This window comes from Panthera tigris, chromosome A1 (assembly GCF_018350195.1).
Source record: "Panthera tigris isolate Pti1 chromosome A1, P.tigris_Pti1_mat1.1, whole genome shotgun sequence".
NCBI classification, from domain to species: domain Eukaryota; kingdom Metazoa; phylum Chordata; class Mammalia; order Carnivora; family Felidae; genus Panthera; species Panthera tigris.
In genome coordinates this window covers 147,138,791-147,210,879 of record NC_056660.1, presented here as the reverse complement: position 1 = coordinate 147,210,879, position 72,089 = coordinate 147,138,791, and positions in this window count along the sequence as shown.

The window sequence follows — 72,089 nt, the reverse complement described above, 5'->3', positions numbered from 1 at the left end:
TTCAAAGAGAACAAAATAAGAATACATATATCAAAATGTATGAGATACAGCTAAAAAGATCTTGATGGGAGTTTCATAGTGTTACATGCTTATATGAGAATATAAAGTCTCCTATCAATAATACAAGCTCTACCTTCAGACACTAGAATGAGAAAAGCAAAACAAACTCAAAGCAAACAGGAAAAAAAGAAATAATAAATAGCAGAAATCAGCGAAATGGAAAATTACAAACAATGGAAAAAATCAATAAACCTCTAAACTGGTTCATTGAAAAGATTAATGAAATTGATAAACTCTAGCCAAGTTGAAAAACAATTGTAACAACAAGAAACAAAAGACATAAACTAATAATTACAGGAGTGAAAGAAAAGCATCTATAGAGATCCCACAGATATGAAAAGGGATATTACATGGAGGGATATAAAGTGGTAGAATACTATGAGGAACCCATGTGCATAAACTCAACAACTTCAATGTAATGGACCATGAATTTCTTGAAAGCCAGTAACTATGAAAACTCACTCAAGAAGAACCAGATAACCTGAATGGCACCATATCTATAAATAAATTTATTTCATAATAAAATACCTTCAGAAAAAGCAATCTGATGCCCAGCTGGTGTGTGTGTGTGTGTGTGTGTGTGTGTGTGTGTATTTAAAGAAACAGAGCATGTGTGAGTGAGCAGGTGAGGGGCAGAGGGGAGAAAGAATCCTAAGCAGGCTCTACACTCAGTGCAGAGCCCAGCATAGGGCTCGATCTCATGACCCTGAGATCATGACCTGCTCCCAAATCAGGAGTCAGACACTCAACTGACTGAGCCACCCAGGTGCCCCTCAAATATGTATTTTTTTAATCAATAGCAATTCCATGTAATCACTTTCAGAAAATAAATAAAAAATCATTCCCTAAATTTTTAATAAGGGCAGCATTACCCTGATATCAAAGTCATCTAAAGTCATTAAAGGAAAGAAAACTAATATTATTTATGAACATATGAACTAAATCCTTAACAACATATTAACAAATTCAATCCAGCAATACATGAAATAAATTGCCACCAAATAGGGATTATCTCATAAATTAAGGCAGTTTCCAATTTCAAAAATCAATAAATGTAACAATCCACTTTTAATAGACCAAATAATAATTTTTAAAAACATTCTGATGCGGAAGTATTTATCAAAATTCAACATCTAAGATAAGACATTTGGCAAACCGAGAAGAGAAATAAATTTCTGAACCTGATGAAGGGCATTAACAAAAACCTACAGACAGCATCCTAGGGTAAAGGTCTAAATGTTTTTCCGCTTGGACCACAAACAAGGCAAGGATTTATTTACACTCTCATTATTATTCAGAATCCAGAGTGCTAACCATTACACGATGGGACCCGCCTTTGATCATTATTATTCAATACAGTTCTTAAAGTCCTGGTCAGTGCAAATGGAATAGAATAGAAACCCCAGAACTAGACCCACAAACGTATGGCCAACTCATCTTTGACAAAGCAGGAAAGAACATCCAATGGAAAAAAGACAGTCTCTTTAACAAATGGTGCTGGGAGAACTGGACAGCAACATGCAGAAGGTTGAAACTAGACCACTTTCTCACACCATTCACAAAAATAAACTCAAAATGGATAAAGGACCTGAATGTGAGACAGGAAACCATCAAAACCTTAGAGGAGAAAGCAGGAAAAGACCTCTCTGACCTCAGCCGTAGCAATCTCTTACTCGGCACATCCCCAAAGGCAAGGGAATTAAAAGCAAAAGTGAATTACTGGGACCTTATGAAGATAAAAAGCTTCTGCACAGCAAAGGAAACAACCAACAAAACTAAAAGGCAACCAACGGAATGGGAAAAGATATTTGCAAATGACACATCGGACAAAGGGCTAGTATCCAAAATCTATAAAGAGCTCATCAAACTCCACACCAGAAAAACAAATAACCCAGTGAAGAAATGGGCAGAAAACATGAATAGACACTTCTCTAAAGAAGACATCCGGATGGCCAACAGGCACATGAAAAGATGTTCAACGTCGCTCCTTATCAGGGAAATACAAATCAAAACCACACTCAGATACCACCTCACGCCAGTCAGAGTGGCCAAAATGAAGAAATCAGGAGACTATAGATGCTGGAGAGGATGTGGAGAAACAGGAACCCTCTTGCACTGTTGGTGGGAATGCAAACTGGTGCAGCCGCTCTGGAAAACAGTATGGAGGTTCCTCAGAAAATTAAAAATAGACCTACCCTATGACCCAGCAATAGCACTGCTAGGAATTTATCCAAGGGATACAGGAGTACTGATGCATAGGGGCACCTGTACCCCAATGTTTATAGCGGCACTCTCAACAATAGCCAAATTATGGAAAGAGCCTAAATGTCCATCAACTGATGAATGGATAAAGAAATTGTGGTTTATATACACAATGGAATACTACGTGGCAATGAGAAAAAATGAAATATGGCCTTTTGTAGCAACATGGATGGAACTGGAGAGTGTGATGCTAAGTGAAATAAGCCATACAGAGAAAGACAGATACCATATGGTTTCACTCTTATGTGGATCCTGAGAAACATAACAGAAACCCATGGGGGAGGGGAAGGAAAAAAAAAAAAAAAAAGAGGTTGGAGTGGGAGAGAGCCAAAGCATTAGAGACTGTTAAAAACTGAGAACAAACTGAGGGTTGATGGGGGGTGGGAGGGAGGGCAGGGTGGGAGGGAGGGCAGGGTGGGTGATGGGTATTGAGGAGGGCACCTTTTGGGATGAGCACTGGGTGTTGTATGGAAACCAATTTGACAGTAAATTTCATATATTAAAAAATAAAATTAAAAAAAAAAAAAAAAAAAAAAGTCCTGGTCAGTGCAATAAGGAAAAAAAAATACAGTTTGAAAAGGAAGAAATAAAAATGTTTCTCTATGCAGATACAGTTGTTTAAATTGAAATTTCAAGAAATCTACTAAAGAACTCCTAAAGCATGTTTTTAGTCCTTAAAACTAATGAGTGAATTTAGTAAGGAGTAACTACCAATTACAATCATATTTCTATACGCTACTAATCAATGATTAGTAATACTTCTCTAAAGTATTTTCACTTGCTCCAACAAAATGAAGTTTATAGATATGAATCTAACAAATATATGCATGATTCATATACCGATAAGTACAAAATCCTGAAAAAGAAAGAAAGAAAGACCTAAATAATTGGAAAGTAATAATTCGAAATTCATATATCATGAATTAGAAGTCTTAACATTCTTAAGATGTTAATTTCCCCCAAATTGATATATGCACTAAATGCAAAACATCATCAAAAACATCCCAGCAAGGTTTTTAGAGACATTCTAAAATGTATATAAAAAGGGAAAAGTCATAAAGTAGCTATTTGTTTTGGAAAAGAAAAAAATGTAGGAGTCACACTCCTGATTCTAAGATTAACAATAAAACTATTGTAGTAATGAAAATGTGGTATTGGCATAAGGACAGACATAGATCTAAAACAGATTCTGGAAAGAGACTTAAACAAATATGATTTTTTAACAAATGTGTAAAGGCAATCAATGAAAACATGAAAGTGTTTTTAAGCAAATGGACACACTTAGAGGTTTATATTTTTCTTTTAAAGTGAATCTTGACCTATACCTCACATCCTACTCAAAAATGACCATATATTGAATTATAAAATGTAAAACTATAAATGTTTAGTGAGAAAAATATGAAAATACTTGCCTAACCCTGGGTTAGGCAGAGAGATTTTAGATATGATATGAAATGCATGATCTATAAATGAATAAAATGGTAATTAGGACTTCATCAAAATTAAAAATGTTTGCTATGCCAAAGACCTCCTTAAGAGAATGTCAAGGCAGACCACAAACTAAGAGGAAATATTTGCAAGTCAGATATCAAACAAGATAATTCTGTCTAGAATATGTAAACAATTCTCAAAACTCACCAATAATAAACATCAACATTTGAAACTCAGACATAATCAATTGAAACTCTATTTCAATGAGCAAAATATGTGTAAAGGTACTGCAACAAAGAAAATATACAAGATGGCAAATAAGCACACAACAGTATGTTCAACACAAGTAGTGAGTGGGGAAATGACAAATGATGACATCAGTGAGATACCACAGCGCACCACTTAGATTGGCAACACACACACACACACACACACACACACACACACACAGGATTAGCATTACTAACGGGATGCAGAGATCAGCAACATGCATTACTGTTGGTAATACAAATGAAACAAACTTAGCACTTAGGCAATTTCTTATAAAACTGGGCGTATAGTTGCCATACAACTTAATAATTCTAGTTTTCAAGAAATTTCTAGTTTCTTTTTTTTTACCTTAAGGAAATAAAAACATATGCACACGTAAAACCTTGTCTACTTATGCATAAGGAAGTGGATCCTGAGAAACTTAACAGAAGACCGTGGGGGAGGGGAAGGGGGAAAAAGTTAACAGAGAAGGAGGGAGGCAAACCATAAGAGACTCTTAAATACTGAGAACAACCTGAGGGTGGATGGGGGTGGGGGCGAGGGGAAAGTGAGGCCTTGAGGAGGGCACCTGTTGGGATGAGCCCTGAGTGTTGTATTTAACAACAATTTGACAATAAATTATATTTAATATAAAAAAAAACTGTCTACCAATGTTCATGTAGCTGTATTCATAATAACCAAAGACTGAAATCAGTCAATATGTCCTTAAATGGGACATATACTCTTACATACTCATATATTAAAATGGTACACATTAATAAAAGGGAACAAACTGTATGTAAACACTACATGGATTAACCTCAAAAGTATAGTGAGTGTTGGGGTATCTGGGTGGCTCAGTTCAGCATCTAACTCTTGATTTTGCCTCAGGCCTTGATATTGGAACCAGCTTGCATTGGGCTCTGCCCTGAGCATGGAGCCTCCTTGGGAGTCCCTCTCCCTCTCTGTACTTCCCCCACTCACACTCTCATTGTCAAACTTTAAAAAAATAAAAATAAAAAATAAAAAACTTTTTTTTAGAAAGTATGCTAAGTGATAGAATCAAGTCTCAAATCATGCCATGCTATATTAATCTATTGGCATTACCTCCTGGAAAAAGCAAAATTGTAAGGAAAGAGAACAGATCAGTGGTTTCCAGGGATTAGTGGTGGTAGGGGGCAGGTTTTGTTTTTTGGCTTGTTTTGTTTTGTTTAGGGGTGACAGAACCACTCTGAAACCTGTAAGCATCTGGGGTGCTTACACAACTTTACAGACGAGCTAAAGCGCAGACCTGTGCATCAAAAGAAAAAAGTTAATTTTATTGTACGTTAATTTAAATTTTTAAAAAAATAGAGAAGAAACTTAAAGAGCAGAAAGTTAAAAAAAAATACCTCTCAAATAAGTGGGTTATTTGTCACATTTTCTTGAAAGAAATCTTTGTAATGTATCGACCATATGAAAAGTTATTGTTCAACACATGCCTCATTCCTTCCATTCTTCCTTCCTTCTATTCTCCCTTCCTTTCTTCAATGCTTTCTTTATTCTTTTTGTTTTCTTTCAGTTTCAACTAACACGGTTAACACTGTCTTTATACTAACAGCTCTAGTGGTCCTGGGAAAGATTTAAAAAGTAGAAGACAGGGGCACCTGGTGGGCTCAGTCCATTAAGTGTCCGACTTCGCTCAGGTCAGGATCTTGCAGTTCGTGGGTTTGAGCCCTGTGTCGGGCTCTGTGCTGACAGCTAAGAGCCTGGAACCTGCTTCAGATTTTGTCTCCTTCTTTCTGCCCCTCCCTTGCTTGTACTCTGTGTCTCTCAGTCTCTCAAAAATAGATAAACGTTTAAAATTAATTAAAAAATAGAAGACAAATACATGGATTAAAATGTTGTTGGAGAAGCAAGACAAACATTAACATCAATATTAGTAAAGTTAATAAAATAATATGTACATATAAGCTTTAAAGTTAATATAAAAATATTTTATTATTCTTAAAGTAAGAGAATGTAGTTGGAAAGTATATATAAAATAAAGATATATTGCCTCCACTATTCTTTTTCTTTACCAAAAAAAAAAAAATGCTGCAATTAAATAAATATGTATGAAGTGCCTATGTGTGAAAGTATCCAAATCACTAGATGGTAGTAAATCAGTCAGACAAGTTCTTGCTCTTTGGGCCAATAGATTCTCATGAGGGAGAATATAGAAAATAAAATAACAAATATAAATAGCAAAATTAATTTTAAATGAGTATTTGTTTTAAACAAAACAACCTAAGATAATATAATAAGGAGTTATGGGGAAGGTATAAATGAAGTGTAATGTAAATAAGGTGGCCAGGAAGTCCTATCTGTCAAGAAAGAGACAGCATGTAGGGACAGGGAAAGAACATTTCAGTCAGAGAGAACAGAAGAACAAGGGGTAAGCATGAAGAATTCAAAATATTTGCTAATAGAAAATACTATAAAAAAATTAATGGGAAAGTTGTTTCAAGGAATTTGCTTCAGGAAAAATAAACCAGCAGTTTATTAGAAAACAAAAATAATATATGAAATGTATTTAACTACATGGGTGAGATCTGGCAGTGTTTTTATTTCTAATTATAAAATCAGTAATCCTGCCAGAAAGAAAAGAAAGATTTGTTTGGATGTTGATGGTATGTTTTGTTAACTAGGCAGCAACATTCTCCTCATCTATTTTTTCTGTAATACTTATCCCTGGCTACGGAAGAGTTGGAAAATTGTCTAGGATTTCTCTGTCTTCTTTGGCCCTTTCTAAGAAAACCTTGATCACTTTTAATGTGACAGTAGTTGTAATCATTTATTTTCTTATCTTCAGGAAGTATTTCTTGTTGATCTTTCCCACTATTTAAAAGTGTACATTTAACATCTTAGGAAAAACAAATATCCATGGCTCAGATTGCACAGACCTATGAAATTATTTTTTAATGACTTGGCACTGGTGAAATTGAATGATTGAGCATTTAAAAAGCTACACTGTTTGATATTTTCTTTAATAGAATTTCATTTTAGGACTAATGATGTGAGTTTTATCATTTATATTGATCCTAACAGGTGTTGGTAAGAAAATTGAGGCAAGACTGTACACACTACATTGAGCCCAACCTGGTTCATTTTTCTGACTTTCATTTTTTTTTAAGCCTTTTCCATTTTTATGTTTCATCTGTCGTTTTTTCACTTAGACTTGGAGACATCTGGAAAACTGCTTTGCAGACAGAGCAACTGGATTTTAATTTGCAGGAACACAGGAGGAGAGGAGGGGAAGACAATAGTAGGGCTGTTAGCTAAGTCCTGGAACTTTCATCATGGTATTTATCAAGGCTGATATTCCTGATACATTGGAAAGAGTAAAGAATCTTTTAACTTTTTTTCAGATACTCTTTTAGTGAAACTGAACCGGCTATAAATAAATTCTATAAAGAAAGAAGTAAATTATATACAGGAAATTACAAAGAATTACATAGTCACAATCATATAATCATGGGTGTATTGTTCATTCTCCAAACCACATTTTCATATTATTACAAAAAAATTCAGATTGCAAAGAGTTTTATATGTCATTAATAAGAAAAGAAAAATATAAAGGTTAAGCTGATGAGAAAATGTTGCTCCGAATTCCGTATTTTCTCATTTTTTCTCATCTATCAAGTTTTGCATATATAAGTGTATAACTCTAAACTTGCATACAAGTATCCATTTCAGTCACTTAAGAACAAAATAAATAAAACAACCAACAAGCAAACTGTTCCCTAAAACAAGATAATATATACCCTCCTAAATGCCATTAGTTGTTGTTGTTGTTATTAGAATCTTTATTAGCTGGTAATAACAAATCAGTGATAATTATTTAATATGATAAAAATCCTAAAATATTGTGGAATATGGTTAAATAATGTAGATTTAAATACAAAAGTATACTTTTGGGAAAAATTAGAATTACTGAAAATAATATTTCAGTATATGGTCTCAATATTTCTTGCTTATTCCTTTTATTGTCATTTTCTTTTACTTTAAAATGTTTTATTTAAGTAACCTATTGAATAGTTTATTTAATAATTGCCTAACATTAGCCCAACCTGCTACAATGCTAGCTTTCAAAAGTTTAATAATTTCTGCGCTGTTAAATTTTTTTCAGTGAATTCTGAATTCCAGTGACTTCTAAGCAAACTAATAAACTATACCACAAAAAATGGCATAACACTAGTGAATAATTATTTGCTCAATGGCATGCCAGTGGGAAAAATCCACATATTTGCATGGAATATTTTGAAAAGAATAAGAAGTGATAAAATGCATTGGCTGCAGATCCTCTTATTCATTTTTTAATAACTCCCCTGTCATGTGAAATCTTTAAAAAAATGACTAAAATTTCAAAAGCTACATTAATTGCATGTATTATAATACTATATTGCTGTACTTTGTAACAGTCTGTTCATGTTTTGAAACTGCTTTAATTTTTACTTCTCTTTATTAAGTGAAAAGATCGTTAATTTTGAAATGTAATTTATCTCATATTGTTTATTAAAAATTATTCTTTTTTTACAAAAATTTTTTAATGTTTATTTATGAGAGGGAGAGAGAGAGCACAAGTTGGGGAGGGGCAGAGAGAGAGAGGGAGACACAGAATCCGAAGCAGGCTCTAGGCTCTGAGCTGTCAGCACAGAGTCCAACGCGGGGCTCGAACTCACAAACTGAGATCACGACCTGAGCCAAAGTCGGTCACTCAACCGACTGAGCCACTCAGGCACCCCTAAAAATTATTCTTTAAAATAAGATTTTCTCCATACTGCAAACAAAACAAGAGAAGAATTCTTGTTGCACTTACATGGGAAGTCCAAATCCTTAGCAACTTTAGGGCTTAGCAACTTTAGTAGTTAGCAAAATGTACAAGATTCATACTGCCATGGAGCATATGATTTAGTGTCTCAGGTTATGTTAAAAAAGGTATAATTACAGAAGTGTCATGGCAAACTATGATAAAGTAAATATAGAAAAAATGGGGAAGACTTTGGGAAAATGTAGATGAATGTAATGTAGACTGGGAAGATGTTGCATAAGACCTTTTTGAGAAAGTGATATTTATAGTTCAATATGGACATTGAGCAGGTTGTAACCTTTATCAGAGTTGAAGCAAGAAGGCAGAGGGGGTGAACACCCCAAGCAGAGACTACAGCATTTAGAAGAACCCTGCGTCATGAAAGTGCTTGAAGCATTGGAGGTCAGAAAGCAGACCAGACAGCTGGAAATATTCGAGTGAGGGAGACAGGTGGACAAGATGAAACCACAGAGGCGGGCAGGGGCCAGGACCACATTTACAGACCACATTAAGGTTAGTAAATTGACAAAGATTAGTTATGATTTATTTATATTTGAGTAGTAAAGAGGGAAGTCCTCAGATTTCAATTAATATATCAGAATAGAATAGAAACATAGATGGTTGGAAGTATCATTAATGAGAGAAGAAATCACTCCACTGTGGGGAAAAGCAAGAATTTATTTTGAATATACTATATAATATAATATTATATTATTAGATGTTTCTAAGAAGGGGGTGTTTAGAAACAGGACAAACTGATTTGGAACTCAGATGACTCCGAATTAGATATATTACACTTACCATTTATAAATATTTGAAGCCTTGGAAATGAGTGAAAAGGCCTAGGGCAAGAGTGTTGGGTAACTGGAATCTTAATATTTAGAGGTATAATGGAGATGAAAACCCTTCAAAGGAAATTGAAAAAGAGCAGTTAGAGGGATGGGAGAAAATCTACAAAGGGTATGATACAATGAACCTTAAAGGAAATAAATATTTCCTGAACTTGTTCTCTCTTTTTTTCTCTTTTTTATTCAGAAGCCATAGCAATCATTTAATTTTACTGTCTATTAGGAATTGTACTCATTAGAAGACTCTAGAGTCCTGGCAGGAGTATCTAGGCCTCAGAGGCAGACAGCAGGAGCATTGGCAAAAAACAGGGCCCTCTGCCAAACAGGGCAAGCCCCCCACCTCCTCACCTGCTTCTCAGACTATTGCACCTAGTTTCAACAGCTACCAGGCAAATGCACTCACTTAATCTAAGCAGTTGAACAGAATACAAAGCCAGCATATGTTATGGGGAGCTGAGGCAGGCAAAATTTCCCTTGATCTTCACTAGAGCACAGTTTTTTTTTTTTGTTGTTGTTGTTTTGCTTTGTTTTTTTTTCTTTTGTTTTGTTTTGTTTTGTTTTGTTGTCATCATTGGATCAAAAGCTTGCACCAGAAAGCTAGGCAAATTCTTCCTGCAATGCATCCACTTTTTCATAATTCCCTTACCTCCACCATTGTCCAAATATCATTTTGTGAAACAAATTATGAAAATAGACTGTGAACTGGTCACCATCCCCTCCCCACTTCTACCCCATTCCTCTCCGATCCATTCTCACATAGGACCCAGAGTTCTATCAGATATAAATCAGAATATATAACTCCCCGACTAACTGTTAATGTCTTATGTTCACGCTATTTATCTGTGGCCTGTAAGTCTTATCATGACAGGCTCCTGTCTTTCTCTACAGCACATCTCATGCCACGTTTCCTCTTTCTTCGCGTACAGCATCATACTAGTCCTCTGTGAGTTGTAGAACATACCGAGCTCCTCCATCTGGGAGCCCTGAAATAGATTTCCCACCACTCTTTGTGGGTAGATTCTTTCTTACCTTTACTTCCCTTCAAAATGTCACTTTCTCTGAAAGGCCTTTACAGATTACCCATTGATTTCTAAAGCAGTATCATATTTATTTCTTTTACTTAATGCTTTACCTATTTATTGCCAGTCTCACTTACTAAAATGTAAGTTCTGTAAAGGATAAGGAACCAGTCTATCTTTTTCATAATATATCCTCAGAAGATAGAAGAATCATAGGAAGGAGTAGATGCTTAAAGTTATTTGTCCTATGAATGAATGAATAAATGAATGAATGAAATAAACTAAGGATTAAATATTTTATTTGATTCACTGGTATATATAATACACAATTATGAATCTGGCACACGTAATGATTAAAATAATGCCATGAAAAGTGTCATGATTTGTCATTAAACCTACAGAAAAATCATAGGCAACTTTTTAAAACTCAGTGATTTATGTCCTCCAATGTTAGGTAGTTTTTACATGAATAAAACATGTTTTGACTAATGAATACTTGCTCATCAAAAACGATCAACATATTTAGAATAGTTTGTCTTTTTATGATCTGTTTTTTTCTTCCTGGCTAATCAATTCTACCAAAATATTCAAACAAGTTTCTATTAGTAAAAACAAATGCAATTTGAGTTTTGAGTTATTTAATAAGCATTTTGAAATGTGCTACAGCCAATTTGGATTCTGATTCAAGTAATGTTAACTATCAACATAACATTTTCCCAGATATGTAGACTCTGTATAAAATGAATGACTTTGCACATTGTAGGTATTCAGTGATTGGTCTGGAATTATTTTTACATGCTTAAATAAAGATAGGTAAATTCAATATTTTAAAGAAAATGGTTGATATAACCCAATAGCTGGAGTTCATTTCCTGACTTCACTTATTATGTATGAAACATTGGAAAGTCATTTAACATAATTATAGCTTAGTTTCCACTTGTGTAATAATATCCACTTAACAAGGTAGTCATGATGATTAAATAAAATATTACATATTAATACTTAAACTGGGGGCAAAGGGATTTGTACGTTAGTGTGTATTGTTATTGTTATCATCATTCAAAAGCAAATCAAGTGAAATTGCAATGGAAATCTTCCAGAAGCAATATTTGATGGCAAATAAATGCTTTTTTGTGTGTGCTTAGTGTTGGTTCAATATAACTGCGTTTAAAACAAAAGCACAAAGAGAAATTAAAGCTGACACTCTTTAATATTTATGTATTAAAAATGCAAGACAGTAAGAAAACTTTGTAACAGAAAAAACATTTTTACATGTTAAAAAAGTTATGTATATTGATGTGATAATAGCATTATCTCTAATAATTCCATTAAGGTTATCACATCTGGAAAGTTTACTTTTATTCTCTCATAACCACAGATTAATACTTCCTTGATTAGTGTGTTCATTCCAATTAGAATTAAAATCTCTACATTTTCCTTATAGCTTCACGAGGGTATAGATTTATTTGAAGCAAAACTGTGTTTAGAGGTGCTTGGCTGGCTCAAGTTGGTGGAGCATGCGACTCTTGATCTCAGAGTTGTAAGTTCAGGCCCCATGTTGGGTGTAGAGATTACTTAGACTCTTAAATATGGAGAACAGAGGGTTACTTGGAGGGGTTGTGGGAGGGGGGGATTAAGAGGCATTATGGGTAAGAGGCATTGAGGAATCTACTCCTGAAATCATTGTTGGACTATATGCTAACTAATTTGGATGTAAATTAAAAAAAAAATTAAAAATAATAATAAAAATAAATAAAATCTTAAAAATATATTTTAGATACTGTCTTTCAAAAGTTTTAACCCAAATTACCTACAAAATAATCTATTTTTGTTTACCTGAAATGTATCATTTATGATTTTTTATAAAATGTTTTTTATATTTCAGAGAACATTCTATATAAATAATACAAAGCCGTTATCTAAAAATTATGTGCTGGTGCACCTGGGTGGCTCAGTCAGTTAAGCGTTGAACTCAGTTTTGACTCAGGTCATGATGTCACCATTAGTGAGTTTGAGCCCCATATTGGGCTCTGCACTGTCAGAGCATAGCCTAACATAGCCTGAGTGCTCACGCTATCTCTCAAAATACAGAAATAAACTTAAAAATATATACATATATGTGTGCATATGCATATGCATATGTATATATATGTTTAAAAAAAGCATCTGACTCTTGGTTTCAGCTCCAGTCATGATCTCAGGGTTCATGAGTTTGGCTCTATGCTGACAGTGCATAGCCTACTTGGGATTCTCTCTCTCTCTGTGCTCCTCCCCCCTTTCTGTCTCTCTATCTTCCTCTCAAAAATAAATAAATAAATAAATATTTTTAAAAAATAATAATAATAAAATAAAAATTGGGTGCAGTCATGAATTCTATTAATAATTTGCAGACATATCTGTATATAATTATCATATCAGTGAGTTAGTTAATTCTGCCTTATAAAAATGAATTTTAGCAACATATCTTGAGCTTTGAAATACTCTCTGCACTTACATAGAACAAAATACCTTAGAACAGAAATTAACTAATTTTAGAATGTTTAAATAATATATGGAACATAGCTATATGATTTGAATGCCAAACACTACAAAAGAAATGTCTTCGTGTAGTCATTAAGGCATATAAAATATGCATTTACAACTTTTTAAAAATTTATTTTGAATGTAATATATGTCTTCCAGAATTCTGCTGCCATTTTATAAAGCATTGAATTGAAAGAAAAAAATAAGTTGTTATGGAGAATTCACTTGATATTCTTGAATAAAAAAGGTAATCTTGGGCTGATTTTCAAAGTAAAATTTAAATCTTGTTTTAATTATGTTAATTTTGCTCAGGTATAGTATACAACTATTGTAAAAGATAAATTGTGATTCTAGTTATTGGCTTTGTTTCCTCAGGAGTTTGAATATGTCTTTATGATGCAACAGTAATCAAAGTAGGAACACTTATTGTTCACTACAGGAAGGAAACAAAATCAATTGCTGTGCAATTCTGAGCACTTTCCATTAAAGAAATTGCCAGTTACATCAAATGGAGGTCATATCACATATAGCTACACTCAGCAATCTCTTTTTATAAAGCTACCCTATCATATTACATATTGTGAGGAACAAACTGGCAAAGAAAGTTATTGGTTAACAGATGCTTTGGGGTTGGGGGAGGCGGGTTTGTTGTTATTAACAAACGCTTTAAACAGACTGATTGTATTAGTGTAAGTTTGTTTGAATCTATTTTATGTATGTGTATGAATATTCAATGATATATGACTTCCCCTAGGGGTGCTGCTGTGGACGTAGTAAGGTGTAGTTTCACTCAGTATATTGAACAAAATTGATAAAAGTAACTTTCCTTTATTGATAAATAGGTGAATTATTCTCTACTTTGTATGTTTTCATTTCCTAAAAACATTGTTTGGAATGATTTTTTGTTGTTAGAAAGAAGTATCTGAAGCTACTTGAGTTGTATCAAATATGAAGTGACTAACATTTAACTCATTCAAATAAGATATTAATATGCCTTCATTACAAAAATATTTAATTAATTTGTTAATTGAATTTAATCTAAGTCAAAAACTACAAAATCCATACTTTATTATTCATTGCATATGTGTATATATGTGTACATATATAAAATATACATATATGTATATGTAATATATACATTATATATATAGTTTTTTTTTTCATTTCTGCTAAGCCATAAGTTACTCTTTAAAAAGTATGCTTAGAGGGGCATCTGGGTGGCTCAGTTGGTAGAGCATATGACTCTTGATTTCAGCTCAGGTCATGATCCCAGGGTCTTGGGATTGAGCCTCATGTCACTCAGTGTGGAGCCTGCTTGAGATTTCTTTCTCTCTCTCTCTTTGTCCCTCTGCCCCCTCTCCCTTTTTCACTCTCTCTCTCTCTAAAATAAAAAAAAAAACAACAACTAAAGTTTAAAAAAAAAGTTTACTTAGAAACTAGATTCAATTCTGTGATTTTTTGATGGGTTCACTTTATAATAGAAATGTGTATTATAAAATTGAGATTTAATTAAATTTGTTCTAATCAATGTTGGTCATAGATTCATTACATGTATCACATATCATGTAATGGATACTCACTAAATAATCATCATAAACATAAATGGTTATCATATATGTTTTGTTGTAATTTCTTTATATTTCTTTATAAAATTATTAATGCAACTTCTTATATAAACTACTCTAGTTTTTTGCCATAATATTTATTACATTATGAGGTACTATATCATTTACTTAGTCATTATTTTTATTGCTTATTATCCATCCCTTCTCCACTAGAAGGAAATTTCATGAAGGCAGAGATTTTTATGTGCATTGTTCACTGCCATATCCTAAGCATCTAAAACAGAACATAGAATTAATAGATACACAATAAATACTGGTTAAATGAATACTTTAATGAAATAAGATAAGTGGCTTTATAGATAAGACACTCCAAGACACTAGGCAAAGCTGAGTACAGAGAAATCAAGAGGAGAAATTCTGTGTACTAACTGGGGAGACTCTAGTACTTACCTCTTAACGCTTGGTTCCTATAAGGATGACAGCAGTCTGACACCCGTCAGAAAGAAATTGGAAAACTTTTTTATGAGTAGATTAAGCATTCAAGAGAAAAAAAAAATTATAGATAATGACAGTTGTGAACCATCCCTTGAAGTGAATGGATAAACCTATGGTTAATACTTACAATTCCCTCAGGAGTTAAAATGTACGAAGCAGGTATACATACTGGTTGGATAAGATGGATACAATTTTATGAGTATTATGCTGAGATAAAATAATATTTCATAAGGATACATATAATTTCTATACATTTTCCTCACATAAAGCGGTAATACATATTTGAAGAGACTATGTATTGTATGATTCTCACTGTATGACATTCTGGAGAAGGCAAGACTATGGAAATAGTATAAAGATTTAGATAACAATGTGCCTATGTAGGCTTATTGATTGTAACCCATGTTCTACTGTGGTGTGGATGTCCACCGCAGAGGAGGTTGTGCATGTGTGGGGAGGAGATATATGGAAACTCTTTGCTTTCTGAACAAGTTTGCTTGGCAACCTAAAATTTATCCCTAAAATAGACTCCTAAAAAACATACCATGTAGGTAATTTTTTGTTATTTCAAAACTTTATTAAAAATATATTGAAAGTTACCTGTGTAATAAAAATAAATCAGTACCCCCAAAGTTATAACTTTACGTCTTCAATTCCTTTGATATTTCCTCCCAAACCCCCAATACCTCAGCCTTCGAACTCATTCCCTCCCTCCTTCCCTCCATCCTTTGCCCTCTTTTTGTTTTTCCTTCTTCCATTTTAACCTCTCACCTCTTACTTTTCCTGCCTTTAGCTTCTTCGTGTTGTAAATAGAGGCAGATTCAGAATACATGAAGCGCTGAAGGCATATGATATCAATTTCTGGGGGAAATCAGTCAGTAGAGAGCACAGTGTCTCAGCAGTCACAAAGCCAAGCTTCAAGCAGGATTGGATTTTAATTTAGGACACAATAAAAAAACAAAGATCTGGCTCTGGTGATCACCAATCTGGTGATTCATGTTCTTTCTTTTTCCAGCCACTCCTATAGCCACTATAGCCTGCTACTTCTCTCCATTTGATTTGTATTTAAACTAGCTGCAATAGGGGCCCTGGGTGGCTCAGTGGGTTCAGCTCAGGTCATGATCTCACGGCTCTGAGTTCAAGCCCCAAGCCCTGCATTGGGCTCTGTGCTGACAGCTCAGAGCCTGGAGCCTGCTTCAGATTCTCTGTCTCCCTCTCTCTCTGCCCCTCCCCCATTCGCACTTTGTCTCTCTCTCAAAAATATATGAACGTTTAAAAAAAATTTAAACCAGCTGTATTAAAGCCCATTTGTACTTATTAATTACTGAAAATAAAGCATGCCATTGGGCAGATTCATCAGTCATGAGTTCTTGTACCAGCGTACTTAATGTGTAAAACCTCCACCAAATGGCATGTTTTCTTGGCCTGCTAATTATACAAATACTCTTCCTCTAATAACTCTGATTCTACTTAGATCTAGATTCTATGAAACTCATGTAGACTAGTTTACTTCCCCCTTTCAACTGTCTTCTAAATGACTTTGATATGTACACCTGAGACATTTTCTAGTTTTAAGCTAGGAGAGGACACTATTTAATACCTGGGGCACTTTGAGAATATGTGGTAATGGTGCAAAAGGGAATATATAGAAAGCACCATGAAATTATTTAAGTATTCGGAATTCTATCTGAAAAATAGAAATAGAAAAAATTGCTCTGATTTAAAATTGTGAACTGACATATATATTCCCTTTTAAATTGTCCTTATCAAGTAGCTATTAATCATTTTGTATTTGCACATTGGTTTTCAGTCACTTCGTTTACTGACGTGTGTGTGTGTGCAGTGTTTGTATTCGTATACGTGTGTGTATAAAATAACACTGAAGCCTAGGTATTGAACTTGATTACTTTCATTGTAAAACCCTGAAAAGGAGTGATGACTTCTTTGTGTCATGTACCACACACCATAGTGCACACGTAGTACTCACAAATTAAAAAATAATAGTAATAAAAAATTTATGTAATAAAAATGGTCACAGAGGGGAGACTGGGTAGCAGGATAATAGAGCCCAGTAATAATAATTGATGTAATCTAGTCTCTGGATGAACATGTAATTTTCCATCTCTTTTGCCCTCAGGAGCCTCTTAAAGTTATTCAGGTGAAGTGTGACTCACAGAACTCCAAGGATATGTAAATGCAAAGATTTATAGTCTGAGTTTGATGTAAGTAATGGGTCAGTGCACATCTGGGAGAAAAGCATAAACGACATGAGGCTGAGGTGCATTATTTTTCATTCAATATCATTATTTGCACATTTATTAAATCTGTGTTGGGTGGCTCCATCACACTGAGGAGAAGAGTCTCTAGGGTCTCAGGGAAGCATCTGTCCCAGAGAGGGGACGTCCTGAGGGTCTACTTTGGGGAGAGTGATAAGGAGATGGAAAAGTTCAAAAACTGACAAGGTTGTCCAGACCTTGCTCTGTACATTTGCATAACATCCCTGGATGAGAATTCTTCCACTACTCAGTGCTCTTTTCTCCCAAGCTGAGTTTAATTTTAGATATCTACACACACACTATATATGTGCACATATTCAGGATCCCATCTGAATTCAAATCAGGGTGCGCAATGCAAGATAGTTAAATACCAGCCTAAATACTTTTTAGCCAAACTGGGAAAGGAAGGAGGGAAGGAAGGAAGGGAGGGAGACAGGCCATTGTTATAATAGAGATTTAAAAATAGATGTGGATGAAATAACAAGACGGATTGATTTTACTTAAGTTGGTTTGGGAGCTGGTAAGCGAAGCTGAGGAGAATCACAGCTTTCCTGGGTAATTATAAGAATCTAAGAAGCAGAAGAGAGGAAGGGCATACTTAATAGAAGCCTTGAATAAAGACATGTAAGTAAGGATGTGTGCTGTGTAAACTGCAAATGAATCGGGGGATTAGAATACTGGCTATATCTAGGGGAACAATTGCAAACAAATCTGAAAAAATAGTTCCAAGTAAAATTATGAAAAGCCCCAAATGCCAGGCTTGAGTTTATAATGAATGGAGTGTCCTTGAGAAAACTTATGTAGAAGATCATTGCAATCATATATGAATTTGAAAATGTATTTCTGACAATATGTAAAAGACAAATGGGAAGCAGAAGAGACAGAGATTAAAGTTGCACAAGCCAACGAGGCCTGAGTATGCTCTGGAAGTGAAGACGGAGGTGAAAGCGTGGAAATGACAAGACTGAACAGGGTTGGGTTGGAAGGGGATGGAGGATAAAGAGCAGAGATGAGTTCCATTTGTTAGCAACGGTGTGTGAGACCACTCACTAAAATGGATAACATAGATTTAGAAGTGGACGGAGGAAAATAAGGAGTTCATTTATTAGACTTTATCAAATTACACCACTGTAGTACTCAGAAGAACTCAGATAATAAGGAATCTTGGAAAAATAAAGAACAGAAGTCATGTCATTGAACCCTTAGAGAAAAGGGGACTGATGATTAGGTCATAAAGAAGATAGATGGCGTACTTGATTCACTACGCTAATGCTCCTTCCTGGTGGTGATTCACCTTATCTGGGTTACTCCTTTCTTTCCTCCTGTGGCTCTTATTTTCATTATATCTTCTTAAATAACATCTGTGCCCATTATACTTTAAGAATAAAGAACAAAGAAAACATAATTTGGAAATGGTGGCAATCAAAGGAGAGTCCAAGTCAAAAGGATTCTGAACAGAAAACATAAGTGTCTGTGTCTCTCCACTCATACTCAGCCTAGGAGACTTAGCTCCTTTGTGTAGAGCAAAGTCAGAACAACTCAAGCTGATGGATATGTATTGACTTATTCATTTAACAAATAAATAAATACAGATCTGCTCTGAAGTTGCTAAAAGAATTGTACCATGTATTGTGTATATTAAAGATGTATAAATGTAGTCCAAGCTTACATCAAGTAAATCTTACATTTCAAATTGTCATACATAGAACAATGGCCCCCAAAGGTGTTTATATCCGAATCCCAGAACCAATGAATATGTCATGTTAGATGACAAGAGGGGATTAAATTTGAAGATGGGATTAAATTTGCTAAACATCAGACCTTGAGATGAGAGGATCATCCTGGGTTATGTGGGTAGGCCTAATAACATCTCAAGGTCCTTATAAGTGAAAGTGGGAGGCAGAAGAGTCAGTGTCCCTTTGACATAGTGTTAGAAAGACTCAACTAGTCATTGTTGGCTTGTAAGATGGTATGGACCCACACAAGTCAAACAATGTAGGCAACTTCTAGAAGCTGATAAGATTCCAGTCTAGTGTCTCCAAAAAGGAATATAGCCTTAAAAATCCCCTGATGTTAGCCCATTTTGAACTCTGGACATCCAGAACTAAGATAATAAATCCATGTTTTTTTAAGCCACTAACTTTGTGGTTATTTGTTAAAGAAGAAATAGGAAACTATTTTGTAAGAAATTGTATTTCATTGGTAGATTTTTGTTTTTGTTTTGTTTAATTATTTGATTGGATAACTGAAAAATAGTAGATTAGCAAAGCTTTTAATCTTTTTGAGGGTATCAAATGTTTAAATAAAATTTCTGCATCACAAATGGTAAGCTGTTTCTGTAAATTAAATTTTTGAGTGGGGAAGCTTTTCACTTTCCCTTCGATCATCTCACATACCCTCAACTTCATGGACATGGAGGAATCATTTAATATCTGAATTCTAGATAGAATTTTAAGGCAGGTACTATGCAACATGGTATCCCCTAGAACTAAAGCAGTTTTCAGTGCTCCAAAAAAAATGGTCAATTGTGTATTAAATATATGTCTACTGTTAGAAGGTTGATGAACAATAAATGATTAACCCTGTTAGCATCTAAAATGGCCCCAAATCAGCTTCATCTTCTAGATTTCATAAGCTGGGCAGTCCTCTTCCCTTGTCTGAAAGCTAGACCTAGTAGCTCACTTCTAATGCAAAGAGTATGACAGAAGTGATAGATATCCATTCTCTTGCTATATACCTTTTTAGTCTTATCGGCTGTCCTCTGGAGAGGTTCATGGGGCAAGTGAACCTGTCCAACAGCCAGTGAGAACCTAAGGCCTCGAGTTTGCCTGGAAGTAGATGCTGTCCCAGTCAGCCTTGAGATGACTGCAGTCCCAGCCAGAACCTTGGACTGTAGCCTCATGGGATATCCTGCACCAAAAGATCAAATTCACCTATGTCTGAACCCCTGATCCACGGAAATTGGAAGGTCATATTCACCTTTTTTTTAATGTGGTATTTACAGACAATTTGTGATGCAGTAATAAATTAATAATGTATTAACTGAAATACATGAATAGTAAATGCTATATCACTTAGAAATTCAGGTGGGATTTGGAACCCCAATATTTTGATTCTCTTATATTAAAAAGTTTTGGCTCTGTAGGGTAGAACTGGAGCCAAACTATCATTGTCTAATATTTTATATTAAAGAGTCTAAATATATTATTTGCTTTATTTTATTTCCAAGTTCTATTTTCCAGTCTTTATGGATTCTGAGTAAGATTTGAGCCCAGTAGGAAATGGCAGAGAAGGGAAGAAATGAAGGATGTGGAGGTACCAAATATTAGACTAAATTGTGTGGGGAATGTCCCAAGAATAGTTTTAATCCTATCATACCTTGATAAATTCAGAGCCAAACTGAATATATTTGGGTGTAGTTATTTGAATAAGCAATTTAGAGATAATTTTGTACTGGTCAGCATGACCCAGCCACTGAAATGTTTTGATCCCCAGCATTACTTAATTTCATCTTCTTAAGAAAAAAAAAGTAATAGGTTTGTAATAATAATGATACTCTGCTTTTTCTGAGTTCTTTGAAGCCAAAAGTGCCAATGAGCAATAGCCCCTCTTCAAATATAGAAACTTTGGGAGAGTGGTGCCACTTTGAGGAGTAAGGATATGCAGCACAAGGTGTGAGATCTGGTCAGAAAGGGGATCTGCAGAATAGTGGAAGTGGGATAAAGATACGTGAATTCTCCCATGGGTCACATGTGGACCCCAGCAGAAAGTCCAAGTATGTCATTTTGAGAAGAACCATAAGACAAGATGATTTCTCTTCCCAGGTTATTTAATTTCAGCATAAGGATCTAGAGATGTACCGTTAGATTCAAAAAGTACCAAAAAAATAAATTAATAAATGAAGTGAGCCAATCTAAAGGAAGCATTATCTGTCAAAGAAGAAGATTCTTTAACAATTGAAATGAAACTTTGTTGGGGAGTCTGTATTATCTGTAACTGACCAAAACAACCCTTTGAAATATCAATATAATCAAGAATTTGGTACAAATATATTACCATTGAATTTGTTAGTATGATTTGAGAGTACTTTCTTGTTAAATCTTAACGTTTTAGTCATTCCCAATTTTATTTTGTCAATTTTGATACCTTAACTCTTTTAGCTGATATAGATATGGTTAAGGTCAAAGAGATTATTTTTAATAGCATAATGTAAAGCTTATTGAACCTCAGGCTTATTTTGTGTAAGAGTTCATAACCGAAGTGGAAAATTCATAAATTGATTATTTCCTGTAAATAAATGTTTACAGGAATAGGCCATCTGCAGACCAAAATAAATAAATAAATAAATAAATAAATAAATAAAGCTTCAAACTACAAAGGGTCAATATCTGACCTTTTCTATACTAACATGGCTTTGAAGAATCAATATTTTTCATTTTCTTTACCTAAAAGAAAGCACTACGAAGCACCATGTTAGTACCCAGAGACATGCTGTCTGGATCTATTACTGTGGTTGTATTCCTAAAGTACACTTTCATATTAATAATTTAAAAAGCATTCTCAATATTTTTTTAGAAATACTTCTCTTTTAAGCAAGAAAAATAAAATCATGAAAATAATTAGATTTTCAGATAAAATAAGAACTCTGCCACAGCTGTAGAATATGAAACATTTGTTTAACAATTATAACAAGGAAATGTATAGGAATAGTGTACTCAGTTGCTACTGAATGATTGATGGACATTGCTTGAAAATATACTATTAGATATTCAGGAACAATTAGATTTAACCCACAAATTGAATCATCTTTGGAAAGAAACTGCTCCCAGTTTTAGGGAAACTTATCTGTCTTATCAAATGTCGTTCTTCTCACAGAGTCATCTTTCCAAAGTAAACAGGAATGGAAGGCTATGTGAACATTTTTCCTATTATGTAAGTCAATTCACTAGCATTGGAGAACCACTTGACACAATGTGATGATTAATTTAGAGTACAAAATGGTGTAGATACTATGATCCCATTTGTTAAATATTTGTATATAAATTTATATGTGTGTATTTTGGATAGGTGTGCACAAAATATTTACTCTTTGTATCTGGTTTGCAACGCAGAATTTTATTTTACATTTTATGATTTTCGTTATAGTCTAAATTTTATACAATGAGTATATGTGCACACACACATACATAACTTTATTATAAAAGCCAATATGTTTTCAAGAATAAAAAAATAGCTTTCAGAAAGAGGCAGATTTTAAGCCAATTATAATTATCATGATAATCAAATGAAAAATATTATAATTTGTATTTTGACCATATTTTTCCAATATGTAATATTTAGTAATGTGAACATTTTCTGGATTTGGCAGAAGTCACAGATACATGACCTCTTCTATATTCTGCCTACAGTCTAGGTACTAATCAGATGATTAGCATTTCAATGGTATAGCAAAAACAAGTTGATTAGATTTATCTCATATATATGAAACTAAGAAAACTAGGGAGATGCAATTTAATAACAAATACTACTTAAATGTGTGTAGTGATGTGGTTAACACAGATTCATTGTCTTTATTTACCACGCCTAAGCCATGAAATGTCCCAGAAAAAACAAAATTCTTTTTAAATAACATTTTTGAATATTTTTCATGCCTCCTAAATTATACATTCTTTATGAGGGCTTTGCTAAATTTTTAACATCTGGGAAATACTGATCATTTTACTTATTAACCATTATCTTGTTTTTTTCTTAGGTAGCATTTGAGCACATATTGAACACTGTAATTTATCAATTTTTAATATGTCCCCAAATGGTTTCAAAACAATAAATTATCCTGGCACAAACCAAATGGCTCCCTTATATCTCACTTTTCATCAGACTCTAAACTTCAGCAGCTCCTTTTCTTTCCCTTTCCCATTCTCGCAGTAGTGATGATAATAAAGGGAGAAGGAGACGAGAAAGGAAAAAAGGCAGAAGAGGAAGAGGAAAAATATGGAGAAGGAGGTGGAGGAGGAGAAATGGGAAGGAAAAGAGGAAGAAAAAGGAGGAAAAAGAATGAAGAGAAAAAGAGAAAGGAAAAGAAAAAAATATTTAATGAAATATGCCTGACCTGATATCAGGCTATTTATAGAAAACATGTTGTTCAGTCCACATAATAGCCATGTGCAGATTGCATTCATTTTTGCATTTACCCGTGAGAAAATCAACATTCACAGAGAAGCTAAGTAACTTGGTAAAGTTCACACATATTAGCTAAAACTGCAATCAGAGCCTAGGTTTTCTGACTCCCAAATACTTAGCACTTTATTGCCTTGAATTTTGCCTTCTCTCCCCTCCACCCCTCCCTTACTTTCTGAACACCAACTTTCACTAATGTGAGCTACCCTCCGGGAATAACACAGTCACAGGCTCACCCTCTATAAAATGACTCTTTCCTTCTATTCTGAATTTCCATTTTACACAGATGCTGGAAATATTTTGTTGTTTAAGCTATAAAATATTTGTGCATTTTTGGACATATTTTAAGCAAAATAAATATTAAAAAATATTCACTTTCAAATTCATTTTTACATTTTTCATGTTTACAAATAAACCTGACAATGTTTAACAGAGAATTTAATCTCCAATTAATGATGCAAGATAAAACGGTCAATTGAGGTAATTAATTCCCTGTGTAATTTATGTGAAAATTATTTTACTCTTCTGGGGGTCAAGTTTAAGGGAAACTTGATTAAATTCATTACCCATTCACTTAATTCTCTGAATTTCATATTTTAATGTGTAGTTTTTTTTTTAATTTTAGACAATTATGAAAAAGACAAATGTTGAATATAAAATCAATGCAAAATGAAGTCATACAGGTAATTTAGCTGAAATGTTTTTGGTTTGAATTATCTCAATATTCATTTGAATAATGAATGTCTATATCAGACACTCAAACTGTGATAAATTTTTAATTTTGTATTTTATATTTTAAATGTTTAAGAAAAAATAGGCACATACATAGCTTGAGTTAATGTAATTAAATGTTAAATTTATTGTCTATAAAAGTTATTGATTTTTCACTGCATATATTAAAGTATTTCATTTTCTCACACTAACCATACCCTTTTATGGTATTTAACCAAGCTAATCCAAGAAACTAGAAGTAAAATGATTAAGTAAGTGGTATGCCATCAGCTTATTATATTTCAAGTCATCAAGTTCCTTTGAAGGAAAGAAACATCTATACTTTATAATAACAATATCTTACTTACATAGAGAATTCTACACTGAATTCTGACCTATAGTTATATTGATAATGTAACTATTACAGTTGTTGGCATATCCTTCTCCTGTTAGATTCATTTATTAACTTTGACATATCATATGTTATCTGACCTGCTTTTTATAAAATTTAATCTCCATAATTATTTATTAAATAAAACTAAAATTTATTTTAAAATTCCATCAAGGCATTTTAGTTATTAATTAACAATAAAATAAAACTTGAAACAAAACTTATTTTAGCATGCTAGAATTTTAATTGTAGTTTACAATAAGTATAGAAAATAAATAATTATTTGCTTTCCAAATATGCCAGACTTGTTACTTAGACCTGATGCTATATTGAATAAAATAAATGGAAACCTTGAACCAAATCTATAATTAGCTGACGTCATGAAGTACTACATAATTATTTAACCATCATGAAACTATGCTTTGATTGCTTTTTTATTAAATCAATGTTCAGAATTTTGAAAATCAATGTGTTTAAAGTACATATCAATAATCAAAATCAAAGACAGTAATTCAGGGAAGAAAAACATTTGATCAAAGACTCAAACAATTTTCTTTTTTATAAGCATTAGGTGCAAAAATTACAAACTAAAGCATTTCTTAAATTATATAAATGATCTTTTTCAGTTAGGTTCTCTGATACTTTTTATTGCTTTTTGGTTTTTGTTTTGTTGTGGTTTGGGCTACAAAATAATTACCTTCACAAATTTAACACAAATGACGTAAAATATATACATATGTGTTCCTATTTCTATATATATAAGTACTCAAACATGCTTATTGTTTGTTCAGATTTAGTAAGAACACAGTTTCATCTGATAAAAAATGCCACTTAGTTTTGGATAACATCATATCATTAACAAATTATTAAGAAAAGTCAATGATTTCACAATTTAATATTGCCAAAAATAGAAAAATCTCTAATAAATCAATGAATTTAAGTCTGAGACAGGCAACAACCAAGTTATTTTGGTTGTTTGAATTGGCTGCTGAAAACAGAGAGCCTTCTTTAGGTACTACCAGACAAATAAAAGCTTCTGTAATGCCATTAAAGCTTCACTTGGGAAGAGCTGAGCAGTGGGAGTGTTAGAATCACAGCAGGAAATTCAAAGCAGTCCAATTTATCCTGGTGCTTTAAAAATGGCATTGATCTTATGTAGCAGATGTGTTTCTTGGTTATTCTGGGCTCCTCCACTGTCAAAAGCTTCCCAAACTTAAATGAAAACTTTACCTTTCACATCAGAAGCCTTACTGTGATTGACCTTACCTACCTTTCCAGCACCTTTACTGGCACCAGAGTTTCTGGCCTTCCCTACTTTTGCTGCTTCTACTCCTCCTGTGTTTTGAATTTCTTGCTCAAGGCTTTCAGAGTCTTCAGTGTTGTCTTTTTGTTATGCATTGACGCTATCATGCCTATTTCCCCTGGTACTTCTAGAGATTCCTTAAGCATAGACTGCTACATCTAGCATTTGGAAGTGAAGGATGAAGCAAGGCAATGAGATCTAAGATTCACTGGTACACAGTTTCAGGTTGGTAAGGTTCATCTCAAAGAAACTGCAAAGAGGATATATGTGTCTGGTGTTTTCCTTCTACTATGAAGAATGCTATCTAACCTCTGCTGTCCACCCCTCTTCCTGCCTCTTTCTCTCTAGAGCAACCTGACAGATTCACACTCTTTTCTTAACTCTCTGCTTGACTCAAATGTTATAAAACCACAGGTGCATCATAAGTGTTATTTTGGCCTTTTGTATTTATTTGTATTAGCATGTATATCACTCTTTAACAATTGCTAGTATATACTTCTGCCACCAGAAATATACCACCACATGATTTTGAGCTCTTAAAACAGGAAGTTTTCTCACTGGCACAAGTAATTATTAAAACACTATTAAATGAATGAATGGTCAAGTGAACAAGTAGGGGTAGAAATTTGTTTTGAAAATAAAAATCTATAAAAGTGATTGTGTCATTACCTTCTGCATTCCTTCATGTGTTTGTTATATATGATCAGTACATTTTATCCCTATAGAAGATTTATTTTAGTCAACAGTTATACTCATATGCTTTTATTATTGAGTCTTAAACAGATATTTTGAGTCTTTATTTTAGCAGAAATCACATAGTCCTGTTAATGTACATATATATATATATATATATATATATATATGTACATTCCATAATCATTCATTTACCACCCAACACAACTTTGCAGTTGGACCAGATTTAATTTTTACAAAATAAGAAATCAAAGAGTCAATATTTATTACTGCATTTAAGAAGTACAACCCCATGTCCAGTGAAAAGAAATACAACCTCATTTTAAACCACTTCAAATTTGCGAAGGTCCTAAAGCAGCTCATGGTTCTACATCTCTTTTGTTTTACATAGGTACATGGAGCATGACAGTAAGCTAGACATCTGCAAAGATCAAAACAACTAAATATGTAACAAGACCGCTTTGTTATTTGTATCAAATTATTAAGTTGATTGTTTAGCCTTTTAATGTCAATATCATCAGCTGTTAAAATGGACATTAACAAATCTACATTCTATGATTAATGTATCAAATGTGATTGCATATATAAAGGCTAAAGTAAAGTAAAAAGCAAAATATAAATTATTTTTATTTCACATCCAATTCTCACAGCAGTTATTTAGCTATTATTCATATTGTATGTTTTTCAGGTTTTACTTTCATTATTTATTGTGGCAGATTTTATTGTTGCTCCCCACTCTTATACCCACTTTCTTTGTAGAGACATTATACCTGGCGATTTATTACTCTGTGACAAGTAGTACCTTCTTTGTCATCCTACCCCTGATAGCAGTCTTGGGCATGTGACTTGCCTTGGCCACTTGAGCAAAAGTGACAGTGTGCCCTTCTCTAGCAGAAGCTTTAAGAGCCAATATGTTCATTTGTTGCCTTCTTGTTCTTTCCTCTTTGTCATAGGAACAGCATATCCTATTGGGAGCTATTCCTGCAGTCTAGATCTTAGAATAAAGAAAACACAAGGAGCAATAGTGCAACCCTTACATTTAACACGAGCAAGAAATAAGCCCTTTTGCTCTAAATCGTGGTGACACTATAATTTATCATCCAGACCAGGAATCGTTTGAGAATGAATGGTGTGCTATTGATGATTATACCAAGACTACAGATGTACTCATGGGCAATCCCGGGTGAACAGGAGGAATCTGTATCTTACCTACATGAATAGAATTTAAGGAGTTAAAAGTTCGACAGGGCATATTACAAAAATAATTAAGTATCATTCCCTATCTTCCTTACCATCCCATCCATTCCCTTATCATCTTTTGGTTCCCTCAACAATATTTGTTAATATTATGTTAATACTGTAAATACTTTTCTGCCTTGTGTATATATATAAATGCAATTAATATGTACATTTATATTGTTGATTTTCATTTCTTGCATATTCTTCTCCCTCTGAAGTTCACTCTCATTTTTAACTTTTTGCAGATTTTTCTATGAAAACAGCACTAATTCAACTCCCAACTTTCATTCAGTTCCTTAAGTTCCCTCTCAGTATTCCAGTGCATCAAGAATTTGTTGATTTAATTTTCTTGAAGAACTTGAAAACTCTTGAAGAACTCCCAGAGGCTTCTGACTTTCTCTAGACCAAACCACGCCTGCTCTAAGTCTGGTATGCATTTGTCATCAATCATTTATCCCTTCACCAGTGTCGCATATATTCCTCAGTTTATTTCTTTCCGGCAGTGAAATCCTGTTTTATGTAGGCTTGTATTTTTTTTTTTTTTTACGGGGGGGGGGGGGAAGGTCTAGGTTTACTCTCTTGTTTTCGTTGAAGCATATCAAATAACTTCCAGGAAAATATAATGGGAGATAATTTTTGACATTTTACATTTCTGAAAATATCTTCATTCTGTCTTTAATCATTTGTTAGGTATCATTTTCTGTAAAAATGTTTTCAAAGTATTTTTTCACCGTGTTTGCTAGAAGTGTTATATTGATAACTTTAAAGCCATTATTTTTCCTTACATTTTGTATGTGGACCATCTCTTTCTTCCCTTCAGACGTTTGCAGAATCTTTGTCCCCAGGAATATAAAATTGCACAAGGCTCTGTGTCTGCGGATGTGTTTTCACTCATTGTACTGGCCTGCTGTTGTCCCTTTTAAATATTTATTTGATTTTTTTTCTCTCATCCACTTTTTCTCTTTTCTTTGGCTCAGTAAGTCCAAGTATAAGGCTTGCTCTGAAAGCTAGCTTGGAGAATGAGGCTTGGATCCACAGTCAAATTCTGATGATTAATTGTCAACTATGCCTACACCAAAGAACTGCTATTCCCTAATAGGGGAGCCAGAACAGAGAGAGAGTATCTATTCACCTCATTGTTGGAAGAAGACAATCTGTGCCATGGCCTGTAGTTAGGTTTAGGCAACTTATGGAACGAATATCAAACTCCCAACACTAGCCCAGAGGATGTTTGACTCTGTCCATTAAGATGAGCTATTACTCCATCTCTTCAGATGATTTATTAATGAAGAAGAGATCGGTATTATTTAATCCAATAATTTTCTCTTATGGGGAGAAATATGATGGTCCACATCCTTTAAAAGAGGGTTATTATAAAAATCCATTCCATACAACTGATTTGAAGTTTGAAAAACAACACCAAAACAAAGAAATGTTTGTTAGGGATAGAAGATAAAAAAATAATTTGATGAATAGGAAATAATAATTTCCTATAAAATAGGGATAGAAGATTTAAAAAAATCATTTGAGGAATAGGAAATAATAATTAGACCAGAAATCTAGAGTAAAATGGATGCTGAATTTAATAACTAAGTTAACTACAGGGGGATATTTTTATAATATCATTCTCTGGTTTAAATAAAATTACTATATGTTAGGGAAGATATAAGGAGAAACATATTTCCTGGTAGTCTAAGAGAATTTATCATTTGGCTTTTATATAATGGGAATTGACCCTCCTAATATAGTTCTTTGTCAGGTTGGAAAGGATATTAAGTGTATTTTTATGTGGTTTATCCTTATATAGGACCTTTATACAAGTTCCTTTGATGACAATTCCAACTGATCTCTTGCCATTGTAAAATGGTTCATGGAGTGAATAGCTTATTGAATTTATACAGAGACCATTTAAATCTTCACATGCTCACATGCACATCTTATGAATTAAAAAAAAAGATGTGTTTATTTTTATTATGTGGATAGATAAATCAAAGGTAAAAATTTCCATCCCATTCTTCTATTTTTTCGGTCTTAGTCACTATGTAAGAATCTATAATTCCCCAGATGTTGTTCTCAATGTACTTAGCAAGTATTTAATTTACCCTCCAATTGTGCCAAACATTTTCCTAGGTAACAAAGATATAGCAGTAGAAAACAAATAAACCTAGATGTCATGAGGCTTATATGCTATGGTTAGTTAGATAACAGGGAAATAAATTTTAAGTATTTGTGTATCTATGTGGAAGAAAATTAAAGCAGAGTAAAGGTAATAATTATGCAGGAGGAGTGAGTTAATATGGGATTACTATTTACATTATTTGGTCAGAGTTTCTTTTCACAAATACAGTTATGAAAACAATGTAGGGTGGAGCTATATGGATAAAAGAGAAGAATATCTAAGATTCGACAGTAAGTGTAACCCCCCCCCAAGTGGGGCATTGCTTGTCACAGGCAAAGATCAACAAGAAAGATGATGCCCCTGAAGCTCAGAGAGGATATGAGTGGTGGGGATGAGGTGAGAAGTCAAAGGGCTCAACCACTTGATATCATATAATCCTCTTTTGAGACTCTGCCTTTTACTGCTCGTGATGTGAGAAGTATACTGAAGATCTTTGAGAAGAGTCATAAAATGATCTGCTTTAACAACTTTATGGAATGACTCAGAATGATATGTTGAGAATAGAGTGTAGAAAGGGCAAGCACTGAGGCAGGGAGATCAATTAGGTAGATACTGCAATAATCCAAATTCAGAATGATGGTAGCTAAGATCATGGTGGCAACTGTTAAAGAGTGAGAAATGGACATATGTGTGTGTGTGTGTGTGTGTATATATATATATGAAACGTGATGTGGCAGGATATGTTCATTGACTGGATGTGAGGTGTGTGAGAAACAGGTATCCCCAAGTTTGTGATGTAAGCAGTTGCAACAATAGAATGCTGTTCGCTGCTTTAGAAAATACTGTGGGACGGTTGCAGGGGGATGGGGGGAGGAAATTAAGATTCTGAATTAACATCTAAGATGCCTTTTAAATGTCCAGATGGAAATGTAAGGGAAACAGTTTGATATATGTGTCCTGAATGCAGGGGAAAAGTGAATGGGCTTTCAGAAATCAATTTTATGAAGAATTCCAAAAGATAACCACAAAAAGAATACAAGATGCCCTGGAGTGTCAAAACTGACAGTGTCTCCACTGTGGTTGTGCAGGTGAGTTATTAGTAGTCATGTCAAAGCATAGAAGATAACAAGGCCAAAAAAGGGGAAAATAAGTGACAAAGCAGGACTACTAGGTTCAGTAGGGACATAGAAAGATGAGGGCCAAGATCTTGTCACTTGGCAAGTGGGAAGGGACTAATCGGAAACGTGACCTTTCCAAAGACTTCCATTCTACATGATTGGTATTCGGTCTAACAGCCCTTTGACACAATTTATAATTTAAAAAATGTAAAATAACCCCAAATATTCCAGACTATGTGATAGACAAGATAAATTTAGTATAACCCAGGAACGCAAGCATTTTATGATATGTAAAGAAGTGTCTGTGTCTCCATGCCATCACAGAATAATCAGGCTTGATTCGGAACAGGTGTAAGAACCTGTAGGCAATTACTGGAAATGTTAAGGAAGAGTGATATTAAATACTGGACTTTTTGAGTAGCTAATCTGCTCAGAGCAGTTGAGCTTTGCCTAGTTAATATCACTACATGAATAATCATGACGATAGGACATAATGAGTTACCATTTAAATAGGAAATCACTGTTTAGTCATGATAGCATAAACCTATAGATCATATGTTATTTGGGCCATGGAATCAGCAGGAATGTTTCCACTAAAGACCAGGTTAAAAGTAAAATTTCTTCTTCAAGCCATATAAGATTTTGGAATTGAGGAGGTCAGCACAGAAGTTTCTACAAGCATTCTCTTATTACAAAAGAATTTTCCCTGAAAGGTTGCCTGGCCAGAGGAAGAAAGAAGTTTTCGGCTATTGGGAATCTCAGAAACACAATAAATATACAAATATTAATTGTATTCAATACTACTATTGTTCTGGTTGCCGTTCTATAATAATGGAAAAGACTTTCATTGGTTTAAAGGACTTATGGGAAAATTTAGATAGTTGATATAATTTTTGATGGAAGTGCTATACGGACACATGATATAAGAAATCTGGTTTGACCATTCCAAGAACTCTGGAGAGCTTAGTGGGAGAGTAAAACTTTTCTTTCCTTCTTCAGGATGAGCTTTCTCTACATTCAATCATATACTCAATCATTCACATATTCAAAAGATGTTTATTACACAGCAGCTAAGTGGCAATTACTAAGTTAAACAAATAGATTTTTAGAGATCCTGAGGTTGAAACATATTAGAATGTAATTCCCCCAGGGGACTCTGGACAGTGAACAAAGGAGAGTTAGTAATCTTGTGCAGAAACATGTATGATGACATAATTCTACCAGAGAAGATGCTTTAGTTCCTTCACAAGACTCATGGGCTTTGGACAACATAAGCAACAGTCAGCTTCATCCAAATACCACCACCCCCAACATCTAGCCTTGATAATAAACAATGTCAATCAGATGATATTCAGATGAGCACAAATGTTTGTTTAACATTCCTAATAAAATAGCAAATATAAGAAATTTTATTTTACTACTTTTCCAGGTCCTTTCCTTGGGAATAATATTTACATCCCAAATTTTATTTTCCCCTATGCTATAAATTCCCTTTACCTTCTTACTACATAGTAAACTCAGTATCTTAAAGTGCCCATCTTAGTGGTACATCCCTTGGCTCTCCCTTTCAGAATTTTACTCTTGCATTATTATTTGTTTCTCCCTGAAAAACATGTTTTCTTCCTCAGAATGACTGCTTCAAATATTAGATCATGTAACTAAATTAAATCATTGTAAATGAAGTAATTTACTAATCTAGCTGATCACTAAGTCAGATGGAAACTTTAAAATGAATAAAATTATTATATATTCACAGCACCAATCCCAGAAGCTGTTAGTATGAACTTCTGGAGGAGGGGCTTAGGAAATTAGAACTAAAAAAGACATTCCCTAATGCGGCCTGTTCAATGAATTGATTTTAGTAAGCATGCACTTTACCACAGATGCCAAAGCAAGAGTGCCAGAGTGAAGCCGAAGGGCTTATGCTAAAGTGACTGGCTGGTTCAAACTAATTATGGGGAGCTAATTTCTCCAAATAAGTGAGGCATAATTCTCCCTCATGCTTCTGTTATTCCTTATGACTTCCTGCCAAGAATTTCTTTCTGATTCTTCTCATTTTTCTCTGTACTTCAGTTTCCAGTTCAAGCCTAACCCTTCCATGAAGTCTTTGAGAATTATACAGGCCATGGGAAATATGGCTGGCTTAACTTCTATTTGAGTTTTGTTTTGTTTTTTTTTTTTTACCTCCGTGAACCTTTGAAGAATTAATATACGAGTTGAAGAAATAGAGAAGAGATCATTAAACCTCTATAGACAAGAAAGAAGTAGTAATTATGGTGCAAAAGGAAGCAGAGGAGTGAGAGAGAGTGTGTGTAAAATAGAGCAGAGGAGTGTGAAACAGAATGTTAAATGTGTCAAAGAGAGCAGAGGAGGAATAAGAAAAGAATTTGTGAACAGCAGAATGAGAGAGGGTCAGGGGGCTTAGATCTCCACGAAAATGTTGTTGAAGATAAAGATGAAGAATACTCGATTTAAGTTTTTTGTTACATTTTCATGTTTTCCCTCTGTCTTCTCAATTATTGGTAAAGTTTCCTATGTACACGCACACATGTTTCCAGACATTCCTTTGAAGAAATCAAGGAGAATAGAGGACCGTGTTTTACTTCTGGGGCCACAGACTTGAGGAATAGTTATTATGGACATGCTGACAGACTCCCTTTTCTGTGATAGGATACCTATCAATTATTAAACCTTAGTTTACTACCAGTATAGGCACTTGGCTCATTAATGAAATATAAACCCCTATAATCTGCTTACAAGATCTCTCCATGCAACATGGAAAATGTTGGAATAATTGTGAACACATGTGTATGGAGGTGGGGGGGAGGAGGGGTTAGGGATTTCCCAGAATGCATAGGACTCTGTTGGCACCACACTTTCCATGATACAATGGATTATACCACCAGTTTCTGGAAATTTTCCAAGCCCTGGATGAGGACAGCTTACTGGGGCAAAATCCACGACTGGAAGCAATTTAAAAATACTCATATTTTCACCATGGTTATAGGGAAGCAAGATTTTCTACACAAAATGCATCCTTGTGCTACCAAGAACTCAATAATACATGGATTTTTTTTTTTTTTTGACTACTGAAAATGTGCCACTGCAGAGTCAGGAGTGTTTATGGGGGATGAGTCCTAGATGTTTGGAAGCCGAAATGCCCATAATTTAGTTATGAAGATTGAGAATCTGAAATTTCCAGATAAAATGCAACTCCATTATTTCATGGATTTTTTTTTTGAGATTTTAACATACCAAATTTTGGACAACTTATAATTGTTGTCATCCAGGAGCAGGTAGTTGTTATTACCTGCCCCCATCTTTCAAAAATTTTAGAATGGTGTCAGCTGTTTGGATAATAATCCTGGAGAATGTAGTGCAGCATTCTTTTAGGAAATGACAAATCATTAACGCTGATAATAAGAGGATAATTATGTGAGGAAAAAGTAAGCACACTGATGATCCCAATTCAAAAAGTTGTACTCTGAATATAAAGTTGTAGTTTTAGAATCAATCAATTATTTTTCTCACATTTTCTTTCTTATGCATGAAAGTGATATATAAGAGACATTTCAATAAGAATAAAAAAGAATCTAGGTGACATAAAAAATTGGGTCCACGTTAAATTGGCAGAGATTTGTCCTTCCCTTCCTTTTAGTGATACATGTAACAGTGGTGCACGTATTATGGATGCTATTTTAGCTACAACAAACTTCACAATTCTGAAAATTTGGTCCTGGAGAAGTTAAAGAAGTTAAAGGCATTAAAGCCTAAATGGAAGTTAAAGCTTATCCAGAGATACTGAGGACAGAATGGGAAAGATTAATAACACCAACTTCAAAGAAAGCAGGAACTCATGCTTCAGAGCCTAAAGCTGTCAGGGCAATAATCTAATTTCCTAACATCTGTGTTGAGCAAGGCCCACATGCATTGCCCAGGGATTTAGCCTGATTTCCCATCAGGTATAATCCCTTACGCTGTATATTACGGCAGTAACAGCTATTTATCCCCCAATTACCGTAGGTCTACTGGAAACTCTCTCTGATGCATAGAAATTTTGTCTGGCACAGTGAACCCAGCTGTATAGAGGATTGCACTAGGGTTGAGATTTAGTGTGAAGAGCCAACAATCTATGGGGAAAGATGAGTAACATTCCCCTATGTACCTGAGTATAATTCACCACCAAGATAGAGAGAACTATGAGTCAGAGGGGAAAGATGCAGAAAGGAACATTCTAGAGTGAACCAGTTCTTCCTCTTCTATTTACCTCAGCATCTATTCCAAATTTAGGACATCTAAAGCTAGGCAGTCATTTAAAGAGGCCTTCACACGACTGGAAAGCAAACACCTAGGGGAAAGAGATAATATTGTATAGCATAAAGTAATATATAGTATAGAGCCACATATAACATAGAACATATAACACATAACAGGCATCCCTTCTGTAGGGTAGAAAATATTTAGCTCTTATTTGATTATTGTCCCTTGGCCACATGGGAAAAATATCTTCATTGTTCAACAAACACTATTTGCTACATTGCATCAACCATACTTAGAAAACTGAGGAGAATGTCTTTCTTGTTTTTCTTGTTTTTCATTTTTTTTAAGGATTTTACTTGTAAGTAATCTCTGTACCAAACATGGGGCTCAAACAACCCTGAGATCAAGGGTCACATGCTATACCAACTGAGCCAGCCAGCCACCCCTGAGGAGAAGATCTTTCAATGACACAATGTTCCAGCTACATAATAAATGTACTTTGTCATGACAATGTTATATTTGGGGAGCAAACAGCTTTTTTAGAGTCCACAAAATTTTACTATTGGAAAACAGAGTTGGTTGAAAAACTACTAAACTTTAATAATGATTATATGATTTTAATAATTATAAAATATAATTATAGTAACTATAAAAACGATTATTTCATTCACTAGCATTATAGTTCCATTTTGGAAAGAAGTTTTTTGAAGGATATATTAGGAAAATACTCTAAAGTACATGTGAGACTCTAAGAAGACAGGTTGGAAGCAGATAGATAATCAATAGCTTTAAATTAAAACAAACACTAAAACAAAATAAAACCTGGTGATGGAGAGAAGCAGAGAGAAAAAGGGGAATGAGGAACACAATAGATAAAGGAAACAAGGGATGCCTGGCTGACTAGGTTAGTAGGGTGTGTGACTCTTGATCTTAGGCTTGTGAATTCAAGCCCATGTTGGCTCTGGAAATTACTTAAAAATAAAATCTTAAAATACATCAATAAATAAAGGAACAGGGGAACCTAGTTGGTTGGGCAGCCAGTCTTGATTTGGGCTTGGTCATGGCCTCACGGTTCCTGAGTTTGAGCCCCATCCCGTGTTGGACTCTGGGCTCACAGTGTTGAGCCTGCTTAGGATTCTGTCTCCCTCTCTCTCTGCCCCTTCCCTGTTTGCTTGCTCTCTCTCTCTCTCTCTCTCTCTCTCTCCAAAAATAAATAAAAAAATAAAACTTAAAAAAAAAAGAACAAATACAGTGGTATCAAAAAATTGTGAATAGTGGCTAATGAACTTTGAAAGAATTTTCAATACTTAAAATGTATGGCTTGGTGTTTTTGTGGAAACACCCATAACTGATTTTTCTAGACCTATAATGAGATCAATTATATAAGCTGGTTTTATTTATTTTTTTATTTGCTTGCTTGTTATTTTAGTGATGGTATAAAAATCAAATAAAGTAGGCCATATATCACATCTAGGACAGTGTGACCCAAAACAGGAGCAAACTACTGGGAAGGGAGGTAAGATGATCCATAAAGCTATAGAAGCCAGAAGTCAACAAGAAGGAAGTAGCCCTTATGGGAAGGAAGCATGCAGATCTCAAATGTAATTTGAAGAGGGCACTTCAGTTGATATCTATCTTATCCTGAAATAGTAATAATATTACCAAATATGAGTTAGAGGAAATCATAGATTCTACATCAAGTGTGTAATTTTCTAGATTTCAGGTGACTTAAGCTTTTCTTTTTTTTTTTATTTTTAAAGCAATTGCACTTTTTTTAATACTGCATTTTTTGGTTTTAGTTGAAACAATGTATATTTTTAGGATTTTACGGTAAAACTTTACACTCATACTTTACACAAATTACAAAGTTATGCTTCAACTCTTTTTTTTTTAATTCAGCCCATGTACAGTACAAGTATATGCAAAACTTCTTTACATTGTACACACTTTTTTTTTAATCAATGGAGATACAAAATTCTGGCTTGTAATTTTAGACAAAAACAAGAAGCTTCAAACTAGACACAAAGAGTTAAAATTAATTCTCAGATATAAGTCTGTACTTTCTTTTGTATTTCTCTGAGATGTGATTATGAAATTCCTAAGGGATTTAATTTTTTCTGCAGATACATTTTTTAATAAAAGGAATTCTGAGAAATTCTCTGAATACAATCCAGCAGAATCGACATGTAACTATGTATGTATTTATACAATAAATACAAATAAATGCCCAGTTTATTTAATAGTGCTTCTTACATTATGAAACTATTTTTGAGGTTTGAAGCAATAATTATTTTTTTTTAGTTTTCCCTATTCCAAATTTAATTCCATTTATTATGAGGTTTAACATAATTTGGGAAATTTATTCTTGTAACCCAGAATGTTCCCAGAACATTAACTATTATCTGTTGAAAATCGTTGACCTTCTGATGAATTCACCATCTTATTGTCTAATAGAAGTATCACAAACATCAAGTCTTCTTATTTTAATATTTTAAAACTTTAAAAATAGAGATCATAATTCTATCTACAGAAACCTAGACAATTTTCAATAGCGAAAATTATTCTATTTTACACATTCTTTTCATCAGTCATCTCAAGCTTGACAGAGAGACAAAACAAATGAAAATAAAATTTTATGAAATTATAGTAAAATTATTCTAATGTCTCATCGCAAAAAGGAATCATTGAAAGTCATTTAAAAGCAATTCAGTCACACCTACTGTTTTTCTAATGGAGGATATGCTTTAGTGTTGATAAGAATAAAAAGTTTAAGTGATCAAACAATTTTCAAACATGGTTTTCTCTTCTTCTGAGGTTCATACATTTCTCTTTCCCCTTGTTGATGAGTTAAATTACATCTCTTTATTCACTTTCTCTTTTTTGGCAACATAGAATAAACCCATCTTTTCCAAGTGAAACCGAAATCTCAAGACTGACAATCCATTACGTACCAGTTAGTAGCAGGATTCTAAAATTTATCAAGTTGAAAGATATTCCTTTAAGGTCAATGTTTAGAAACAGTTTATGAATACATACGAGTGTGAGGAAGTGTGGAGCTTCTAGCACAGTTCTGGAACTAGGCACAGAGGTTCTTCCTTAGTTGTTTGGTTTATGTTTATAATTAAAGTCAGGCCCTTTAATGTTTGTTTGTTTGTTTGTTTGTCTTTGTTTGTTTATTATCTAGCAGTAGAGCAAAATCATATCGAAGACATTTGCCAGAATTAAACAGATCAAATTTTGCAGTTCATGAAAGGGTAAATATTTTGAGGTAATAAAATACTCCACTCATCAAAAGGTACCTTTTGAAATATCTATAGAATTATAAAAAGAGACACCTGAACACTTGGCCTCAGAGAACTTGACTTCAAGTTCTCACTCCACCACTTACAAGTTTGTGATACTTGTGATATTCAGCATTGACTTATTTTGACACGGGAAGATGACCAACCATCCAAGTACCTGCAGGATCTAAGGATATTCAAAAAGGTGCAGATTTGGTGTGTGCTTAGAGGATACTGTGGCCTGAGAGCAAATACAAGGGGAACATCCCAGCTTTCTGGCCTGAATGGTCATAGAGCTCTGTGAATCTGAAAAAGGACTGAAACTTCTAAGGCCCATAATCTCTGAGTTTGACTCAGAGCTCAATCCTCTACAGTTCTTTAACCTCTTCAGGGAAGAAAATAAGTAGTTTTCTAACCAGTCTTACTCGTATGTAGAATAATATAAGATTGTTTATATAATGGGGGGAAAAAGAAAAGAAAATGGAAATCATTTTATTCAATGAAAGATTAACAAACACTTGAGAGAAGAATGTATAATGTTCACAGAAACATATAATCATAAAGATAAGAGAGATAATCCAACAACTTCAATAAAAGAATTGAAAGTATAAGAAAAGAACTCCAAGTAAGAAATTTAATAATTATGAGATGATAGAAATGTAAATAAATGTAAATGCATCTGATCTAATTCTGTCTGGGTTCGGTTGTCCTTAGCATAGTAAGGAATATTTTCTTTTACCTCATAATAGGCTCTCTATTCTCAGAGCTGCTTAATGAAGTTCCTCATGTTTTAGTAATAGTTAAGAGCTTGGAATAGCCCAAATACCACCTTGATCATCAAACATTATTAAGTGCTCATGGCTGTAGTCAAATGGCTGGAACCCAGGAACATTTCACATAGTTCAGAGTACAAAGCAGAAGAAACCCATAAATAGGGAAATCTGTGTTGTAATACATATCCAAAGTGTCTCATCTGCAATTCCAGTATCCAAAGAATTCTAATCACCAAAAGGTTTTTTCATATAGTGACAAAATAAGACCTACTTTATATATGAATATTTATTGATGTTTTTGTTTAAATTAAATATTCATATTTTATATTCATATATATATGTATATATATGAAGTATTAACATGTCTGATTAGGTGGTGCCATCCCGAACTCCATTAGATGTTACATAATACAAGATACATGCAAAATGTTACCTTTAAAAAATTCAGACAAAATCCCAATTCTAGAATACATCTGGCCCCTGGGATTTGAATAAGGAATTGTACACCTGATTATATCTCATAAATACTTATTTCTCTAGTTCTTCTTTTTAAGTGATCTGATTCATATTCGGGAATATATTCCTTAGTATGTGCTTATTTCAATTTCAAGTAAATGAATCAAATTAAATCATAAATGAAATATCTCAATGAATATTTATGCATATAATAAATTTTTAATTTTATCTTTTGGTTTCCTCCTGCCAGTTGAAGAGAAGCTCCTCTAGGTTAGTTTCTAATAATTTGATTTTTTTTCTTTATCTCCAAAATCATGTGCCCAAGTGAAAAACTACAATGTAACCATTATCTAAGTCTAAATAATTTTAATCCCAAATGATATTTTAAAAGTCTTTTCTGCTAATTGTTTTAACTAAAATAAGAACATATTATATATATTTGCATATGCTTATTTAAATATCTTAGGAATGTGCTTTGTACACAACATAGAAGTCTATAAACATAAAGCTATGGAGACTATTATTACGGTATTGAGTTTATATAAAAGCAACAAACTTGCACTCCTTTGTTTTGCATTCCACAAAACAATATTTTATGAGAAATTTTGAAAGGAATCAGGTACCCTTATATGACAACTAAGAATGCTCTCATTTCAAAGGAATTTTTTGAAATCATAGAATACAACCAGAAAACTAGAGTGAAGTAATGTGAACCATTCAAGTTTAGAGACCATCTTTTAGGAAGAACATTACTTTATTGCTTTCCAGAAATATGTAGCTTGATTGATTATGTTATCGTTAGTAACAAGAAAATTGTCACCTTCATACTATATTGGCCTGTTTTGTATGTTTGGCTGATGAATTAAAGTATAAAACCTGAGTTATCACTTCTATTTCAGGTTGGCACCTCAGTCCCATGTTTATGAATTACAAATTTGAATTCAGTGTCACAATTACAGTGGACATAGCTAAAACAAGTGGAAAATGAGCGTTGACTTAATTTTCTCAAAAATACCAGGTCAGAAAAATTGACACAGATGTGGCTGTGCTGCTGCATATTTTTAGTATTCTCTTTATTGTCTCCTGTTCAATGAGACATCTGCTTCATTTTCCAAACTAGTAAAAAGTCTTCAAGCCCTAATAGACTCCACACTGAGTTTTATGGATCGTATTAGTTGAGCTCTTCTTTCCCTTTATTCATCTGAGGAACATCTTTCTCATAAATCAGTGTCTAACTAGACAATTCGGCAGGATGATTGTTGAAATTCTTGTTTATAAATCTCTCAGACTTTTATTTGAAGTGATTCTTTTCTTTCTAAATTTAAAACTACTTGTACAAGAAAACATCCGTTTGTCAGAATAATAGAATATTAAAAAGAGGAAACTCTTTAAAACTGAAGAATCATTTATAATTGTCATAGTTCAATCAATTGGCATGCATAGGAGCACTTATATGTATGTTTCACATCTTAAGTGCATGTGAAAATAGGGACATCTACATGAAAATATAAACTGTATAACTGTTTATGAATGCTAACTTTCTACAATGACTATTGTGGAATTATGGAGTTTGACTTATCATATTATACTAGATTATAATAAATTAAGTAACTTATGGGTTGATATTACTTTGGAAAACACATAATAACCACAAAGCTTTGAAATGTTATACCAACAAAATGAAAAAGGATGAAGAATAAACAGCCATTACAAGATTGTATCTCTCTCTATGTGTACAGATATATATATAGAGAGAGATGTGTGTGTTTATACATACATATTACCTATTTAACAAGCAATAAAACAGAACAATAAAAAGTATTCAAACTTACAATAAAGCTTTCCTGAAATGTCCAAAGACCTTATTCTATCATTAAAAGGTCACATCCTTGAATATATATATTTTTTAAATGGAGACTTAGTCATATCCAGTGAATATAAGGAAATTTTTCTGGATAAATAAGATAACCTTTACAAGTGTCTGCATAGGTCTCTTACAAAGGAAAAATAAAATTAAACTCACTTCATCCGCCCTCTCAGTGTGAGAAATAAGTAGATTTATTTAAAGAATGGGGTAAACATCATTTCCCATGAAACATTCTCCATTTCAAAGAAGCCAGGAAGTTTTGGAGGGATTGACCTCTCCCCTAGTTACCAGTGGCATTGATACCAATTTCTTGCCTTTATGATTAGGTCAGTGGTGGGCATATACACTGAATTGGCTGATAACCAATCCTATAGCTGATATTCTCCTGGGCACCGTGATTGTTTTGACCTTGTGAACTATGTTGATAAATCAGAGAGATGTTCAAGATTTTTATATAGTGGCTGAGATAATAAACAATAAACAGGTTTGCTTTGGACGGTGTAATGTAAATATGTAAAATATGAAAGTTGTAGATAAGGTGATAACAAAATTAAAACTAAAGCATCGCCAAGAACACCACAGTTTATTTGAAAAAAGTATACAAAACAATAAAAACTTTTAAAAATCATGTCAAACATAAGGCAAAGTAAGGTTCCCCTCCCCATATTTTAGATTATTGGATCTCATGTACTATTGAGAGTACTATTGAGTACTAATTGTACTATTTGTACTATTAGAGTCAGAGAATAGACAGAGGGACTTCTATATTTATCAATCATTGGATTAATTTTCATTACCAAACATGTATTGCTTAATAATAATTTTAAATAAAAATTTAATTAGTGCACATTTTTATTTAAGAGGCAAAATTCTTTCTTGAATTTACATCTTTATTCCTCAACATCAGGAGAAACTTTCACACATACTTTTAAGAGGCCAGACTCTGCAGGAAGCCCACTGGTGTTTAAACAACACATAGGATATGGTAATGCTGTACCTCTAGGTTAATCTTTCTGTGCCTTAACTTACTCGAAAATGGACAAAAATGGTACCTGCTATGGTCTGAGTGGTTGTGTCCCCTCAATATTCATATGTTAAAATCCTAAGTATAAAAGGTGATGGTATTAATAGGTAGAGCCTTTGAGAGGTGATTAAAGCATGAGAGTGGAGCTCTCCTGAATAGGTAAGTACTCATATAAAAGAGGCTCTCTAGAGATCCTTAAACCCTTCACCATGTGAGAACCAACTAGAAGTCTATGACCTGGAACAGGGCCCTTACTTGACATGCTGGCACCCTAATTTCAGACTTGCAGCTGGCAGAACTGGGAGCAATAAATATCTGCTCTTTGTAAGCTGCCCAATCTGTGGTGTGTGACTATAGCAGACTCAACAGACTAAGACACTGTCCATCCCACTATGACCATGTGATGGTTAAATAAATATCGTGATATATCTATCACCCTTAAAAGATCCTTGACCCATAGGAATCATTCAATACATATTATTGATATAATTATTTATGTTATTACAATTCATTTTATTATTTATTATTCATTAGCAATAGTATCTCCATAATGCTCCCTAAAATGTGTCATTATAATGATCACTCTTTGTATCAACATATTCATCAGGATTTGAAGGTTTTGTCTCTAAGATTACTAGACACTTAAAATATTTTTTAAAAACATATACTGATACTTTTTCTAATAATCAAATATTATTTTTTTATTTTTGTCAGCACAGCTCTGTATAGGTTTCATGTAACCTATTCAGTGCTATTAAGTATTGGTTTTGCCTGTTCTTGAAAAAAGTATGCATGCATTCACATTTGTGCTCTTCTTAATGTAGAATTAAATCACAATTGTGTTAGTATAGAAAACCACAATTTGAAAATACTAGATAGTGGATGGATAAATTTTTTTCAATTTTTTATCTCAAATTTTGGTAGAGGGCAATTAACTTAGAAACATTTTTTTTTCTGTCTAAACAGTGCAGAATTTATTACCCCAGTGTTTTGAAAACATGTTATAGTTCAGATATAAAAGAAAAGCTATAAGATCTTCTCTGCTTTCAAGCCTGGCTCACTAACATTGGAATGTGGTAGTTCGGGACTCAGATAACCATGGTTACTATGTGTTTCAAACTGACTTGACATGTAAGTGCATAGTTCTTGTTTAGAAAACCTATACCGGCATACAAACTAAAAAGAAAACAAAAACCAAAAAACTTAAGATTAAGCATACATGCTTGGTAAAAATATTAATAGATATTTTCTACATTTATATCTATACTTTTATAATAAACAAATATGTAAAATCTGTAATATCTCTTCCTTTTCATATGTACATGAAAGAGAAAAATGTAGAGAGAAAAATAATAAGAGAAATAAGATTTGAAAAAATCAAATGGTTCGATAGTCATAATTTATGCCACACAAAGTTTTGAAACAAACTTTATTATAATGCTAATTTGCTATATTTTACAATACCATTTTAGCTATAATGCAAGAGTGGGCTTATGAAAATTGAATTATCTGAACTTTTTGGATTTGGGCACCCAGAGTTTCCGATCTCAGCATTTCCTAGGTGACCTCTCGGTTTAATATTTGTAAAATACAGGTATATAAATGTATGTATAAAACACAATATGTGGTTAAAATGTGAAGTCACTATCCCAGGGTCTAAATCCAAGTTTTGGTATGTGATTTACTAGTTGCACCACTTCAGTCATGTTGCCTCACCTTTGTAGCCTCATTTTCTAAATCTGTAAAATGAGGCTATTAGAAGTACTTACAGGGTTTGCTTTTCTGGGAATTAACTGAACACGTAAGTAACATACCTAAAAGTGCCTTGCATTTTAGGGCCTCCTGGGTGGCTCAGTCAGTTAAGTGTCTGACTCTTCATTTCGGCTCAGGTCATGTTCTCACACGGTTCTTGGATACCAGCTTCACGTTGGACTCTGTGCTAACAGCGTGGAGCCTGCTTGGGACTCTCTCTCCATGTCTCTCTGCCCCTCCCCTGCTCATGTTCTCTCTCTGTGTCTCAAAATAAATAAACTTTTAAAGAGTGCCTTATAAAGTAAGCACTCAGTAACGGCTATCGTTGTTATAAAAACTGATACAGAGATAGATAAATAAATAAATAAATATTCAAAGGATTTACTTTTTATATTGTGACATAGGTTGTCTTGTTTAGGACAGTGGAGTAATGGATAAAGGGATGGGGCAAGGAAGCTAGAGGTAGACAGAAAGAAAAAAAAGAAAATTAAAAAAAAAAACTGCCTACCAGGGTTGCACATAAAATATAAGACACCCAGTTAAGTTGGAATTTCAGATAAACAAGGAATAATATTTTAGTATAATTATGCAACATCTAATATTTGGGACATAAGAATACTAAAACTGTATTTTTGTTTTTCTGAAATTTAAATTTAACTGGAAATCCTATATTTACTTTTTTAAATTGTGATAAATCTGACAACCCTGTGCCAGCCAGGGAAAAATCGAACAACATGTATAAGATAATCCAGTGTATATCAAATAATATATCTACATATATACATTTTGTGTACCAGTATAACATCCTGAAAAAAATCTTTATGTAATAATCTGTAGGGATTTACCTTATATTTGATCACAAAAACGGTTTATTGTGATTATAATATTCTATTATAGTCAAATCAAACATAAAACTATATTATGTGTATGTACACTTATGCACCTTCCTACAACATAGTAGGTTTAAAGAAAGAGAAATATTCTCTGAGGTACAAAATCCATTCATAAAATGAATCTCAGAATTGAAGTTGCATTAGTTTACAGAGTGGGATTGGGAAGAATTGTATTAAGTTTGAGATTCCCTGGAGCTTGTCATTCAGATCCAGTAATAAGGTATTTAATGAGTGCTGGGTCAAAACATGCACTTAGCTATGGGAATTTGGTAATGTAAGCATAGTTGATTTAATGTGTTGCCCACATTCCTCTTTACATTTACAATGTAAACTTCCTCTTTACATTGAAAAAAGTAGAGACTAATGCAATAATACAATTTGGGTTCCTTTTTAAACTCAAGATGTAGCAAGGAGAATTAATTCACTTAATTAGCATCTGGTAAACACTCAAGAATTTCACCTACTTGCCATTTATTCATTTGTGTGTGTGTGTGTGTGTGTGTGTGTGTGTCGAAAGGTGCAGACGTCCCATCTGTGATAGCGTTTATTTAGGAATACGATGTTTTGTTTTGTTTTGTTTTCTATTTTATCTGCATTATTTTTCAAATGGAATTAAGATATAAATGCTTCTTAAAGACAATAATGCGATATATTAAGGATACACATGCTTATTAAGGATGATATTATTAGAACATAAAAGCTTATTAAATTGTTTGCACCTAACTTTTTAATAAATAGAACCATTTTTTTCCCTAGGGGTATTGTGAAAAAGAAATACTGAGACACCCCCCCCCCCATAAACTGAGAAAGTTTGAGAAACTTTGCTATAAATTCTTACAGAATACTATTTGGTCCATAAAATAAATATTTACCATTATTCAAATTGACCCAGAGTTATAATCTGAAGTCTTTCAAGACCAACTTTAAATAAAGCCCTGGTGAACCACCTACAACTTTTATATGAGTAATTCAGAAATTGTCCTGAGATTAGAAGTTCATTAAATTTTTATTTGTTTAAAGCTTTTTTTTTTTTTTAAGTTTATTTATTTATTTTGAAAGAGGCAGAGACAGCGCGAGTGGGAGAGGAACAGACCTACTGGACTCTCAGGAGACAGAGAATCCCAAGCAGCTCCCCACTGTCATTACAGAGCCCAGCGGGGGGGCTTGAACCTACAAAACTGGGAGATCATGACCTGAGCCGAAACCAAGAGTTGGATGCTTAGCCAGCTGAGCCACCTGGGCTACCCATTACATTTTTATCTTTGAAGAATACAGGACTTACAGTTTTCTGGAAGCTTTTCGTTTACTAAATTCTTACTCTATAATTCATTGTAATTTCTGCTCTTTTCTCAGACTTCCCTTCTCTTTAATATAGAAAGTTAATACAAATCAAATCAGTAGAGGTAAAAAAAAATCTAATTTACTTACATAATATTTGACTGCTGCCATTAATAATTCCACTGGATCTACTGTAAGTTTAGAACAGTAAGATAATTATTCTAATTGCATGAGCAACTTTAATTGTTAGTGTCTCTTCTTAGAGCAATTATATGGAAAAGCTAGATCAGACAATCAAAACAATTAAAATGGCTGATGTAATTGTTAAAAAATAGAAATTAGTCTTCCAAACTTTAAGCAAGGATTAATTTATGTTTCAAGATATTTTTAAAAAGAGTCTTCTATATGAAAATGCACAGGGACAAAAAATTGTAAAAAAGGCCTGCTTTTTTCTGTCTCATCATGAAAGATATAAACTATCCTAGTTTTCATACACAAAGATGAAGCTAGTGACCCATAATAAATAAAACACAAGGTGTGAATTATTTTTCTAAAGTAGTCATCATTTTGCAGATGCAATTTCACACTTTAATTTAGTCCTCATTGCAGTTAATGATACACAACAGTGGTGACTTATTGAGGTGAGAAGTCAATCTGTGGTCACTTAAATGGAACTGAGCTAACTATACGATCTGTAACTATAACCTCATTAGTATCCTGCCCTGATAAACTAACCAAATGCAGAAAATATGTAATTATCAGCATCATCAATATGTTAACGAAAACAGTGAGTATTTACTGAATATTTCTGAGATAGTACACATCTACCAAAATGAATGAATGAATGAATGAATAAATAAATAAATAAATAACATTTGCAAATCACTCCTACAATCACTTTGCCTATAGGATGCCCTCTAGCTGCTTTATGTTAATGTTTCTTAGTCTAGCATAATTTGGACATATGTGATGGGAAATTAGGCTCTATTTAATAAAAAAGTTATGTACTCAGTAAGTCCATGGACTTTACCATAGGTCTCCTGTCTTTTCTGATTTGAATCTCTCAGCCTATCCACTGTTATCTTGGTTTTAATAAACAGACTTATTCAAGTTTCAGAATAGATGAAAAATAGAGTAAAAATACAGAGAAATGTTATTTTAAGGTCAGCAAGATCTCATAGAATCTAAGAAACAAAAGATAACAGTGCTTGCTCTTCCAGAGGAACAAAGTCAGGAATACCAGGTGAATGTCCTTGCCCATCCGACTCAGGAATCCATCTCTACCCCTCTTTTCTAGCACTTCTGCTTTCTTCAGTGACTGTCTTCTCTTCTCAGTTTCCTCAAGCTCCTCTCACAAATTTAGATTACAGCTGTTTGTTTGTTTGCTTGATTTTTAAATTGGAGTGTGAGGTAATTCCATTCTCTTCACATTAAAGTTTCAGCTGAACTAATGGATGCCCTGGGGCTTAGCTTTCCCTAGTCCAATAAGGTCCATTAGGGTCATCATGTGGTCATTGGGCCGCAGGTAGAAGTTCCCCCAGCACTAAGCTATGGACTGGCATAAATTTCTGCTGATTCAGCGCTTAGAAATGTTTCATTCAAGCTAGGATATTCTGTTTCACTGAAGAATATCTGCAGATATTCTGCCTTGTGTAGCCAAAAAATAATTGGTATCTATCTGCTCTTCAGACAAAATTTAGTCCACAAAAATTGCAGATATGTGTCTTGTAGACTTTACAGGCCTAACTGCAGTTTTCGCATCAAGTTGAAATTCAGGTAGTGTATTTCTAGGTAAAATGAGGTGAATGAATATTTTTGAATGTTTTTCTAATGATGCAAATTTTATTGAAATCTACTTGCATAACTTAAACTCAGGTTTGGAAACCATTTGAATAATTAATTGCACATTTTTATCAGCATTACCAGCATAGAGCCAGCTCCAAAAAACATGGAAATGTTGCTCTTAGAACTATCTTTCTAAACTACTACTTTATTGTCTTGGGTTTCTTTTAAGTAGAATATCAGCATTAGAAACATATTTTCAATTATTTTTAGACTCATCACATAAGCAGAAGTCAAATTATGAATATAAAGTAGCATAAAATGGTATCTAGAAATCTTTAGATAACTTAGTTTGTGAGTACCCAGTGAATCAATAAGACTTTAAAATAATTAAGTTTCAGTTGTAAGTAAACAATAATAGAAAACAGAAGTGTATTTGTATGCAGAAGATGAGTAAAGATAAGCAAATAGCTGTACTTGTTAAACTAATCTGTGTGTTTACAGAGACACTTTTTAAAGGGAATTTTGACAGCATGTATTCTGTATAAGAAGCCACTAATAGAAGAGAACAATTTCAGAAAACATATTTTCCACAGAATAGGTTTCAAGAGATGTTTATAAGCCGATAAATGATCTCAGACTACTAGAGGTATTGATGATAATGAAATCAAGTGTAAAATGTGAGCAGGGATTTCTTGTGTTCTCAATCATTTTTCCTAAGGTAATAATTAAATAGAAAGCATATTCCTTTCTATTACATTAGTGAATGCATTTTACTCTTATTGTACCCCAAAGATGTTAGAATTGGCTGTGTAGGTATGCACAAACTAAAACAACTACGGCTGGTTAACAATCACCCGGATACATAAAACTGTAATTTATGATGAAATTGTTTCTCACAGTTCTGAGATGGAGCAACTCTCTGTATTATCAAACATCCAGGAGTTTAAAGGTTTGGCTACTGAGTTCCATAGTGACAATCTCTTCGTTCAAAATGTATGTCTTACCAGTAGAGAATTTTAGATAAAGTAATTGAGGGTTCTATGTACATAATATTCATATCTGAATTTAGGGAACGTGCTAATTTCTCCTTCATCTTTTTTTAGTTGTATTATCCTAGCTTTTTAAAATTAGTTTAACAATTGGTTCATTACTTTTTCATTTAATTTCAGTAAATAATCCTCACATGATACCTCTCAAATGGATGCAAAGAGAAAGACAGTGGTTGAAGAAATTAAAAAGTATATGTAAGTAGATTTCAACATTTTTGGAATCTCAAAGAATATATGGGAATTCTGTGTACTACTCTTACAACTTTTCTGTGATTCTGAACTTACATCAAAATAAGAAGTTAGAGGTAAAAAGTCCCTTTATTTAAAGAGATTGGCAACTACCCCTTCCCTTCCCATTACACCTGTACTTCACCACCACCACCACCATGAAAGCTTCAGCCTGTGCTTCGTCCCTTGGATTTTCAGTTTTCCGTCTTGTGCAGAAAACCGATGGATTTTCCTTAGTCCCCTGACAGGTCAGCTGTACTATGTGAGTGTGTTTCCAGTATTTTCGGGAAATTTTCTTGTGGCTTTATAGCTAAAGGATTTCCAGCTTATATGATTTCCTTTAATACAGAAGTGGAGAGTGTCTCACATTTTTTAACGAATGTGTTACCCCCTCAAAATAACTCCATAGATCATTATTATATTTACTTTAGTGATTCCCTTTTTCTTCTTGACTATGTTACCTCTGGGTAAGGTCTTCTGTTTCAAATGTTTGTTTGTATATGAAACGTTTTTGTTTTTTGTTTTTTCTTTTTTCTTTTCAATTAGAGTCTACATTGAATGGTGCTGGCAACTGGAGAGTTACCTGGGTCACAGACATTAAACAATATTTTTCTCTGTCATATTTCTAGTCAATACCTAGTACATAGGATATACTATGTAAAGCATAAATAAAAGAGAAAATTAAAAGAATGAATGCATAAAATTAATGGACTTAATATAATATTAATATAAAGATTTTTTGTATCTTGTTTAGTATATAAAGTTGGGAACGTAAGATTATTGAGGTATGAAATTGACAATGAGGAGTCAGTCATGGTAAATTATCAAAAAATGAAGAAAATCATTGGACAAGTGTTTTCCAGTTAAAAGATTTAGATACAAGAACAAGAAGGTAGAGGAGCTCATGAAGACAAATAGGGAAAATTGCAGTTGAGAGTAGTCTTTCTTCAGAATTTTTTTGATTGTCACTTTTGTTGAAACCTAGTTAATTTGAGATATTTGTGTGGCACTTACCTCAATGCATGAATAAAGCAAGGGTTCAAAAAACATTTTCATCATTATATTTATTAGCTACCTCCAGCTATTGCTCTGGATTCCACGGTACCTCTTCGTACCTCTAAAATGAACCTCTTTTAGTCAGTTTGTTTCTCTTCCTTTCAATCAGTAATGTCTCCAACAAGATAGAATTCTCTTTTTCTCAGAAGGAGACTGATTTCATAAATCAATGATGGCTTTGGAATTTAAGTTCACAGGGCTTTGTGCAGGCACCTGTCCTCCCCAAATTGATAATCAAGATCTTCAATGACAAGCAGAATGAAAATTACCAAAATATTACTCTTCCTGAAAATCCCCTCATTAAAATATATATATGTATATTCATTTGCTTCTTCATGAACTTTGTACCCATGTATTGCTTGTTGCCTTTAATTATTTCCATTCTTTATTGTCCCCACACTGTGTTATCAGCAACGTGAAGACCAGAGTATTATTCAAATTTGAATCTATAACATGTAGCATAATCCTTGGTATATTGTAAGACATCAGATGTAAATTGGGAAATGAATGAAGTTATCTGGTGATGTGGAATTGAAATGAGCTACATTTATTCATACATATCTATTCTTTATAATACAAAATATTTCTTTGTAATACACACTGCCAGGTGCTAGAGATAATGTTTTGATCAACACACTCTTCTGTGGGTAACATTTTAGTAAGGACACAGAGATTATATATCTAATTGCAGCATTTATTATTTAGTTACAATTACAAAAAAAAGTGCTGTGACTGAGAACTAAGAGTGCAGTGTAAAAGTAAACAAAGAGATATATAGTCTAGGTGGTCACTGCTTCTTTGAAGAACTATCTCAGATATTTCATATATAACTAGGAATTCAGTAGCCAATGCATGGAGAAGGAAACTAGTGGACATAAAGAATAGCATTTGCTGGAGCCCTGGGGCAGCAGACATTCCAATATGTCCTGGAAGTGAAGGATGACTGGTGTGGTAGAGATCAGATAAAGAGTGACACCAAAGGAAACATGTGGGTCAGTTACATTAGAATTTTGTGGAGCAGACTTAAATACATGGGCTGGTTATAAAAAGATTTAGGAGATAAAACCAAATGGCTGCAGTGAATAAATTGGAAGGAAGCAAAGGTAGATACTGTGAGAGCAGTTCAGAAGTCAATGTGATAGTCCAGGCAAGAAAAAATGATAATTTGATCTCAAGTTATCCCAAAGAGATGGAGGGAAACGGATGCCTTTCAGAAATATTTAGAGATAAAATGAGCTATTTTATCTCTAAATAGAGATAAAATATTTAGAGAAATTGGTTTTTAGGGTCATAAAAAACAAACAAACCAAAAATAGGTGGGGGGAGGGAAAGGAACTAGATCTGTCCAAAAGAAAAACAGACTTCATAAATACACTATTTGTGTATTTACTATTAGCTATTGTATTTACATGGTCAAACTAACAATAATTTCCAATTGATTTAAAAGATACTTAATTGCCAATCTTACTCCCCATCCTTATAAGACTGACTCCTGCATCTTTATTGGAATAAAAAGGAATGTGGAAGGCAAAAATTCATTTGAGATTCTTTATAAACTTTGAGCACCATGGGGCTGAGTTTTTTTCAAACTCTTTTGGATAAAATCTTTATGTGACATTTATTATTTATGTTCCTGGTTCATCAGACATAAATCAACCATGTTTCCTTGTCCTGTGTTTACAGAAAGACTACCAGTTCCCAGCCTTCTTCCACTTGGACAGAGCCATGCCACTGAGGTCTAGTGTGAGTAGAAATTTCATACCTCTCGTAAAACACACTAAGTAAGCCTCCATATACTCTCTTCATGTATGTGTCAACCAGCTGAATGCAGAGGATACCTGAGAGGCACACTGGGATGAGAGAACCACAGAAGTGAACTATTATGCTATTTGACTCCCTTGAGTATGATTTTTCTGTGGAGCCTCCAAACTCACATGATATTGTTATAAACAAAATTCTATTAATTTGAACCACTGAGATTTGGGGGTGTTTGTTACAGAAGTTGACTAACATAATATACAATGCTTTTTTTATTTATTTAACAAGAAATATATATGTATATGTGCCAAGGAATTCTCTGAAGCACTTCATAAATAGTAAATCATTTAGTCCTTACAACAACCCCATAAAATAATATTATTATTCGCGTTATACAAAAGAGGAAACAAAACATAAGTTTATACAGCTAACAAATAACAGAGCCAATATTTACACACACACACACACACACACACACACACACACACTCTACTGTTAACTATAATACCTATGTTTAATTGAGTATTCTTTTAAAAATGTTTATTTGAGAAACTACGGTTTGGTTTTTCCAAAAGTTTTAAACTCAAACTTTGGTTTTTTCACACCCCTGACGAGGTTAGGACTGTTATATCAAGGCTAATTTTATGGAGAAACCAAAAAGTACATTTGGCCTAAATTTCACATTCAAAAAAGAACCTTAAATGTAATGTTGTTACATTTAAGTCATTATATTTTGTGTGTTTTATGGTTGAGCTAGTCAAATGTAAAATATTAACATTTTTTTGTGACTCTGGTTTTACACTTTGTTTTCTTTCAAATTACCAGGGAGCCTTAATAATTGGAAGTGGCCCAGGCAGGCTCTTAGTGTCTAAGGGCCCTGTTTTGCACACTCACTGGTAAGTATTAAAAATATATATAGTTGTATACCCTATGGAGCTCTGAATGAAGTCAACACATCTCACTGAGTATCTAAAAGCTTATAGAACTTTGAGTTATAGGAACGTTCCATGGTACTACCAGGTAAGCCTCCCATGAAGCTGTAATAGGCAGGGAGAGGCTGAATAAGCTAATCTCTTGTCTTGAAATGAATTTCAAAAACCTTTGATGTTTACCTAATTTGGTTAAAAAATACATGGTTTAATCTCCATATCTCGTACGAAATTGCTAGACCACATCTAACTAGAAGTTGTGTTATTGACAAAGAAGATACTTGACTAGGGAGGGCACCTGTGCCATGGGATCTGCAACTTTAACTTGGCTCTGTTGAAAATAAAAGAAAGATCTATGGCTAATGAAATGTCAAAAATGTAACATCTCTAAGGGTTTGGCTCATCCCTTCAGTGTGCACCAGAGAGTAGGCACTGCTATTAAACTAAAGTCCCTACACAAGCTGAGAATTTTGACTTGGGAAGAATATTTGGCTTTCTTTCTCTATCTTTCTGTGGGTCATTTTTTTCATCCTTTCGTAAACTAAAATAATTTCTTCCTTTAAGGAATAATTGTATTCATGAGACTTGAGATTAGAGTGACACAGTTCTTATGTTGTGCTGTCATTTTATCCATCTACATAAATAACATGCGTATGCGATTTCTGTCAGATAGCTGATATGGTCCTCAGTGGCACTAGTTTAATTGCATATGCTTGTGTTTATTTTTGCCTGTCATAATTTATTAACTTTAATTATCCAAATTCTTCTTCCATATACAGAACTATTTCTGGTTCAGTTTAAACTCCATTTATCATTTTATTGGTTTTCTATAGAGATCTAATCAGGGAAAATAATTAATGTTTTCTTAAAAATGTCTTGAGTGGTATAGGGGAGAAAAAAATCTTTCCTCTACCCATGTTAGGTCTCAGCTGGGGCTCTGTAACAAAAGACTAACAAACGAGAATCATACAAATTTATTTAATATAGATTTTACATGACACGGGAGTCTTCATTAAGGAAGTGAAAGTTCAAAGAAGTGGCAAAACCTAAGTGCTTATATATTAAGCTGAACAAAGAGAAGCAATTGTGGAAAATTAACCAAAATATATGGCGACACTAAAGAAAGATAAAAGTCGTTTTTTGACAATATCTGTACAGAATTTTCTCAGCCTGGGCTCCCCATCTCTTAGGACATTCTTCTTCTCTGTTAAAGAGAGGACATCTTTCATGTGGAAGTTTCCTCTCCTGCCTTCAGGAAGGAAAGAGGAGGCCCAATGTTTTGTACTTGCTGTTTTGCAAGTGCCTTTAGATCAAAATAACCTTCATACCAAAGTGGCGTATTTTGGAGTGACATATACTAACACCCTTCAGCAGCATGATAAAACAGACCAATATATGAGGTTCAATGATCAAGATTTGAGTTCTAAATTCGTTTCACTAATATTGAATATTGAGTATTGAAAATTTCCTTAAAATGTTTTGAGGCCTTAGTTTCCCCATATGTTAAAGGTAAGAATCACTAGTGAAACTACCATTATAATGTAAATGAAGTAACAATTTATGTGAAAGCACATAAAAACACTAAAGTTCAAGGTAAATGTTAGTTGTTTTTTTTTAAGTTTATTTATAAATTAATAAATAATGAGGGACGCCTGGGTGGCTCAGTCAGGTAAGCATCTGACATTGGCTCAGGTCATGATCTCATGGTTCTGGAGTTCCAGCCCCGCATCCAGCTCTGTGCTGACAGTGCAGAGCCTGGAGCCTACTTCAGATGCTGGGTCTCCCTCTCTCTCTGCCTCTCCCCCGCTCACACTCTCTCTCTCAAAAATGAATAAACATTGAAAAGAAATGAAAAAATAACTATTGAATGTGTATAATAATACAGTAGAGATTTTCAGTGTCTTCTCTAAAATTTCATTGATTTGTTTATGCTACTCTAAGGAAAACATTACAAGGCAAGGATAAATGAAAGATAAGGAAATATACATGGCACTGTTTAATTTTTTATGTTAGAAATTTCAAGTTAGAAGAGAAAACTATTTCTTTGAACATTCGATTCATTATATGCAGTATTCATTTAAAAATCTAAATCACTGAACAAGACAACTTTATATTAGGTGTTAATATCTGACTCAAAAAACTCTTGTTTTATAACAGGTTGATTTGTTATGATTTATTTCTTAATGACAGAGAAAATTTTTGCTGAATTTCCTTGGTATTCATTTGTATTTGTTATTTTCTGAAAGAGTTTTAGCACAAGGCTCCACACTAATTATCTAGAGTAATGCAGATGGAACATACCTCAAATTAGCAGAAAACTCAGTGTGGAAAGTGTTGCCACACTATTTTTCTTTTGAGAAAAATCTTTTCAGTAGGCACACACTCTGGTATCTGTTGATGACCAAGGTTTTTTGAAAGAGAAAATAACTTCATGAAATGAATAGGAGAAAAGAGACCATAATGGTATAAATTATTACGATACTTAAAAATTTGAAATTAGCCAAATTGTGAAATAAGGGTGTAAGGACCTACTACTTCTACATCCTCCTATCCCACTGAGTAATCCAATAGCTGTTTAAAGGTTTCTGTTATTTCTATGATTTTCTTTTGACACATTTTAAATGTCATTAGTGCTATATTTTAAAAATCACCCTTCATCATTTTTATTTATTAAGGCTTTCACAGTTTTGAATGTGATTTATTAAGTTCTTTCCAAAAGAATGTGTCTGAATTTCCCAATGAAAAATGAATATAATATTATAAACTTTATTTTACCAAAAGTTATAACCTTGCTATAAAATTGTTGAAATATATAATGTTTTCAGGTAGGCTAAATCGATCCTGAAAATATACACTGCCATCTTCAGAGTATTTAACACCAACCATAGGGGTACCTGGGTGGCTCAGTCGGTTAGGCGTCTGACTTTGGCTCAGGTCATGATCTCACATTCCGGGAGTTCGAGCCCCACGTTGGGCTCCATGCTGACAGCTCATAGCCTGGAACCTGCTTTGGATTCTGTGCCTCCCTCTCTCTCTGCCCTCCCCTGCTCATGCTCTGCCTCTCTCATTCTTAAAAATAAATAAATATTAAAAAATTTAAAAAAAAACAACCATTGTTGATAGTGCTGCTATAAACATGGGGGTGCATGTGTCCCTTTGAAACAACATACCTGTATCCCGTGGATAAATGCCTAGTAGTGTAATTGCTGGGTCGTAGGGTAGTTCTATTTTTAGTTTTTTGAGGAACCTCCATACTGTTTTCCAGAGTGGCTGCACCAGCTTGCATTGTCACCAACAATGCAAAAAAGATCCTCTTTCTTCGCATCCTCCCCAACATCTGTTGTTGCCTGAGTTGTTAATGTTAGCCATTCTGACAGGTGTGAGGTGGTATCTCATTGTGGTTTTCATTTGTATTTCCCTGATGATGAGTGGTGTTGAGCATTTTTTCATGCGTCAGTTGGCCATCTGGATGTCTTCCTTGGAGAAGTGTCTATTCATGTCTTTTGCCCATTTCTTCACTGGATTATTTGTGTTTTCTGTGTCCATAGGTGGGTGAATGGATAAAGAAAATGTGGTGTATATATACAATGGAGTATTACTCCATAATCAAAAAGAATGAAATCTTGCCATTTGCAACTATGTGGATGGAACTAGAGGGTATTATGCTAAGTGAAATTAGTCAATCAGATAAAGACAAAAATCATATGACTTCACTCAAATGGGGACTTTAAGAGACAAAACATGAACATTAGGGAGGGGAAACAAAAATAATATAAAAACAGGGAGGGGGACAAAACAGAAAAGACTCATAAATATGGAGAACAAACTGAGGGTCGTTGGAAGGGTTGTGGGAGGGGGAGATGGGCTAAATGGGTAAGGGGCATTAAGGAATCTACTCCTGAAATCATTGTTTCACTATATGCTAACTAATTTGGATGTAAATTTAAAAATAAATAAACAAACAAACAAACCACCCATACAGAATCAGTCTGAAAAGATTATTTTTTTAATGATCAAATATGTTTATTTTCTGACTCTTCTATAAATACATTTGGAATCACACACTCAAGTATTATGTGTTTTTTTCACAGAATCATGGATCATGTTTAACTTTTGTGTCAGTTACATGTAACAATAACTGTGGAGTCAAGTAATAATTGGGAAATTTCTCCAGCAGCTCATAAAATTATATTTGTGTCTTACTTGCAAGCATTGAGGGGTGACAGGTTGAGAAGGTTAAGATCTTTCTGGAGTGGCATCAGAGGTTGTTTAAATTGCAATTACAGTTTATAGTGCAGCTGTTAAAATCCACCAAACAAAATTTTCAAAATGACCTTTTCCATTTATCTAAGGAATTTTGCCAAATGTTTAATTTGTAGACATCTCACTTGGGCCCTTTTCCAAATATACATCTTTGAATGAATTATCTCATCTTTAGCATTCACACATAAAATTGAATGTCTATGTAGGTGACCTATAATATCAGTGGAGTTCACTCTGCTTCATATTGGTGATGCTTTCAGACATGTAACTTTCATTTAAATAAGGTAAAATAGTTACTAACTCTCCTGAAAAAAAGAGAACATCTTGGAGAATTAATTTTTTAATGTCAATTGAAGTTCCCATACAAGTATTATGAATTTAATTTCTGAAATCTGTGTGTAAGATTGGGAAAAAATGTGGAAATGTCAACATCAGTGCACTTATCTGACCCATGCAAATATCAAGTGATAGATGAAGAGAATACATTAAGGTGTCTTTAATAATTCTTACTTACCCATATCTATATTAATTATATTTTCAACCTCTAAGAAGGAAACATTACGTATTTAATTTTCTCATTGAATCAGATAGTTAAAATTAGCCAAACGAGAGAATACTATTTGAAAATGGATTTGGCTGTGGCTTGTCTTGCTATCAAAATGGGCTAGTTTTAAATTATAGCAAGTAAACTGGACAAGGGTAAGCAATGTGGTTAATTTAATTAGCCACTTCTCCTTTAAATCAGGAAAAGGTGATAAATACCTGAAAGACCTCTGATGCTTCTCATAGGTAAAGTGGCCTTGTCAGTGTTACCCTAAATGTTCAGGATAATCAGGACTCTATTTTCTCACTAGCTACACTGCCAGAATATTTGAAGGCTAAAAGCTTAAGTGTAGAATCTAAAATTAAATAGACCATGATGTACAAATGAGCATGTGTATTTTGTAGTAGTAAAAATAAAGTCTTAGAGGGTCTCAATTTGAATCTGGGATCTATTACCTAGGAGCTATGAGACCTTAGAAGAATTACTTAACATTTCCAAGCTTAGATTTCTTCATCTAGAAAGTGGGAATAATAATTGTACCTGCCTGTCAAAGTTTTATGTAGGATAATAGCAAATAACCAAGAACAAACTTTCAGCACAGAGATTAGCAATTTATCAGCACTTGGTAAATGATAGTTGTTGTGACAGTTAAACAAAATTAATATTCAAACAAAATTAATATAACAGCCAACATTCTTCCAAAGCACAAGAATATACACACAGGCACGCACACACACACACACACACACACAGAGACTAGTTTGACTCCCAAAAGAAGCATATATGTCCAGTATCCATACGAGTAGTCAAAGTAACCCAATATATATTTAGGTTATTATAATTGTATTAGTCTCAAGGCCAATTGTCTGAATTAAGGAATGGAAGTTGCTGTCCTTGGAAAAGAGGGAGAGACACATGTGAGAAGTAAATGTGGGGTGAAAAGAAATAAAGCATCATAATACAAATCTTACTAGACCACAGTCACTATCCTTGAATTTTGTATGTATTATCTTAGTTAATAATCAAACCCAGAATTTAATTACCATTATTATTTCCTTTTACAAATGAAGAAATTAGGCAAGCCAATTATTCTACCTTTAGTGAATATTTAGCTAACGTGGAAGATGGAATTTGACCCCAGGTCTGCCTGCCTCTGACCTGACTCATACTTTTTACAGCCCTGTAATATAGCCTCTTGTAAACAATTTAAGCCATGTATCGGGATATACTGTGATTGCAGAAATGATAACATACATCATTAGACTGAGAAAGGAGACTCATCTAAGCAACTGAGAAGAAGGTGAGGAAAACCATATCCCTGTAGTTAAGGCCTGCTTGGGCTTTGCAGAGCCTGAACTAAATTTGCATCCCAGCTCTAACATTTCCTCTTGTGTAAAATTGTTCTGGGACTTTCACCTCTCTAAATCTTGGGTACCTTTTGTTTAAAATGTAAGCAATAAGGCAGCTTTTAGTACCAAAATAATAATAATAATAATAATAATAATAATAATTGCTTTAAAACATTTACCACAGATTCTAATGAATAGTTATGTGGATATATCATTGTTATTATTGTTACATTGGTTAAATAACAAGGGTACTATGACCTAAAAGATTAGGTACACATTGTTAAAGATGAAGAACAAAACACCTTTGTGATCATAGAAGGAATTTACATAGACAAATGAAGTCTTGGGTACAAAATTAGCAGCCAAAAGGGCCTGAGTCCTGGAGTCAGATCAGGATTTCAATTCTAACCTGCCACTTACAAGTCCTATGATCTTGTCCAAATTAATTAGTCTATTTAAGCTTCATTTTTTTACATCTATAAATGATATTAGTAATAGCAGTGTGGAATAATCTGTTACTAGATTGATTTAGATTATAATGTTATAATTGGTAACAATCTAGTCTAAATGTCCTTCACATATGTCTAAATTTAATTCCTTTAGTTTATAAAAACTGATTTCACTCCTTATTAGGTTACAAAAACCCAGGTAGTATTAATTGCTAATTGTAAGTATGTTTCTTTGAAACCACTCAGTATATGTTAGCTGTTCCAATAGCTGTAAGATGAGAAAGTTGTACTCCTACTAACCTGTTACATGGAAGTTTAAAAATATAATCTTGCTATGAAAGTTGTTTTCATGCCAAATAGCTAATAATTTTATTGTTATTTTTTGGTCAATTTTTGTAAATTCAAAGAAGATGAAATCTTCCTTATTTGACTTTTAAAAATCCCAGACTGCAATATCTTTTACAGAAGGAAAAATATGGAGTGCAACTTCAAATACTAGTAAGATTTTAGAGCTATATATAGAGGAAAAAATACCAAAATTATTATACACCAAAGCACTCTGGTAATAATCCTTCTAGGTCTAGTCAAGACATTGTTTGGCACTGGAGTACAGAAGGTGATTTATTATAGATATCAATTTTATTTTCTGATATGGCCTTTATTGAAATTTTCCCTAGTATTTCTCCCTTTATGGAAATGCTCCTTCCTCTCAGGAAAGCTATGAAGAAATTGCTGACTGTTTGTCATGTAAAATACTTATATTATTTCATTCTGTTGTCTATGAAAAAGTTCTTTATACAACCTAAAATTTAACCCTGAATTTTTACAGCACAGAGAAGCCTTGGAAATGAAATAGAAATGAAAATATAGTATTTTCAATTATATTGGGGGAAAAAATAAAGATCCAAGCCGAAACCACAAAGGTCTTTTATAGCCACACACAAACAGAGGGGAAAAGAGAAAGAATGTATTCAATCCCCAAACTGAAGACAAGGATAAGGAAGTATTACGACTTTCAACTCTCATTTGCGGTGCTTCTACCTCAAAGCATCATCACATATCATAAGTTCATGTTCTGCAACAGTAATGATGCAGTTTCAAATATAATGATAGAGGAAAGTGAGCCATATGAAAAAGCAGCAGGAAATTGTTGTGCCGAAATCTAACTTCTTTTAGGAAAAGGATTTAATGGGAATCTCACTGTGCATAAAAACAAGTTATTTAGACATAGGTAAATTGACATTTCAGTCATTTCAACTCTTTGTGGCTTGGGCACGGATATTATCTCACGTGTGAATTGAGTCCTCACAGCTTCTTGCCTAATTATATATTGGGATATATGATTAAAATGAGTCCATGTACTAAATCATACACACAGTGACCCAAAAGTACTTAGACTAGTTTCCACCTATTTTGGCAGCTTCAGATAACAACTTTAATTTTTTTTTTTTTTGCAGAGTGGAAAAGAATGAAATAAAAGAAACAACTATCATCCAATATGTTAACCTCAAGTATGAGAAAATTAATATTTATAATGAATAAAGAACAAATATATTTGTGTGAGTATGACTTGACAAAACGTACCACAAACATATAATATAGTTAAATATGCATGTAATAGTGAAAGAAATTAAAACAAAACAATCTTAGAATATAAATCTTATTTTAAAAATGTATTAAAAATTATGTAGTATGTAATGTTGATGAGAATGTGATGAAGCTAGCACATTTAAACATAGGAGGTGATGTTGTAAATTTTTGCAGCTATTTTGGAAAATATTCTGGCAATATGTGTGAAAGAAAATCATGATACTCATATTTTTGATATTAGAATTTATCTGGAACAGTGTGAGAAAAAAAGGACCTAAAGTTTTTATAGAGCCATGTCTATAATACTGAAGCTATCTCTAATAAAACATTTCTAAAAACCTGACCAAAAAAGTGAAACCATGACTCCAGTAATGTTATGGCGGTTTAAATTTTGAAATGCTAGTTTAATAAAAGTATCATGTAAGCCTTTCAAATAGTATCCATTAAGAGTATGTAGAAAGTTATAATAATAACGAACATTATAAAAAATTTACTATTTATAATGTGATTTCATTTATTGCATCTGACCCTGAGGCAAGTAGTCAAAGAGAATAGTCAAAGGGAACATAATGTAGAAGATAAGAGTGTGGGTCTTAGAAATATACAGGTATTATTCCAACCCCAGCTTATAAACCATGTAACTTTTGGCATATTTTTCATCCTCTCTCTGGTTCTTAGTTTGTTATCTGTAGGAATGAGAATAATAATTAGACGTACTCCTATGGAATTCTTCAGAAGATTTAGATAAGGCATTAAGTTATAGAAAACTTATTATTCCATTGTTCAGATAATAAAACTGGCCACCAGAAAAACATGTATTGTCTAATATAATTTATTTACTAAGTTTTAGCATCAGAATTTGATTTCAGGTAACCAGATAACACATCTGTCAAAAATATGATATGCTATTTTTGTCTGTGCATAGTATGTATTTTGCTGCCTCAGCAAGAGAATATAATCTACTAAAAAAAGCAAAGAAAAGAAGAAAGAAAACTTGAGTCATATACATGTTTTATTTCTTCCATCCCCTATTAGTGTGCAATGGACGTAATATGAGTAAATAACCTTAAAGGAATGATGTTCCTTAAATGAGTAATTCCCTTGGCACAGGTCTAACAAGATGACCGAGATCATTTAAAGTGCCCCAGTTTGAATTTCCTCAACTTACTTCACTTCGGTACAAAAGTTTTTGTATTCTTTGGCCCTGCATCGTTATTTCTTGGAAAGATACATCTGCCACCAGTTTCCTGGTGATTCATTGCATTGCCTCCAAACTAAAAGCATTATCATTCTTTCAGTCATCTGGTCTAATGACATGGCTTATGATACAATAAAAATGGGAGATACAATATTTCAGCTACATGAAATTTACATGAAATTTAGGTGCATGCAGGAAAAAAAAACTGTGATTAGCAATCAAGTGATTGCTAATTTAAGGTTACGGGCTAATACGTCAACTTCTAATGTTATTATTATTATTTGGTGCTATAAAAATTTGAGAGAAAAAGAAGAATGGGAAAAGGAAAACAATGCTGGTAAGGAAATTATCCCCCTGCCCCAACTGCCTATATATTTTGTTGTACTATAAAACATATATTTTTGCATAATAAAAATCATAGGGCTGGATATACGATTTATTTTAACCATATGCTTGCCTGTGTCCTATAAGTTTTGTCCAGTTTACCTTTTTCTACATAATTTTCAAAATTAATGGATGTTTTATGCATAAAAGTTTATGGAATGTTTTAAATTCGTGGGTTCTTTTTGTCACTTTTCTGGAATTGTTGCAATACATTATAGAAGTAATCATTGTAGGATAATTACAAGTGATTCACTTTAGTGTCAGTGAGAGAAAGGTTATATCTATTTTAGGTAGACCCCAATAATTTATTTCATAACCATAACAATAAAATTGAAGTGAATTTGTGATAATCCATTTAAATTGTTAAGAATAACAGTATTTGTGAATTGCCTTATCTGCATTTGGTTCATTGTGTGTGGGAAGATATCATCACTAATGGAAGAGTCTGCTTTAGACATAATATGACTTTTCCTAGAAAAAAGATCATGAAGAAAAAGAAACACTTTATATGGAACCTATGTAAGTAGTAGAAAAGAATAATTCTCAAACTTAAAAATTTATTTTAGTCACACTATGGCCTAATGATGCCCAATTTTTGTACACGCATTGCAATTTTTCTTCCACAATCTGTGTAATATTAAGTACACAATTCCTGAGAAAATTGCCCTTTACAGAGCTCCACCACAAAATACAGGAGGAAAACAAAAAAATGTTCAACTGTACTTCAATTTCGTAACACATGGGTATATACAGTCTTAGGTTTTTGTCTAAGGTCAAACACAATAACTGTATTTATCAGTTGAATACCGTATTCTATGTAGAACATGTTGTCAAATGGATCTTTGAATCCTTCTTCATCCTACTAACTCTAATAAGTGTGTAATATCCTTTTCAGATCATTAATTATTCATGAATATATTATTAATTTATAAACATGATTTCCCTTTGATAAATTTAGTTTCTCTTTGACACGTTCTATTCTAGAGCTTAGTGGCAGTAATCTTTTTTAACATATGTTATATAATTGTATCTTACCTGCCATTCTGATGCCTCTTCTCAAAGAATCTGTTTTCACTGTCACTATTGGCTGAACAATGAGCCACAGCACAACCCCACAGGTTGGCCACACTAAAATGTACTAAGAGTGTATAAGAGGTTGGGCCAATCTGATTATCTCAGCTAAAACTTTGAAAAAAAGACTCAGGAACAGTCACTAGGAGATAGATAGACACATACATACATACATACATACATATGTACATACATACATGATAAGTAGATATGAATAGTCCCATGATCTAGCATCTGCAAGCTGGAGACCATAAAAGCTAGTGGTATAATTCAGTTTATGCCTGAAAATCTAAGAATTATGGGAGATGATGATATAAATTCCAGTCCAAAAGCAGAAGACCAATGTCCCACCTCAAATAAGCAAGAAAGAAAACAGTTCTCCTTTCGTCTGCTTTTTGTTATATTGAGACCATCAAGAGATTTGATGATGCCACTCTCAGACACTCCCAGAAATAATGTTTAATCTGGAGACTGTGGCTCAGTCAAGCTGACACATGAAATGAACAATGATACAGAGAGAAACAATGGGCACAGAGAAACAGAAGAGAGAACAAATATTTTCTGTGTCCCTATATTGTATTACTACATTTCATATGATTTGTTTAATAAAATTAATTACATATCTGCCTGAAAAATGCATTTTAGGCTTTTATCTTCATGACTCCAAGCAAAAACATCACCATAGAATAGAGAGTTTTCTGATGACATTTTAATGGTGCTCTAAGTTAGTATACAATTTGGCTAAGCACATCTGGAGAGATCTTATTGTTAGCCCTCAACAAACCATTCTAATATGAAGTACTTTGTCATGGTTCATTTGGTTTTGTTGTATACACTCACACAGAGGATGTGAATTCACTAGTAGAGATCCTTTGAAAGAGATCCTACACAAACTTTGCAAAGAGAATAGTGTCTCAGCATTTAGACCCCCAACCTTTCAATAGGCCTACATAATTATTTTTAGGCCTAAGGAAAAAGTCAATTTCTGGTTCATATGTGGCTGATATGGAGGAAAGTCCCAAGTAAAAGAAAATCCAGCTTCCAATAAATCATACATATGGCCAGAAAGAACAGTGCATTTACTACCAGCATAATAGTCTATACGTCTCCAATTAATGGCCCAATGAACTGGAAAAATGCACTTGACTTCTCCATGAAGCCAGATAAAAATATCTACTTCACAGGGCTGTTGTTGAATATTAAATGTGGTGATATAAATAAAATGATTTTCAAATTACAAATAAGTTCAAAGAAGTATCATTTCTTGTATATTTTCATGAGCAATTTCTTGTTCATGACCAGGTACACATACTTCATTTGTGCAGTTGCTAATATAAACTCCATTACCCACTTTACCTTGGTTTATACCATAATACTGCATGTACCTAATTCAGTTTATCTCTCCAAGGAATGGAAAAGTGCATTCTGCTTGCTTCCTGTCAAAAAAGGTAGAGTTTATTCTTGCTACTGAGAGTTTACTGGGCTTGTAGTGGAGTACTAAGGTGGTTCTGGCCCCCATAAATATAGACTATTTGAATTTTATAACCTCTATATTACTGAATAAGTAGCTAAAAATATCATTAACACTAATTATCTAACTTAATCTCTATAATTGAAATTATTAACTAGAGATTATTGTTTAGAAATTATTGCAATATATATTTTAATAGACTTCAGTTCATTACTGAAAATAGCATATTTGTAAATGTATGAGTTTGCTTATATAAACATATGACCTGTAGACTTAGAAATTTTGGAACACAAAATGTTAATGCCACATAGACTTATATAAAATTATGTATATACACATAGACTCCTATGTTTACATATACATAAAATATATAATCAATATATAACATTGAAATAAATATATGGTTTATTGATCAAATACCCAGGCATAATATGGAAATATTGCCTAAGTGAAATTAATTTCACCTCATTAATGAAATAGCAAATGAAATTAAACACCAAATGTAATGCCCAAGGAAAACTGTGCGTAGAGAGACATACAGGAACTATGAAGTTTTTTAGCCATTTGAACAATGTAGACATTGTTTTAAGGAAGCTAAAAGATTACTGTTTGATAAATTTGCTTCTTTATGTTCACTGTAACATGGAAGCAAATATGTTAAGAACAGTAGTGGAGTAATTCCAAGGGTCTTCAGGAATATCTGGATTGCCACTCAATGTAGATATCTTGTCTTAAAAAAAATTTTTTTTAAATACAAAACCTCCTGAAGTCTATAAATCATAAACAAAAGCTGTTGTGCAGAAATAATACAAATTATGGATAGAAGCAGCAGAAATTGAACTAATTTCATAGAATAAGTTTTGAAGTAATGTAATTTTGCTACTTCTATATTCCATCAATAAACAATACAGTGTAGTACATTAAATTATACTGGTATAGTTCCTCTATTATATTTTCAGTTTATTTAAAAATAGACAAATGACAGAAGTAAAATCATCAAAGCGTCCTTTTTTTTTCCCCTGTAGGTTTCAGTCACATATACTGTTCCTTTGCTTTTAGTTGATTCCTATCATAGAGTTGTTCTACAACATAGGATTTCCTCATCGTAGCCTAGGTGAAACCTAGCCTTGATGAAACATTTATAGTTCACCAGTGCTTTTTGTCCAGGCAGTGTTTTCTTTAAGACTTTTGAAATACTGCCAATTGTTAAATCATTTTTATAGCAAATGCAGACTGAACATATACTACAAGTTTCTGAAAATCCCATAAAAAATTAAAGTCAATTAGTGACCCCAGTAATTGTGCACTGACCTTTAGAGTACAATAAACCTGTATTTGGCTTGCTTATAAAAAATGGAATAATACTTTCTAAAGACCCATGCCCAGTAGCAGTAACAATGAAATACCTGTGGTAGTTATGAGAGAAAACAAAAATAGGAATTAGGAAAAGATTCAATTTTTCCTGAAAGAAAATGCTAACGATGGGCCACACCTTGACAATAAGGTCATGTGTTGAAAGAGGGAAATATGTTAGAGTAGTAAGAAAACCTTTCATTTAAGTGCTATGCAATTCAGGTTCACGTAGAGTTGGAAGGAAAATAAATCTTCCAATCTTAGACGTGCCAAACACAGAAATTAATGGTAGTCTCAAAATATTATGTGTGTTGGTTTCCTATTGCTACTATAATAATTACTGCAAACTTAGTGTCTTAAAACAACACCAATTTATTATCTTCGCATTCGGGAGATCATAAGTCTACCAGGTGTTGGTAGGACTGTATTCTTTCTGGAAGCTCCAGGAGGAAATCAATTTCCTTGTTTTTCTAGCTTCTGGAAATGCCCACATTCCTAAGCTTGTGGCCCCTTCCTCCATCTTCAAGGCCAACAGTATAGCATCTTCTCTTATCTCCAACCTCTGCTTCCATCTTCAAATCTTCTTGTCTGACTCTGTTTTTCCAACCTCCCTCTTAGTTTTTTTAAACCTCATTTATTTATTTTGTGAGAGAGAGGGAGAGAGAAAATGAGTGGAGGAGGGACAGAGAGAAAGGGAAAGAGAGAAAATACCAAGCAGGCTCTGCGCTCCCCACTTAGCCCAACGCCGTGGCTCAGTCTCATGTTGGTGAGATGATGACCTGAGCCAAAATCGAGAGTCAGACCCTGAACCAACTGAGTCACCCAAACCCCCTTTTCTAAGAACCCATAATTATGTTGGCCCCACCTGGATGGATAATCTAGGATAATCTTATTGTCATAAGATCCTTAATTGAATCACATTAATAAAATTATGTAAAGTAACATATTCACAGGTTCCAGGGATTAGGACATAAGCGTTTTTGGAGGGGCCATTATTCAGCCCATGAATATATATACATACATTCAATTAAGAGAATTACCTTTCCTTACTTTCCAGCAGACTAAAGCCCTTGGAAATCTAGGTTCTATAATGGGCTACAAGTCAGCCCGTTTAATTTGTTTCATTTAATCAAAGAACTCTGAACAAAAACCCTTTGCTTCTATTTAAAATTGTGCTATGTTCAGATCAAGAACATGCAATTTATTTACTACTAAAGGAAAACAGTCTCAACTTTCAAACTCAATTTTCTTCAAGTCTATATTATGCAAATACAAGCTGAGGGTTTCTTGAACATTTGGATTCTGCTGCCTTGAGTAGTTTTCTCTTCCTCTCCCTTAACTATTGTGTACAAAATTCAACTCCCTCGTCCAATTTTCACAAGAATCCCACTCAAGTGTTTCTAAACTTGAGTTGTAATTGACAGGACCCAACACCCACCTCAAGGCCTAAGGTATCCAATTTCTCTCAAAGTCTTTTATTTTTATTCTCATGTACCTACCCATGCCTTCCCAGGAGCAACACAAACCTCTCCCCTGCCCTGTGCATAGCAGTTTACAGGATATTTTTCCATCAAATCTAACAGAGGTTATCAAAAGTTGTTGTTTTTTATTACAAAGTTAGCCATGTTCACTAAACTTTTTTCCATGACATTTCACATAATATGTTCAGTTTATTTAGTAAGAAAAAAGGCAGATGAAGAAAACAGAAAATACTGCCTGTTTCTTCAGTTTGTAGACTTTGAATGTAACACTAAACATAGTAAATGCTAGCAGGGGTGTTAATATTTGTGATCCAGGGTGTCTCAGAGAAAATTCAAGGCTCTGGTAATTATTCTGAGTTATTGGGAGAGGGATTTTGAAATTACCTGTTTTTAGAGAGCTCCACAAGTAGGAACTTTCAGCCATGAACTATATTGGCAAAAATATAGAACATCATTTAATATTTTCTGCACTGTTAAATATTTAATGGTTTCAATCACAAGAAAGAAATTAGCAAACTTTTAAAAGTTTTTTAGTAATAACAGCTAAGAATCTTCTTTAGCCTAAATTCTGATAATTTAACCAGAATTACTGAAATAATCAACCAAAATACTGTTTTTTGGACTTTCAAAAAGTATATTACAGTCATTTTATATGATGTATATTAACTTCTTGTTACAAATGCCTTTGAGAATGAGAGTGTCTCTAAATATAAGAAAAGTCTTTATTTTTTTCCTTTCATTTAATTTTATTATCCAATATCTGAATTATAGTATATTGGCAAAACTAATATTAAACAGTTTGTTTCACTGGTCTAGAAATAAGTGATGAAACACTTCCATAACGTTGAAGTATTTGAGTTATGGATTTGCTGTGGCAGGCATGATGATTGGCTATACAGAGATTGGGTGTCCCTGGGCCTCCTTCGTTATAACATTGTAAAATGCTAACACATTAACCTTTCGTTACTCTTTGTAACTAGGATAGCCAAGGATCCAGTTTTAAAAGGAAAAAGCATAACCAGAAATTGCTTGGTGGGGCTCCCAGAAATCACTTGAAAAGTGGATGGAATCAGGGGACCACCTCCCACCCCCTTCCATTTACCTTCCCCACTTTTTTTTTTTTTTTTTTTTTTGCCTGGATTGGAGATCACATCTCTGGAAGTAGAATGGCCAGCTTTACACCGTAAAAATTAAAGTCACATGCCAAAGATAGCAGAATAAGAAAAGGAAAAGACTTAGATCCTAAGAAGTGAATCTACTGTATTAAAACTGAATTTTCTACATCTGTCTTCTTTTCGTGAGAGAAATTAACCCAATACTGCTTAAAGTTGGTACTTTGAGTTTTATTTTGCTTTCATTAGAATGAATAATTTTGGTTTTAATTTATTCTTTTGTGGCCTTCTTCCCAAATTATATATGTGTGTATATGTGTTCAGACACATGCATGTTTACATCAGTTTATGTTCTTGTGAGAGAAGAATAAAAAGGTTTTTGCATTTATAATTTCTGTGATAACTTTCTAAAAAGAAAGTCACAAGCCAAGTTACATGTAAAGTCATAAAAAGAAATACATCACTCAACTTGAAGTTACCTGTAAAGACAGCATCCCTGAATGTTTTCCTCATGCTCACTTCTGTGGGCTCTGAGCTACTTCATCTGAAATCCTAGTGCTAAAATGAAATCTAAAACACTGCCCTGGACAAAGGTAATTGTTTTAAAAGCATGGCCTACATTTTCTATTTGAGTTCAATACCCACAGATGGAAGTATGAACTGAGTTCAACAAAATTTAGTAAATGATTTTTTTTTTTTCATTTCATCTGCACTTGTGTATAGGACTAAACTTAGTCTCACAGTCATTTACATTTATTCAGACCATTTAGTAAGAAATGGCAAGAAAGTACACTTTATGATTCAGCTGCAGCAATTACTAAGGCAATTGGCTTTTGAATCTTTAGGTAGCGTTCTGCATTTGAACCCACACAGCATCCTGCAATAGAGTCTTATATTACAGGTATTTTAAGATCCTCAAGTGTTACTATTTCTTGAAGAACTTATTCCTTGTAAACTCAAAAGGGACACTTTACCACATCAAATTTTACTAGTTCCAGTGCTACTATTTCACTATGGGTGGAGGGGAGGGTATTCTTCTACTGGAGAACTGGGATCTAGCTGTAGAAGCAACTTCTTTAAACTTTACACCCTCACAGTCCAATCTTGTGAAAATTGCTTTCCACCTTCCACAGGAATTCACACATTTTACCATGGCTATATTTCACAGAGTCTGTGCTCTCCTTTTCCGGTGATTCAATAAAAACAGTTTTCAGTGCTTCAGAGAAATATTGAACTCTTCTTCCCTCAAATTTCTCCATCCAATTTGAAGTTTTACAAAAGAGGGTGTCTTCAATAACATTCTCTTGGATATGACCTATTCTTCATAGCCGTTCTGATGCTAAGACAGGCTTGTCAAGCCATGTCTACCCACTCATATCATTTGTGACAACAGAGAAGTCCACACTAAAATAAATTAAAGTATGATAGCCACAGTAATTTGAAAACTTTCTCCTAACATGCTTTTTTAGGTTGAGACTTTGGCATTTTATAATAATATAGTGTTCTTTCGGGTATGTTGTCAATTTTTGCTGCTCTCCTGGTTTCATCTTATCTGCAAATTAAATTATTGACAGGCTTTGTATAAAGTTCTTTGAAATATTTCATATTTTGAAATTGTTGGCAGTGATTATGCTGAGGCTACAGAAAGCAAATGCAAAGTTGTTGGAATTCAGAGACCCTTATTTATCATTCAAGAAGTCAAAATCCATGTTTGCTTCTAGTTTGTTGTGTTTTGGAGGTAAGTAACTGTGCACGTTGGTAGTTTTTAAATCACTTAATGGTTCCAAACATGCCTTTTTATTTTCTCAGAAATAAAGCCAAACTAGGTTATGCTCTTATGATTTCTGAGTGATCACATTCTTGAGACTTAGAATAATAGTGTCTATGATGCTGAATTAAAATTACATAAACTAAATGTAGGCTAAACTAAAAATCGTCATTTAGGCATATATTTTTGAAATTTTTAAGTTTATCACTGATACATAGATACACACACATATACACATGTATGTGTACATGTGTATATGTGTGTGTATCTACAAATACACAACCACAATCATACAGATTAAATTTATTTTACCTGAAATGATATGCAAGCGGTGAGTTACAAGACAATGCTGTGTAT